Source organism: Erithacus rubecula, assembly GCF_903797595.1.
Source record: "Erithacus rubecula genome assembly, chromosome: 18".
NCBI lineage: Eukaryota > Metazoa > Chordata > Aves > Passeriformes > Muscicapidae > Erithacus > Erithacus rubecula.
In genome coordinates, this window is record NC_136670.1 from 12,941,543 (window position 1) to 13,012,840 (window position 71,298).

The window sequence follows — 71,298 nt, forward strand, 5'->3', positions numbered from 1 at the left end:
GAGCTGGGGTGGCTGCAGATTCAGAAGGTAAAATACAGAAAACCTGGTGTAGTCCAAGCCTCATTTACATGGAAAATATGCAGCCCAATGCCTGTGGGGAAACATCTCCAGATTTCAGCAGTTTAGGGCAAATTTGCAATGCAAGTGAAATTTCTGCTGTGGGGCTGGCAGAGGAGTGGCCATGGCTGTTTAAACCTGGATTTCCAGCCATGATCCTTCATGGGCAGCTCCAAAAACACCCAAATCTCCCCTCAGAGGAGCCCAAGTGATGGATACACAGGATTAGAGGGGAAAATGAATTATTCCAGGTGTTCATGAGCCTGGAGATGGGTGCAGGGTTATTTTAATAACCCCAAATTGATGTCACTGTGACACTGCATTGTGGGGTTTTATGTTCCTGTTCCTCAAGAGTTCAACAACTTCTTCATCTCATCAGGGCCAGCTCACAATCCTCCAGAAAATGAGAACAAAGGAGGCTCTTGGCCATTGCCAAACCATTCCACACTCTTGCCAAACTGTGAGACTTCTATTTTTTTTAATGCTTGAAAATATATTCAAAAATAGTTTTCAGTTTAAACTGAGCAGTGGAAACAGGAGGCAAAAGGGAAGAATTATTTTATTTATTGTGGAGAACAACATAACATTGCTGGACACTGGTTATCAATTCCATGTTTCAGTAGATTCATTTGCAGGTTAAAATAATTATTTAATAGATTTGTTTTCCCTAAAAGATTTCCCAGCCAGCTTTTGTTCCATTCTTTCTCATCACTCTCCAAGTGCCTTTCCAGGAGTACATTACTCTGTTTGCAGACTGTGTTTCTGCTGATAAATCTGCTGAGACATTGGCTGAGCTCTGAGCACGATGCACGAGGAGCTGGATGATATTTCATGTACTAGTTTATATCTAAATTCAGACAATATGACCCTTCTGTTCCTAATACTGGAAATGCTTCACAAATGTTCACAGCATACCTGAAATGAAGTTCATGGCAAAAGCAGGAAAACCCTGAGGCTGAAAATAGAAAGAAAAAATTGTGTACATTTAACTTTAGTTGGATATTGAGGTTACATTTTTTTTTTAACAATACCTTAATGATACTATATTTTAATATAATTAAAAATATCTGTATTTTGAACTTCTTTGTTCATTTCTGCATGGCATGCACCTTTCTGGCAGAGCAGGGGGTGTTCACAGCTGGAATGCTGAGGTGTCCTGAGGCTCCAGCAATCTCCAGCAGGTACAGCAGTTAATTAGTCCCCCGGTGTGAAGTTTGCAATCAGGTGTTGAAGCAGTTTCAGTTACAGTGTTGTGGTGAATCATTTCCTTCTGATGCTTGTGGTGATCAATCATGTGGGGCCCTCCTCTAGATTTTCACACCAGCTTCAAGACAAAAGACGTTCACGAAGAAAAACAAAATATTATCCATCTGTGGGTGCCCAGCGTGGATCTCGCCTCGCTTTGCTTGTTTTCAAACCACGAGGTTATCCAAACATTCTTCTTTTTAAGAATTTGCATATTACTCTGAGACAGGCTTCATGAGGAAATGGCCTAGAAAAAATATCAGTCTAAAATACAAACATTAGATTTAGATTTGAATTGGTGGTTTGGGGTTTTTTTTTGTTTTTGTTTTTTGGGTTTTTTTTAATTGCTGACCTTTCTGATCATTACATACCCAGCCCATATAACAGTCAGGAAAATATCCTGCTTTTCCAGAGGCAGCTTTGAAACTGCAGAACACATTTAAAAAACCTTCAATAATTCCATTTTTGGCCTGAAATAAAGGGCAGCACAGGCCTGTGCTTGTATGACCAGGCATTTTCCCTGCGTGCACAGCAAGCACGGATGAAGAATTTTCACCTGCAGCTATTTTGGAGAGATTGATTTGGATTCAGGAATGCATCCCTGGTGCAGCCCACACTCTGGGAATGCTTCGAGTTGGTCACGCACTCCAATGTGGTCTTGGGCAGGGAAAGTGGTTTCTGACTCATGGCCTTTGTCATTGGCACCCAAACCTCCAGCCTGGGTGCTTGGATTTCTAAAATAATTGTGTATATACATCATAAAATCGTGTGCTGATGAAGATCTTCAGCTCTGCCACGGTTCAGTGGGAATTCAGGATGGTTGGAGGTGGTGAAACCAACAGCATTTGCATAAAAATGCACATGGGGAAATGAGAACATCAGTTAGATCATAATAATATTCCAAACTATTTTCAGTGTGTTCCCTGTTTTTTGAGCTGATTGATACGTTCAGGGTGGGTTTTGCTAGAAGTGTAAATGAACATTTCCAAATGTATTTCTAAAAATAAAAATTTTCTCCCCTTTACCTGATGGTAATAGATAATGGAAACAATCTTTAACTTTTCCCCATTGTTGCCTCCATTTCCCAGCCCAGTACCCTGGGGTCTGGGAAGATTATTAACTGTGAGGATTGCTTGCTTTCCATTGCTTCTTATAATTATCAAACGGTTAAATGAATAAAGAATAAAGAACGTGACCTTGTCACCCTGACTCATGAGTGATTGTCAAGTGAGGGATCCCAGTAGGTCAAATGCTGAAGTCTTCATTTATTTGTTTCATTTTGCCACGAACTACAAATGGAAATGTTGATCTGCCAAAGACTTTCGTGCGTTCAGAATTTTCAGATTTTTTAACTCCGCGTGTTACAGGAGGGGGGACCCGAGGGAATGTGAAGTCCAGCCCGATGCTCAGCGCAGGTTTTCCCATGCAGAATTGCAGGATCGGGTTCCTGGGCGACACAAAGGGAATTTTAGGCAGTGCTGGGGGTGGGGGAGCTCGCTGAGGAAATAATTAAAGTTGCAAGCAAAGTTCCGAACGGGCACTGCTGATGAAAGAAGCGAACTACACCAAGGAAATGCGAAGATTCCTGCTCTCCTCTCCTTTAATTCCCAACAATAAAGATCCTTCCCCAAAGCAGGGCTGGGGGATGGGGGATTTGCATTTTCAGGGGTGGGGGAGAGCCCAGAATAGTGATGATGTGGATGTTATTGCCCCTGCTACAGGATTTGGGATGGCTGGATCGATACAACATTGGCTGCCCTTGCAAAGCATAACAGGTCAATAAATAAGTTTGTCAGCATTTTTCTCGCTTGCCACGCCGGGAAATAATACAGGTTACTAAAGAATTGTCACCTTTGATTTATAAAGCTAATTAAACGTAGGTGCGTTGGATTCTCCAGAATCATTTAGCAAATTAAAAGATACAGGGGAAGAAAATTCTACAAGTGAGGCCAAGCGAGCCAGAGGAATACAAAGTACATCTGAATTCTTCTCAGCTCCTTAATTCCTGCTTTTAGCACCTGCTTTAGTGCTGTTTACCCCTTGTCTATTGAGTTTAAGATTCCAGGTATTCATCACAACTTCAGTCTGAAACAACAGATACTTTTCCTGAGTGATTTCTTTTCTGCACCTACTATTTCCTATTGCTTTGCATGATGTTATGTTAATAATATTTGGGTTTGCATTTTGATTTCATGTGCAGACTGGCTGAACTCTCGTATTAACAAATATTTCAGTTCAAGGCATATCCTTAGAGAGGGATTTGGGAATGCTACAGACAAGTTTTGTTGTGTTGTAAATGAGCAGCTCCTGCAAGCAGAAATAACAGCTCTAGGATTAATTAATTAATTTATTTAGTTAGTTAATAATGTTATTTTCTTGAGCAGCTTCGGCGTGCAAACAGTGAATCCCAGATAAGAATTTGATATTTCATGGCACTAGGATTCCTTTGTTTCATTTTGATAAAAAAAATCTGGATTTAGGTTGTTTGCATCCCACTGCCATGGCCCAAATTGTGCCCTCAGCCCTAGGAAAACAGCCTGGCTGGGGATTCCTGGATATTGCTGGATTAAGATCTCCACATCCATTCACAGAACAGGGAATTTGGGGTGTACAGAAATTCACCCAACTTCACAGAAATTCTAATTGTGCTGCTCCTTTAGCCAGAAATCCCAGCTGAGGGGCAAATCCAGCCCTTGGATCTTGATTGAGGAAAGAAAGGACAAAGAAATGACTTTATTTTGGGGAATAAAAAGGGAGGTGTGTGTGAATATCCAAGCTCAGAGCAGCCCTGCTAATCCCAAGGTTTTGCATCTTCCCGTTCTCCCTCTCCTCGGGCTGATTGCTGCCAGATCCATGGATTTGGTTCATTGGCTGCCACATGGCCATTGAATGGTATTTAAAAGTTTTATTCCCTGCCCCACACTTGTGTCTTGGGGGAAATCCTGTGCCTTTCCAAGCCCTTTCTCCATCTGTGGAATGGGTGTGGTGATGCTTTGCTGGTTTGTACAGTGGAGGTGTGAACACATCAATGTTTCTCTTGTGGCTGCGGCCATCTCTGACTTTTAATTAAATAATGAACAGCTTTCAGTGAGACTGGTGCTACCTCTGCAGCCTGGGCCTCTGTAAGACACTCACTCCTACAAAATGTGCTTTTTAAAAGCCCCACAAACTCACTTTGGATCTATTTCTGTGTCAGGCATGAAAGTGGAGGACATTAACACAGTGCTCCACCCTCTCTGAGCCAGCATCAAAAATGGGATGTATTCAGAAATATATCCCACCTATCTCCAAAAGTCTTTTTCCTCCCTTGAACAAATTATCAAGGGGAAACAAAGGCTGTTGAGGTGACAAATGTTTCTTACTGAGAGTAATTTAAATCAGTGAAAATATTTACAAAATTAAGTATAGGTGAGTTTAGTGAGCCTGCTGACTTGGTGTAACTGGTTATTATATTAAACACAAGGTGTACTGTTACTACAAACCCATTAACATTCACTGAGTGCCTCCTTGCTCAAAGCACTTAATGCAGTTATGAACCTGTAAAAAGGATTGGGGGTTTTATTGCCTTAGAAAAGGGTTCTTCCCCCTTTATTTTACAAATTTACGATTTTATTTCCGAAGCTGAAACAAAGGGAAGGCTGTGCTCCAGCAAGGAGATGCACTGCTGCAGGCTGACAGCTGGAGCACTGGATATAGGATGGCAGCTCTTGATTTGTCAGCATGTTGCTATGGGATGGGAATCTGAGAGTGGAGTAAAATGCAATTGAGATATTCTGGGATCTCCCCGTGCTCCTGCACGCTCGCTCCATCCCTCAGCTCCACACCGGCTGCCACTTCCAGGAAGGAAAACAAATCCTCTTGGTGAACACAGAAAAAACATCCTGCCCTTCCTTTCTTCTCTCTGCCTTTGTGCACGGGGCTAGAAACTGCCAGAGTGGGGACAGCCCTGAAAATGAGTTTGGGAAAGAGGGAATGGGAGGGAGAGAACATCAAAGCCTCGTTCCTGGGGGAAGGGAAGGGAAGGGAAGGGAAGGGAAGGGAAGGGAAGGGAAGGGAAGGGAAGGGAAGGGAAGGGAAGGGAAGGGAAGGGAAGGGAAGGGAAGGGAAGGGAAGGGAAGGGAAGGGAAGGGAAGGGAAGGGAAGGGAAGGGAAGGGAAGGGAAGGGAAGGGAAGGGAAGGGAAGGGAAGGGAAGGGAAGGGAAGGGAAGGGAAGGGAAGGGAAGGGAAGGGAAGGGAAGGATACTTGCATGGGTTTGGGCACTGAAACTGTGAGATCTCCTCCCTTCAGAGACAGGTCTGTGTGGGATCCAGGGGCAGGTCTATGTGGGATCCAGGGGCAGTTCTCTATGGGATCCAGGGGCAGTTCTCTATGGGATCCAGAGTCAGGTCTATGTGGGATCCAGGGGCAGGTCTGTATGGGATCCAGGGGCAGTTCTATGTGGGATCCAGGGGCAGTTCTCTATGGGATCCAGGGGCAGGTCTGTGTGGGATCCAGGGGCAGTTCTCTATGGGATCCAGGGGCAGTTCTCTATGGGATCCAGGGGCAGGTCTATGTGGGATCCAGGGGCAGGTCTGTGTGGGATCCAGGGGCAGTTCTATGTGGGATCCAGGGGCAGGTCTGTGTGGGATCCAGGGGCAGGTCTGTGTGGGATCCAGGGGCAGTTCTCTATGGGATCCAGGGGCAGTTCTATGTGGGATCCAGGGGCAGGTCTGTGTGGGATCCAGGGGCAGTTCTATGTGGGATCCAGGGGCAGTTCTCTATGGGATCCAGGGGCAGGTCTGTGTGGGATCCAGGGGCAGGTCTGTGTGGGATCCAGGGGCAGGTCTGTGTGGGATCACAGCAGGAGACAGAAGATTTGCCTGCAGCAGAAATGCACAGGGCACTCCTAGCAAGCTTCTCCCATCTCTCCTGAGTGTCTGCACAGGTAAAAGCAAATTAAAATTTGCTCAATTAGCTGCTTCCATGTACAATTATCTGGTTTACATACCCGAATTAGAATAATTACATGCCTAAAGCAGCCACCCAGCTCCACTCTCATTTGCAATACTCATCGAGTTCCTAATTTCTCTTGAAAATCCACCTTTTGGTCTCTACACCAGCATAATTATTGAGCTTTTCTGTATGAAACAATCACACTCACTATCACCTTCCAGTGTCAGCTGGAGGTATTTATCTAAACCTACACACACAGCACCAGAGGACACAGCACTAGCAGGTTGCACATTCTTCTGGACTCGTTAAGGGCTTTAATTCACCTCTCAGCCTGACAAAGAGACAAGCCCTGAGCAAAGTGCCCCAGCAGCAGGAAGTGAGCAGCAGGAAGGGCTTTTTCACTGCAGGGTTTGTAGTGGCACCAGAAGTCCTTGATAAAGCCAGGGTTGCATCTGTTGGGTGAGGATTTTGTCAGCACCAAAAGCTGTTGTGGGAGACCTGGGAGAGAGGTCGTCAGTCCCACAGATCCTCACTGCTCCTGTCCATAGTCTGTCCCAAATATTCTGCTTTAACCACAGGAACCACCTGTGTTCACCCAAATTGTTGCAGAAACTTCATTATTATAAAACTAGAATATCCTTTTATTGTGGGAGAACATTCTCCTATTAAAAAGCCCCATATAAAATTTTTCTCCTATTTAACCTGTAGTGACACCATCTCAGATGAATAAACTGAAAGTATTTTACATTTGTCATTTTGTGTTTGATCATGTAATTTCTGCTTTTGCTTCCACAGAACAAATCACCTTCCTCTTTGTCTCTTTGTCAGTAGTTTAAGCTTAAAAGTGTCCTTAAAAGTTGGGTGTGTTGTTCGAAAACATTCTTAACTGCACAAAAAATTAAGTATGTTAATTTAAGAAGAAATGCGCTCAGAAACTTCATTATGAAGTAAGAGCTAATTCCTTTTGAGGAGGAAAAAAAATAGCCATACAGGAAATAATGTAACAATGGCAAAAATGAAGCAAAATCTGATTCTTTACTTTGAACAATATCCTGACCTAAGCAGCCTGCAGGAAGATATTCCTGTGTTCCACACACAATGCTTGCATTGTGCCAAGCACCAATGTCCCATTTCCAATTTCCACGTGTGAGTGGAACTCTGGTTTGTTGATGGACAGGTTTCAGGGGGCTGCAGCACTGTGCCCATCACCCCAGAGAACAGGAGGTTTAGAGCCAAAACTCCCCTTAAGCCACTGGGCTGAAATCCCAGCTGCTGGAAATTTATGTGGCTGCATTAAAGGCAGGAGGGTGATATTGATATGGACCAGCTGAAGCTCTGCTCTAACCTCATCCTCATCCTCATCCTCATCCTCATCCTCATCCTCATCCTCATCCCCATCCCCATCCCCATCTCCATCCTCATCCTCCTGCATCCCAGCAATTCCAGGACTAGGAGGGGAAGCCCCCAGGAGAAGCAGGAGCTCAGTTTTTCCTCCATGAATTATAATCTGCCAGGTTTGCTGGTATTTTCTGGCCCTCAGGAGTTGCTGTGTGTGATACTGGCAGTGTATTGACCAAAATTCCCTGCTGGGATTGTTTGGGAAGTGTTGGCACAATGCTCAAAGTTACCTGAAAGGTTTTTAGATCTGGGAACTCTGGGGGTTTGTGTTGCTCTGCCCATTCCTCCCAGCCCAGAGATGGGAAATATTCCTCACCTGCCTGCCCCAACAGCTGTAAAACCTTATTTTTGCAAGAAGAGAGAAGCAGAAAAATAGAAATCAAACACAAGAAATGCAAGGACAGGGATGGAGTTACTTGACAGTGGTGAAAGGGGAAAAGGAGAATGTGTTTGGGACTAAATGAAATCTTCTGATGCTGAAGAATAATTCTGAATCCCGTGTGTGGGAGCATGAGGCAGCTCTGTCCCGCAGGTCAGGGAACATCCCAGTCCCCATTAAGGGGCACTGGAGACCAGGCAGCTCTGGCACACCCCGGGCCTTTGTCACTGTCATGCTAATTCCTGGCTGGAAACAATTCCTGCTCTCTTTCAGCACCTTTCAAATGCACATTTTGTGCCGTACCAGCTCTGCTGCATTCAGAACCCAGAAGCCTCAGGTTTTTCTTCCTGCATTTCTGATACAAAGAGGAAGTGCTGCTGCGAGTACAATAGGAAGAAACAAATGATGATAACAAAGGCCCGAGCTCAGGGAATTCTTTCTGGCAGCAGATTAGGATGAAGGGGAAAAAAAACCAACGAAACTATTGCAGCCCTCCAAGAATGGTAATTCCATGCCAGGATTGATCAATATTAGTTTTCTATTTATAGAACACCTTTCATTCTGAGGCTCTGTGGTGTTTATAAATTAATGAACACATGTGCAAGAATCTCACCATCCATTATTAATGTTATCAGCACTTTCAGTTTATGAGAGGTAATTATCATTTTTAACAGCATGAAAGTCGTGAAAAGAATCACAAACCCACTTTTTGTATCCTCTTCTCACTTCTTTATAATTCGGGGAATTAAATGCTGTAGTAGAACTATAGCCCAGGGAGGACATACTCTTAGGTAAACACTCCTGCAAAAGTATGGTTTAAAAATTAACTGAAGTGCCACGTTTTTCTGAGGAGTTACACCTGCCAGAGTCTGGGTGATCTCACATTAAAACCTTTACAAAATGAGCACTTCCTTAACTCTGAATTAATGTGCAGGGATGTCTCAGTCTCTCTGTTATCTCAAGGCAGATAATTTTGCTTCCTTGCCCATGAGAAATTCTTAAGGATCTGCCTTCACATCACAATTACAAGGAGCAGTAACTGCCTCCCTTAACTGAATACACTTGGAATATGCCATAGGAAGTAAAGGAATTAATCTAGAAATGCCTTCTTCAGTTAGGAAACATTTTGTGAGACTCCATTTCCATTATTAGAATTTACTTCCATTCTTTTGATTACAGACCTTGTAACAAATACTACTGGTGCACTTGAAATTTCGAATTAAGATCAAGACAAAGAGGAGAAAAACTTCTATAATTAAAGGCAGAATAGAAAATGGCCTCAAAAAGGAGAAGTGGAAAAAAAAGTGACGTTTGAATTACACATACAGCACAAGTGTCAGAACTGGAAAATGGCTGTAAAATTCTGCTTTACCTACACCAAGAATCCAACATATTACAGAGCTCACAAGTCTGTTAGACAGAGTTTTTCAACTTACTTTGTAACAAGCTTGCACTGAGCTCTCTAATGGAGTGAGGAAAATTATATTAACAAATAGAGAATTCAAGCATGTCATCCTATCCAAACAACATATTTAGGTTTCAATTTTAGAACCAGTTCAGTGCACACCTACCTCTGTATGTGAGTAGTCAGCACAGGGTTGGGCTTTTAATATTAGACTTGTTTTTAATTGAAGAATGGTGTCAGGTGCTAATTAGCATGAGTGAATGTGCTTTTATTTTGCCATATCCAAGCCATAGGAAGAAGCAGTTTATAAATTGAGAGTGAGAAGGTTGAAAGCTCAAACTAATCAAGGAAAGGAGAGGATTAACAGCCAGTCTGTAGATCTAACTCTTGATATTCAGAGTAAAAGCCATGTGATACATGGAAGGACAATTTGGAAAGTTACAACAAAAGTTTAAGGCCTCTGGTACTGATAACTGAGCCATTGTGGGCAGAGGGTATGACTTCATCATCCAGGGCTGTTTATCTTCCTGAGCAGCCTTTTTCATAGAATTTGTGTTTTACCAATGCATTTCTCTGCCTACACAGATGTGTGTGAAGCTCATTTCTGTTTCCAGCCCTTTCAGAATGGCTGCATGCCGAGAAGAGCTCTTCTCTCTCCTCCAGCCACATCTCAGAAAAGATTTTACTTCTCCATGTAAATCTTTATTCTCTCTTTATCACTGATTAAAAACGGTGCTGCTGTTAATGCTGTTGTGATAGAGTCTATCAGACAACAATTCTGGGTTTGAATAAATACCAAAAGGAACTTTCACCCCATGAGTTACAAGAAAAGAGAGCATTCACATGGTGCTGTGCTGTCATTTTGAAAAGGATCCATTTGCAGAACAAAGTACAAGAACAGAACTGCAGGTTGAGTAAAAAGAGGAAAAAAGTGAGATGTTTTCTTTGAGAAATCTGTGCTGTTGAAGAAGCTTCTGTTTACTTGTATTTTCCTACGCTAGTGTGCTGTGATAAGGAAAAAGAAAGGACGTCACGCTCGAAGTCTGTTAAAGTTCATATGCGGCGAAAACAAAACAAAATCAAGGTCAAACAGAAAATCTTTCATAGCTGGACTGTCAATGCGCCTCGCAGGGTTTGAAATCTATGAGTTTACACAGACAGGATGTATAAACCAGGGACAGAACCCCCCTGCGACTCTTTTATCACTACAAAAACAAACTGCTCTAGGTTCAGCGTGCTGCTCAGACAACACATTTTAGCGGGGCATCCAAACACCTCCAGCAGCAGCCGAATACGGGGAAGGGGCTGGGGGGAGAGGGCAGAGCTGGCGCTGCACAGAGGGGCTGGCACTGAGGGTGGGCTGGGGACGGAGATCGGGGTAGCAGAGGCAGAGGCAGGAGCGATGCCGTGTCCCAGCAGCCCCCCAGTCGCCGTGCTGGCCCATCCAGGAGCCGCAGACAGGAGGCGAGTGTTGCAGGAAACGCCCGCGCCGCGCAGCGCGGATCGCGACTCGTGAACGACAAACGCTCCCAACGCCGACAGAGCTGCCCGCAAGCCCTTCCATTCTCTGGCCTCCCTCTCCTCCCAGCGTTGCACAAACAATTTGTTTTGTAAGCGAAGGCGCAACGCGATCCTGATTTTGCAAAGAGGTGTTGCGGCGCAGAAATGGAGGGTGTAGAATTTTATATTCCAGTTCTAAAAGGGACTTCTCGAGCCATTAGGTCACACTCTGAGCGTGGTTTCAAGCTTATCTCCTTAAAAGCCTAAACACTATGTATTGACTTTATTTATCTGTTCGTGCCAGCAAACAGAATTTCATGTAATGTCTTGACTGCTAGAGCAGGGGCTTAAAAAATCCCCCCGAAACAGCCAAATTTCGGGGGTCCTGGGAGAAGACTTGCCCAAGATCACGCAGGACTCTGTGGCAGAGCTCCCCTAAATCCCATTTGTGCCTTAACCACACGACCGGACAGATTTAATAGCTGCCTAAATATGAATCCAAAATGAGAGAGTATCCGTGCAGAAGAATAAAACTTGGCTGATCTCCTGCTGCCAGGACAGCCCAGGCGTTTTGCTGCTCAGGTCAGTTGTTTGAGAGAAACACCCCCAGCAACCCTCGAAATATTTGAAATTTAGGTGAAGGCTTCCTGCTGCCTGCTCAGCTCTGTTTTCATTCTCCCTGACAGCGAGGGTTTCCCTCTGTGTGCCCTGAGAAGAGCAGAACTTGAGCCAGATCACGAAAGTTCCAGCCTGGATTTTTGCATAATGTAATTGTACATAATGTAATTTAAAAGAACTCGGGCATTTGGGGACCGCAGTGAAACTTTTCAGCTTTCAGCAGTATTATTTTATTTCTTTCTGTTGTTCTGGAGGAGATTATCAACAATTTTGGGCATGCTGCCTGGTTCCAAAGTCTAGTTTGGGGCTAGGTTTAATATTGCAAGACTGTGGAGTAACATATAATGCAGAGCAGTAAACACAGGTATGTCAGAGCATTTGGTGCAGAAGTTTTTACCTCATACATAAAATATCGACTGAGGAAGCCCCTCCAGAAAGGCAGCAAATGTCCTCAACACGGGGCAAAACGGAGAAGAAAATCTAGGATTTATTTTTTCAAGTTGGCCCTTGCCTCATATCAAACATTTCCAGTGCCATGAGCATAAATCACAGAGGTCACCGTGGCTAATCTGTAAAAATAAATTGGATGTTTTCATTTCACTCCTGTAATGTGATATTATATGATGCATTTTGAACAAAAGAAGAAAAGTTTTAAGCTATTCTGAGCCTTTCATTTTTTTCCTGAAGCAGTCATTTTGGGGTTTTTTTGTTTTGCACAGAGGTCCCATGTCTCAGTGGATAAAAACCATGCTGCTCCTGTGTTCTCTGCTAAGTCATGTTTACAGTTATCCAGAGCCCTGGCTCCAGGGAACAGCCCTTGTGATCCACGAGGCCGGTAGATTTCACATGGAAAAGTAAAATTTTTTAAACATGAAAGGGGGAGGGGGCAAGTAATGACTTTTGGTGTGACAAGAGAACAAGAAACACCCCAGCACCTGACTCAGGGAGTCTTTAAGGACACGGAGTTAAGAACAAAAACACAAATTGAATCTTTTTATAAGTTTGTGTGCCTTGAATGTGTTTTTAACTCTTCAATACAAGGTCTTTCGAAATGCTGCCATCAGAGCATAACAGAAAGAATACATTTTTAACAGGCTGTTAAGAGTCACTTGGTATAGCAAAACCTGGTCACTCCCACACCCATTTCCAGCAAAATTCTGCTTTGTTCTCCTGGCCTGGCTGCCATTTGGAGATAATCAATACTTAACCTGTGCTTCAGCCTTGGGAGGGTTTGTGGGATCAGGTTTGGCCACATCGTGTGCAGGAGTTCCAGAGAAATGCAGAGCTCTTGCAAGACAAAGGAATATTTTGCATGCACGGATAAACACCCGGCTCGATACATCCTCCTGCAAAGAAATCACATTAAACTGGCGGCGATTGTGCAATAAACTCTCCTGTGTCAACTCAAAACTCCATCCAGGGCGCCGGGAAGGGCAGGATTTAACACCTGGCAATCTGTGAAGGACCTCAAGGTAAATCCATTTTCCTCATGTTCACACAGCTGATGGACACATTTCAGAAAATTAATGAGGCTACACCATCAACCCATAAAACCATTTGAAAGTCCAGTGCTTAAACATCTGTATTTTAAAATTCTGGCCTTATCAGGTTTGACCACTTCATGGAAATAAATCTGCTTCAAGTCAGCGTGAGGCAACATTCAAATCAAGATAAACTTTGGCAATAAAGATGTTTCACCTTCCAGAATTACCTGGTAAGTATATTACCTTGTATACATTACACATTCTGTAATGGTTTTGATTAATCTTTATTTGCCACATAACCGACCTAAATTTCAGCCTGGGTAAGGTTACTCGTTTTAGACTGGGAGAACATTTTGAGAAGAACTTTAAAAAAAAAAACAAACCCACATTCAAAAACCCCCAAACACATGATTTTTAGCTGCAATTATTTTAGAAATGTCCTCTATTCAGGCAGGATGATTTTTCTACCGAAGGAAACAAGCCCCTGGGTGTGATGTAAGTGCGGTGATGTGAACTAAAGTGACTTTAGCAGGTCTCGGTGTGTCTTTGGGGGAAAAAGCAGAAACCACATGGACACTCACCTCCTCCTTATTTACTGGAGGGAGGTGCTACCCCAGGGTCTAGCGGAGATTAATCACTTTGCTAACAGCATTACAGATTGCATTTAACTCCGAAAAACCTCCTCAGTGCCAAGTGGGACACTCTGAACGGGATTTTAAGTCTTTTTGTGACGCACTGAATTCCTCTGTAGTGTCCATGCCTCCGCAGCAGAGAGAGGAGGTGGGTGTTCGAAAAAAATGAGAAATAGCTGAACCCTTGGTCTTTCTGGGGCAATTTCCACATTAATCTGTGTGTTCCGTCCCCCTCCTCCCTCATGTGTGCCAGGCCCATCCCGGGGCACAGGGGATCATGGCAGAAAAGGTTGGGGGCATCATGTCCGCAGCGAGCCACGCAAGGATGCCAAAGATCAGCGCTCGTTATTTATTGATTATTTATATTGGTATTATTGGTGTGATTACATTGTGCGGCCCTGCGGCCTCACGTCGTGTTTGGGCTCGCGTCCATCACTCCCGGTCCCGTCTGAGGGGAGGGGGCGTGGCCAAAGCGGGGCGTGGCTCGGCGGGCGGGGCCAGCGTTGATTGAAAGGCGCCGGGCGCGTGGCCAATGAGGCCCCGCCCCCGTGTGGGCGTGCCCCCCGCGAGGGGCGGGGCCCGGGGCTGCCCGAGCAACAGCTGCCGCGGAGCCGTTTACAAACAGTGCCCCGAGCGCGGCGCGGCCGCTCCCCGCGGCGCCTCGGCTCAGGTGAGGCAGGGCTGGGGGGCACCTGCCGGGGGCTGCGGGCCCCCTCCTCCTCCTCCTCACCTCCCCCCGCCCCCCCGGGGGCACCTGCGGCCGCGCAGCCCCGCCGCTCGGGCGGCCTCTGCCGTGAGGGGCCGGTTGTGCGATGAGCGCGGGGGGGCGGCCGCGCCGCCGCCGCCGCGATGTCTGAAGGGTTGGGGGCGCAGCGCCGCCCCCCCGCCCGGTTTGAAGCGGGGCTGGATCCCCCCCCCTTCCCCCCCGTATCCCCGCGGTGTCCCGGTGGGGTTCGGCAGGAGGAGGAGGAGGAGGAAGGGCGGCGCGGGCCGGGGGGGCGGAGGAAGGTCCAGGTGCGCGCAGGTAGCGGCCGCTCCGCCGCCCCCTCCCCCGGTTCCGCGGGGCGGGCGGGCGGCCGGAGCCCCTGCCCAGCCCCTGCCCGCCTCCCTCCCTCCCTCCCTCCCACCCACCCAAAGTTGCAGATCGGCCCCGCTCCGCCGCCCCCTGCCCTGAGCCCCGCTCGGCCCCGCGCTGCCATCCCACACCTGGGGGTCGCTGCGCCCCCGAGGCGCCGGCCCGGGGGGGTGCAGCGACGGGAATCTATTTCTTTGTGAGTCAAAGATGTTCCTGGAAGAAGGATTTGTAGTAAGTGGCTCATGGGGCGGAGGGGAAGGGGGGTTGTTAATGAAAAGTTTATTGATCCGTTTTGCCAGTTTTTTGTTTCATTTACCTTTGTCTTTCAAAGCCTTCCCGATTATTTCTTTAGCATCGTGTTTTTTTTTTTTTTTTTTTTTTCCACTTTTTTTTTTTTTTTTTTTTTTTTTTTAAAGGGGAATAGGAAGTTTAGAAAATAAATAAATAAGCCTCAACTGACTTCTTAAGCAACAAAAGAGGTTGCCAGGCGAGGACAATAAAATTCTAGAATATCCAGAGATTGGATTTCATTCCTGTTCCGTGATGCCCCCTGGACTTTCTGTTTTGGGGTGTGGAGCTTTTTTTGTTTGTTTGTCTCCCACACAGAAAACCTGCACCCAAAGTAAGGTCTGTCTGTTCTCTAATGAACTATCCCATAAAATGTGCTCTGTGACTCCCAGTAAGTATCTGAATTGAAGTGTAATAGTTTTGAAGTGGTGGGGAACAAAAATCTTTCTGTTGGGTTATTGATCTGCTGATGAAAGGCGTTTGAATGTGAAAAGGGTTTAGTTTAGGGGGGTTGTGTGATTAAAGGTTGGTTTTTTTTTTTAAGGCAGCATTTTTATTTTTTTTCATATTTGAAATGACCTTGAAAGCTTTAAAACTACATCAGTTTCTACCAGTGGGTTTGAGGGGGAGGCAGGAGCAGAAGAATCTAGTGAAAATCGAAAATAGAAATAGGAACTGAAGTATAGCTGCAGTGAAATATTTTCTTATAGAAGTATGTGAAAAGGGAAGTTTTTGTAAGAATGTGTGAAAAAGAAGAGAGGGAAATAACGCAGTTTCAGATACAAGGAGAAGGGGTGGGGGGGGGAGGTGGAGAGAAGGCAGCATATCATTCTTCACATTTTATTAGGCCGTGAAATGCAGGGGTGATATGATCTGGAAGACACAGAAATAAAACGCCTAACTACAAGTTGAATAGCAGGCATTGACTTGCTGACCAACGCTTCCATGCTTGCTGGGGGCTGCTTGTGTGCCTGCAAAGGTAGCAGAGCACAGGGCTGTGACAATGGCTTGCAAATGCTTTAACGCCATGTTTTATTGCTCTTAGCAGCTCTTCTTAACTGGAGGTTTGGGAATACGACTAAGACTTTAATTTGGGATGTCCACACTGAGGTTTCAGCCTTGCCTTGGATAATAGAAAAGGACAGTTGCAAATAAGTAGGATAAACTGCATTCTTTGGCAGAGGGGGAGGGAAGAGGGAGAGGGTGGAGGAGGGTTGGTTTTTTTTTTTTTTTTTTTTTTTCTTCCCCTTTACTAGTTCTGTAACTGAGTCAATATTTTAAGGGCTGTAGCAGGAATGTGGCTTTGTGATCACTGATCTTTCTGCAGCGTGGGTTTTTTTTTTTTTTTTTTTAATGAGCAATCTCGTCATGGTGAGCAGAATACTGGGATTTTCGATCTCACAGCTCTTTCCTGAAATCAGCATCTGAGTTTTCAAGTTTTGCCTTTTAAGTTTTTCAGGGTGGTGAATATGAAAAACAAATAACTTTAGAACCACGGTTATTAACAGTGATTATTGATTGGCTTGGCCTTCAGCCAAGCAACTCTTCTGCATGCACCAGAGTTGCTGATTTAAATTCTGTGGATTCTTTTTTTTTTCGTAAGTTAGCCTTTTTTTTTTTTTTTTTTTTTTTTTTAATCTTTAAACAGCAGATATGGCAGTTGAGGAACAGTAGATCAGTTTTTAGTTAAGGTTGTTCAATTATGTCTTCATCGCTTTGGAGTTGGTTGAATGACTTGACATGAGATTAAGCACAACAAAAGAAAAGGCAGGGGAACAACAGCTGCCTTCCAGTACCAGAGCTGCAGATTCTGAACACTTCAGCGTTTTACCTTTTACTGCTCCGTGGTGTCAGGTTTAAATGTGAGTATTTCTGGTCGCCTTTGCAAGGAGCTCAGGCTTTGCTGATAACACATCAGCCACTCAAAGGCTGGATGTTCGCGTTTTGGGGGTTGTTTGTCTGCTGCATTTTGCAGAAAATGATCTGAGGATCTGATACTGAGGAGTGAATTGATCTCATTAACTTTTAAGACAAAAGTAGCAAACAGTCCCCACTAGTTTGTACTTGTTTAGTTACTGTGTGGTAAGAACTTTAAGGTGTGTCCTTAATGGCAACTGACGATTCTTGCTGCGAAGCCTTGTTTATTTTAGGTAGATGTTTTATACAGAATTTCCAGTGGGACAAATTACTCCACTGACTGCACTTATTCTTTCTGAAGGCTGACTGTGAGCATAAGAGAATAATTTTGCCATGCTGCAATCAGGCTATATTTAAAAATTGAAGCCATTAAGTTTTGCTGTGTATTTTAAGGCTTTTCCTACTTCCTTTGTTTAAACATTCTCAAACAGTGCATATCATAGATGAGTTTCAAACATTCTTATGGCACTGTTGGGGCCGAATTTAAAATTAAAATGAATACCGACGTCCTTGTTGATCAAAATAGAAAAAGCATTTCTTTAAATAAGTGGATGTTTTCTGGTTTTGAGTGTGGTAAGGAGGCTATATTGGTATCTTGTAAACAAAGTTTCATATTAAGTAGTCTTTAGAGAATGGCTGCCAGGCTTTGCATTAAGAGGATTTCTTTCTTTTCCTCTATAAGTGAATAATGTTTTTTTTGGTTTTGCTTTGTCTTGGTGGAGGGGTGGGGAGTGCAAGATTTAGGGTAGGGCTAGAGAGAGAGGAAGATAATAAACTTTAGTACCTTTTAATCAGACTGTCTTACACAAAAGGCTACTTGATTCTGGTTTCCCCTTTCATTAGATCACACTCCAAAAATTCCTTTTTGAGCACTTATTCCTAAGTAATAACCTTCAGAAATATCTCCTCTTACCACTGTATTTTCATTTAGAACTATGCTGATAGATTAATACCATATTTTATACAAAGTGCTAAGTACTACTGTGAGAAATTATTTTAAAAGGGAACTGTGGCTTTCACTTAGACTTTCAAAACAGTGATTACAGTAAACTTTTAGTTACAAAAAAAAAATCTGAGAGTTTGCAATTAAGAAGCTCTGGGGAAACGTTAAGTCAATTTTAACTTCCCTTTGTTCTTTGGGACTTTTTGTTGTCCCGGCTCTTTCTAACCTGAATCTTGATTTGGAATGCATTGTCCTAGGAAAAGATTCCATGCAGTGTATATGTAAATACAGTCCCTCTTTCCTGTGTTTTCCTGTGTTATGAAATGCTGGCATATGGAAAGAGCAGCCCCCCTTTCCCCAAGGTAAAATGGGCTGAGCTTTCTTTTCTTTGCAAGAAGCTGAAAGAAGAGTTTGACCTTTGAACTCAGCCTCACACTTCCACGCTGCTTTCAGGATGATTAAATAACCAAGGATATTTGCCTGTGTCTTATGCTTATTTATCTCCCTTCAAATGTTGTAATACTTAACTGTTGAGGTATTGTCTTTAAATATAGCAGGAGGAGCCTTTGGGGCTGCCATGTGCCAGCTCAGCTCTCACTGGGGACATTCTGCATTTCCAGCCCCCCTCAGAGCCTTCCCACATCTCATATCTGCATTATTTGCAAATTGCTTTTAACTTTGAACCGACTTGGGGCCATTTCTGGTGATCCCCTCGCCTTTCTTAAGGTGACTTTAGGAACAAAAAAGTTTTTCTTCCTGGTGCATGAATGTGCTGAGGGGATTCTGCTGACTACTGTATGCGTGCTTTGAGAGAGATGTGACTCATTCCACAAGAGATTTGCAACTGAATACAAAAGTAAGGAAAAGGATATGACCAAGCTATGTAAGATTCTCAACACACTGTTGTATTTTAGGATTTAAAAAAAGCTTTTTTCGGCCTAAAGTTACCTAAGTTTTTATGTGCTTCCAAGCAGAAAGTTTAATTTGCTTTTAGAAATCAACTTTTTTTTTTTTTCTTCTTCAGCGAAATTGCCAAATAATTTCCTTTTGTTGCTGATGAAGCTTGTTTATGCCAAACGTGGGTGTACGTCAATGGGAAAAATACATTAAAACTTCTGCTGTTATAATCATATGACTTTGGTCAGAGCATAGTTTATAGCTTATCATAAATCTAGCACTCTTGATTCTTCCTCTTTTTTTTAATTTTTTTTATTTTTTTAAGCAGTGTGATAAGAGCAGACTTTGCAGTTTCAAAGTAGAACAGCGTACATGCTGGGAAAAATGAGTTTGAAATTAAAAATATAGGTGACATACGTGTTTGGAGACACGATGAGATGGAATTGCTTATCAGGCTGCCTTGAGGATTTCCAAAGAAAGTACAAGAGGAAATGTGGGTAGAATGAAATCTGTGTAGATCAGAGTGACTTAAGAGTGGAGCAGAAAACCATCCAGGCAGAAGTGAATAATTGACTGGATGGTGCTTTTCAATGTGCTGCAGATTTTATGTAACTAAAAGTATCAAAGTCTGAGTTTGTTTATGTGCAATAGGTACACTTGCATTTCTCACTGTAATAAAGGGAGAGCAGTTCTCCTCTGATTGAGCTGCATCAGGGAAACTGAGGCCTTTGTTTTATTGTCAGAGAACTGGCTGGGTGAAATCCTGGGGGTTTTGGTAGTCAGGAAGCAGCAAATTAGATTTGCATAGATTTACACCAAGGACTGATGTTTGGTACAGCTGAGGAAAATGGATGGAAAGGTGACCCAGAGAAGCCTCAGTTTCTGTTGGCCTTGCCTGTTTGTTTCTAACTTTTTTTTTTGTATTCTTTTGCTGATAGATTGGGGTCTGAAGTTGCCTGTTAGCTGAGTTTCTTGCAGATGCTGCCTCTGCTTTGCAGGCCAGCCTGGCCCTGTGCAGCCCAGGTGACACATTATCTCACACATCCCTGCAGCCACTGGGCAGGGACAGTGCAAGGCTGGGGAATGAAAAAAATCTCCATCATTCTCTGGGAGATCTCCCAGCTGCATGGCAGAAAGGAAGCAGCTTTTGGAAGGGTTGGTTTCTATCACTTCTCTATTTTAGTACCTTCAGATGCTACTCCAGGGGATGGCTGAACTACAAGCAAAAGTCTTTTCCCTGGACTCTGTGTTTTCTTCCATCTTTCAAGACTGACTTTTGCAACCACCTGATTGTGGTTGTGTTTGAGAGTGACAACTTCCAAGTGCCCTGCAGAGCACAGGGGTCAGATACTGATCAGATACTCTGTCCTTGCAGGGAACAGCAGTTGGAGCTGTGCTGGGTGAGAGTTGGATCAGACTTAAACCAGGTGAGAGCACTAGGGCACATCAATGGCCTTAACAAAAGGAACTCCTTGGAAGTGACCACTTCTCTCAAATTGAGGAGTAGTAAAATAATCTCTTTTCCTGTTATTTCACCTATGGTGCCCAAAGGGATGCAACTTGCCTGTAATTGCTCCAGAGGAACTCCTGGCTCTTGAGTAATAAGGAATTAAGTCTAATTTGGTAAACTGAATTTACCACTTCTTTGTAGTTGTGGCTGTTAGAGAGGCCTTGCATCGCTCTGCCAAGAAGTGAAAAAGTCAAATTTGCTTTTAAGGTCTCTGAAAATACCTTCTTTTAAATGAAAAGCAAGACTAAACATACAAGGCAGTCTGTGTAAGGTGAGACTGACTCAACAATAAAAATGTATCACTCATTCCAGCGAGAGCCTTTACCTGCTGTGGAGAGAACAATAAACTGTTTTGTGAGGTAAGGGGTCATTGCCAGTTTAAGTGCATGTAACTTCTTGATTTAATGAAGTTGCATCATCCTACAGCAGTGGTGAAATGTGTCCTAGACTTATTTAAAATAGGATTATTCTTGTGTCTTTCAGCTTTTCTACAACAGGTATTGGTCACTTCTGTTGGCTAAAGTCCACCTTGGTTTTGTGGTTCCTGAGAAATTCTCTCATAATCAGAGGGGAAAAAAGAAAAAAAAAAAAATCTGGCAGTTTGAGCAGTCCTTCTGAACTTTAAAAGTCAATACTTACTTGTAGTGCTTCCTCCTTTAATGCCAAGAATTAGTCTCTTTTATATTTGCTCTTGCTCAGTGAAGGAAAAACATGTGCAAAGTGCTGCAAGCTTCTACATTCCCTGCTGTAAAAGGCCTAATTACATCTTTTGATAGAAGAGGCATTCAGTTCTCTGAGGAGACACACTCAGCTCATCCATCCTCTGCCAAAACCCTGGTAGACATATAGCCTTCAAGAAAAAGGGACTCCACAGGAAAAGGTTTTTTAGAGAAAGAGGATATCCTTTGTTTTTATTAGTATAGATGTCTGAGATGGGGGGAGGGAGTTTTCCTAATATTGTTCATTATTAACTATGAGTTATTTTCCACTGGTGATTAAAATCCTGTTTGCGAGACTTCAGGGGGAAAATGACTCGCATGTGTGTCTGTTTTATCTGACTACAAAAGGGCTTTCAACACAAAATCTTTCTGAAGTGTGTGTGCAGAAATGCTTGGGTAAGAACAGTCTCGAATTCTGTGTATGTCTCACTCTGGCTGTGTTTTTGTGAATTGTTTTAGGATCATTGTGTTGGAAATCTCTGCTGTAACTGAGCGTCTCTCTTAGAGAGGATGAAAAGGATAAGCCATGAAAACCCTCCTAAGAGTTGGAAGTTTAGGATAACTTTGAAATCTTCAAGCCTGAAGGATGAAGACTAATGAGGGGGACTTAAATTTGCAGATGGAGGGAGTGGAAATTCCAGTTTAGGGTCATCTTTTATGTTCTCTTTTCAACCTGAACATCTTCGTTTTGATCTTTCCTGCAACTGAAACAAACAACTCTCTTCCTCCCCTTCCTCCCCCTGAATCTCCATTTCCTTTACAAGTGCTCGTGTTAGTTCTTTATCAGGCTGAACTGTTAACAAAGTATTAAAAACAGTTCTGTGCTTGCACAGTTGGTATAAAGGGCTGAGGAGAGCACAGGGATCCCTCACGTGCTCCTGCACTAGCACAGAACCTCTGGGAAGTTGTGTGAAATGATTTACTGTTAAAAATGGGAGTATCTCTCACTCCCTAGAAAGCAGCAGAGTGCCCAGCAATGAGGAATCATTCTTGGCTTCTGTGCTGGGCTGCAAAATCAGCTTTTATCTGACTTTTATAACTTTCCAGTGTTGTCACTTGAGCCGTGGGCAACTTGTATTCTTTGAGAAATAAGGTCATGGTCTGTGGGGCCAGTGCTGCATGATGTTCCCAAACACTTGGGGCTGTCCTTGCCCGGGCTGGGATGGCAGGTTGTCCCTGATGGGGAAGTGCCACGGTAGCTGCAGAGACACCCGGGATTCACAGCCTGCATTTTGGGAATCTGACTCACCTGGTGGGACAGCTGGTGAGTGAGAACCCCACGGTGACACTTGGCTTCACTTTGTGACTAAGTGTGGGTGCTTAGGAATGGCAGGGTACCCCAGAACTGCTCCAGCACACAGCTGGGGTCACCAGGGGCTTGAGCAGACACCACACTCAGCCAGGACACTGGAGGAGCATCCCAAAATCTGGAGCTCCTAAATAAATATTCTTAGGAACTGATTTAGGGTGCTGTTTGTGCTTCACTTTGTAGGTGTGGTGCAGCTGCATTAGCTTTATGCACTGATGTGTATGTATTTAAAAAAAACATTCTAAATAAGTGTAAGTTCAGCCTCAGCTCAGGTTTTGAGGATTTGAAGTTACATTTATTTATGCATGAGCTGCTCTGCCTGTGATCTGTGTTACACCTGAACACAGCTGTGCCCAGATAAAATAGATAACATAGTTTTTATTTGTGGTCCTAGCGAGGTGTTGTTAAAAGTGACGTTAACTGCTTTGTTTTATCTGTGGTTCTGAGGTAGGACTGGAACAGCTACAGTAAATCTTTGAAATTGGAATTAAAAGAAGGTGTTGAACTTGTGATTTCCCATAAGCAATCAGCAGTGTAAAATCTGTTTACCAGCAATCTGTTTTGGGGCATAAACACACCAAGAGGAAAGAACAGTTCATGTAAAATGACTCTTAATATCCTGAAATGTCTTGAAACATGAGGAAAACTGTAGTGGAAATGAGAGCTGCATGGAAGTTTCTCAAATCCTATAGACCCAGTAAAAATGAAGGTGGTTGATTTGCAGCAGCTGGAAGAAGCTGCTTGCTAAGCACTGATAATTTTGTTGCTGGCCTTGAATTTGAGACTCAAGAGTTGAGGTAGTTGTGTCTGAGTTTTTATCTGAAGAAGAAAAGTAACTTTAGTGTCCTGCATTTGGCTGTAACTCTGAGTTTTCTCACTTCTCTTTTTCAGAAAGTGTTGCAGCAACTATTTTAACTTCTGTAATTGTTTCAGGTTGCTTTTAACAGGTTAACAATAGTTTTGCAGCACAGAATTAGCAAAGAATGGTTGCTTATCCTGAGACTTGCCATGCAACTTTTATTCCCAGTGCCTCTGTAATGTGTTTAAAATGGGAAATTCAATGGTTAGACTTTGCTATTCTCTGAAAGGTGTGTCTAGAGTTTTTATTACATATTCATGGAAATTTTGAAATGCAGGAAGTAGAAATGCAATAAAATTACTCCTGATAGGTCATTTCCCAAAGAAATCTTCAAGACTGTAATACGTTGTCTTGGGTTGTGTAATTTAATAAAAATAAATTAAATTCTCTACAGGCACTTAATTAAACTTTTCTCTGCTTTAATAATCCATTTATATACAGCAGGGGTTTGGTTGTGGTTCTTAGGTTGTGTGGCAAATGCAATGAAAACAAGATGTTCTCATCTGTCCCGTGCAATCTTTATGGGTGTTTTGTGGTGTTTATAAATATAAAATATGTATTGCTGTGAACCTGCTGAAATACCCAGCCAGGGATGACTCACTTGTGAGCTGAAGTTTGCTGAATGCTCAGGCTCCGACTTCTCCAGTAGTTTGATTCTTTTTTTCTCAGCTGAAATGTATTTCTAGTTGCATCCAGTGCAGTAGGTGGCACCCTGGAACTGAGAAGAGCTGGTGACTGCAGGAGAAATCCAGGGCAGATGGGCAGGGGAGTCACCAGTGACATTTCTTGGCTTTGTGAGTGGAATAAGGAATTCTTTATTTTCAACCCTGAGCTCATCTGTAGCGAGTTTATCACTTTTCAGCTGTTGGAAGGAAGGATTTCCTGTTTTGTTCTGTTCCTTTACTCAGTGTCTCTGATACTGATGTGTCCTTTTGTCTTCTGAAAGTGAAAGAAGGCAGAAGAGATGCAGGTACTGTGTTTTATTTGTTGAGCTCCTGCACAGAGCCACAGTCACAGTGTTGCAGGTTGTCCACTTTCCCAAGGAAGAACTGAGGCAACTCTGGACAGTTTTCCTGCTGCCTACTGGGATTTGAATAACAGGAATGTGATTAATCAGCAGTTTTAGTCCTCAAATCCAAGGCATATTATCATCAGTGGGAAGAAAGGTTTGTTACTAATGGATAAAATCCTGGTGGGGATATTTGGGTTGTAGTTCTGGCATGTGTTGGCTTGTCTGAACAGTGAGAGCATAAAATCTGCCTGCTTGTAAAAGCCATGGATCTAATCAGAGTGAAGTGTGTAATCACCAGACACTGAACAAGACTGGAGCTTCCTAACTCACCTCCTGACTCCAATTCTTGTATTCTTTTTTCTTCTCACTTGAAATACATTCCTGTCTAGTTGCATCTGCACTTTTCCTTCAGAAAGCTACCTGCAGCTTTATTTTTTTTTTTTCCAGTCTGTAGGTGCTCCCCTGTGTGTGCAAGGGCTGCAAAGAGGCATTTCAGATTCCTGGAACAGGAATATCTTGCTCTGTTTGCAGTGCTGCCTGGAGGAGGAGCTGTGGCTGGTTCTTAGAGCTGTTCAGAGCCTCTGTGGAAAGCAGTGAGAGCACTGAGCAGCCAGCACCACTTGGTGGAGGGTGCAGAGTTCTCCAAAGGATTCAAACCTATTGATAGCCACCAAAATTGGCCCCAAGCTGCTGCTGAGCTCCTCTCATGGCCCAGGGGTTGGTTGTACTCTGTGTGGTTGGGAGGACAGGTTTTGTTTGTCAGCTGATTCTATTGATTGATTGAGGTGGATTTTTCACCATCACTGACCAACTTGGGACCTTCCCTGGATGTGATCTTTGTCTAAAAAGATCCCTGAGCTGTGGCAGCCACAGTGTTGGTTTCATCCTTGGGTTAGGGTAGGGCCATGTGTGGTGCCCATGAGCTCTCTTGTCCCCCACCTCAGCCCACAGTGCCACCAAGAGCAGGACACTGAGGGTGGCTTTGCTGCTTCTCATCTGTTTCCTTTCTCCAGTTAATTCTTGTTGCTCTGTTGTGTGTTTGTTGCAGTGCCACAAAGTGGGAGTGTAACAAACCTTAATTGGCTTTTTCTGTTTGTAGACATGAGCAAGGAAGTAGAGGCTGATGAATGCCATTAGTTTACTTTGTGGCACTTCAGGCACTGCCCTTTGGATCTGCCTTCATGCCCCAGAAATGCCTCTGGCCTCTCCAGCATGATTTTTGCACTTCTTCCTGCAGAGCACTTCCCTATGGCTCTGAAAGCAAATGCACTCTACTCTTAAGTTTGTTCCACTTTTTTTAATCTTGCCTGGATATTTTTTTTTAAATTTTTAAATTTCAAACTTAAATTATTTTTAGGCAGATACTCACTGAGCTTTGCTGTAGCATGTTGGGTAAAAAATACCTCTTAAAACTCCAGTAGAAATAGAACAAAAAGGCAAGTTGAGACATGAAGTGTAAAACATGCTAACCAACAGCCTTTGATATGTGTTTTCCTGATGTTTTACAAAAGGGAAAAAAGTTGAGCTTCAAACTGTGGTTCTGGCTCCTTCACTTGTCTGTGGGGAGTGAGGGAAGGTCTGAGTGGGGAGGGGAGAAAGGCAGAAGCTGTGCTGGAAGCAGAAGTGTCACCCACAGCCTGAATGTGCCTGTTACAGGAGATTTTGGATTCACTCTGCAGAGAGGAAGTGTTAATCATGACAGAGCTGAAAATGGGGATAAAGGGCATGGTTCAAAAAGAGACTCTGCAGAAAATCCAGGTTCTGTCACCATCAGCAGTGATTTATTTTCTCTTACACCCCATCTCACCCTGCATTTAATGTGGGATAAGGCTTTGGCCCAGGCCTGAAACAACTTGGGATAAAAAACCCTCAAATAATCTTGATATTTATTGTGCTGATTGTGTAAATCTGGGTTAGAGGACTGGGCAGTGAAGAGACTGGAAGTTTTGGAGCAACAGGAAAAAAAAAATGAAAGACAAGCAGCTGGCAACAATAATTTGCTCCTGTTCCTGGCATTCTGGTGTGGTGGTGTTTTATTTTCTGTTTCATTTTCTATTTTTGCCCATGTTTATTAGGCCCCAGGATCTTGTGGTCTGCATGATGGGAAAGGAGGTGCTGACTTCTCAAATTAAAAGCAAGGAGTGTTCTCAGGGCAAGGCTGCAGGAAGTGGATGAAGTGTTTGAGATGTTGGATCCATGACTCCTGCCAGTCTGTGCTGAGGGTTCCCTCCCCAGCTGTGTCTCTTGCCTGGGCTGATTTCTACTGAAATTATTTCACATTTCATGGCTCAAGAACACTTTTTCTGTCCAACCAACTCTGATATCAGCAATAACTGAGGGTCAGCTGATAATCATCTTTATCATGGACACCTGACAGCCTGAACTGCTGCAGGGCTGTAATTGAATTGTCCTTTTTTTGGGTCAAATTATACAAAATGCTTCATTTTTTTTTTTTCCATATAAAAGCAAAGCAGAGGTGGAAATTGAGGTGATTTTTAAACCCCAACTGTGTCTATGATGTTTCCTGCTCTAAGAGTTATAGAGCATAATGTGTTTTGGGGCATATTAATTGAAGTCATGTGGTCACTGGCCAGCTGGCTCTTAGGAAATCATTTGCCAAAGTTTGAGTCAGATTTTGAATGAATTCTTTTCATTAGTTATTACTTTATTTGGAAATGTCTCAGAATGATTCTTCTGCAGTTTCTGTTAGTCTTGTATTAGTTTGCTTGACTTTTCCTTTTCCCTAAAATTTCATCAGTTGGAGTCCTGAACTCCACAAAACTAGAATTTATCAGCCAAAGTGGTGGCCCATGAGTTGCTGCTAGCAGACATTATAAACTAAAACTCACTAGACTTAGATTTAAATTAGAGTTGTGATTAACTATATTATAACCTCTCTTGATCTTGTGGAATCTTAAACCTTCCTTTGTGAGTATAATCAAGAAATCATTTTTTTGTTTTGTGCCACTTTGAAAGTAGAAGAATTTTGCTTTTATTATGTAAAAGTTGACCTCTTGGATTATTCAAATACTAAACCACTGTTCAAGAAACAGTATTAATTCATCCAAAATTTTGAGATGTTCTTACTGTACCAGCCCAGAATTGTCACAGACATTGTAAATGTGTGGCTGATAGGGAAAGTTTTGAGTAGTGGGGCTGGTGAATGATTTTTAATACAAAGATTTGTGCTGACACTCCCTGTGTACCAGAGCTATAACAGCTGATTTCCAAGCTGTCTGGTCTTAAAAAAAGACAAAAAAAAAGATACCTTTTATTTAACAGCATTTAGAGGACATACAGGTGAAGTTCTGCTGGTTCAAGGAAAGGTTACTTGGACTACTGCTTTTGTTGTGAATTCAGGAGTGCACTGAAATATGGTTCAGCAGCTTTATATAACTGGGGAAGAGCAGGTTTAGAAGGGACAGACAAAATCTTGCAAAGAAATAACAGTTTTAAACAGAGGGATGTTCAAATCCAAACCATTTCAACTGTGGCAGGTAGAAAAGTGACCCAGGTGCTTTGTGCCTATCCCTTGTTGGCTCTTAAAAATATGCTTTGTTCTAAAGCACTTGATGGTTCTCAGCCCTAATATTTTCATTATTTGGGAGACAATACTTCTCTTCTGAAAAATCTGACTTAACTCTTTGCTCTCTTTCCCAGGTGCTGGAGTTTTTTTGTGGCACTGAACTTGGCCTTGAGTGTATTTTACCCAATGCAACTATCTGAAATGTTTGTGCAACAAAACTAAGTGCAACTGACTGTATCTGTAGACTTGAAAAATCTGAAGAAACAATTAAAAAAAAAAACAAACCTCATCCCATCACTGAGCAAGCCTTTGGATACATTTGCTGGGATGTGTGAAAGCACATAAAGCTTGAATAATAAATAATTGAAATCATTTTCTTGGCGAAAGTTTTCCAGCTGAGCAGACTTGCAAGCACATGTTGGAGAACTCCACAAGTGTCCTTACTGTGATCAGGGAGCCCCCCAGAGAAGTGCAGGCTGGCAGTGAGATGTAAAGGGGAGCAGAGGGAGGGAAGATGCCCACGCAGCCTCTGCTGGCTTACATGGACGGACCCGAGGGAATGGAGAGCAGCGACACCCCCCTGGCCATCAAAGGAACCAGCACCATCTCCTACAAGAGCCTGCAGGAGAAATTCCTGCTGCAGGCTGAGGGCTGCATGCCCCTGGACTGCATGTTCTGTGATGAGACTTTCAAGCACCCCGAGGAGCTGGGCAAGCACGTGCTGGCTGAGCACCGGCCCACGCTGTGCGAGCCCGCCGTGCTCAGGGTGGAGGCTGAGTATCTCAGCCCTCTGGATAAATGTCAGGTAAGAAGCAGCTCCCCTTCACCCAGCAGCCAGCAGGACAGCGAGGAGCTGAGCTGTAAGGTTTGTGGGCAAACGTTTGATAAAGCTTTTGACATCGAGGCTCACATGAAAAAGCATAAGGATTCTTTCACCTATTGGTGTAATGTTTGTGGGCGAAGATTTAAAGAGCCGTGGTTCCTCAAAAATCATATGAGAACACACACTGGAAAACCTGGTTCTAGAAACAAGCACCAACAAGGTTCTGAAGGTCCCATAACTATAAATGAGGTGGTGCAGGAGCACGTAACTGAAAATGTAACGTCACCTTACAAAATTTGTATGGTTTGTGGTTTCCTATTTCACAATAAAGAGACTCTAATTGAGCACAGTAAAGTGCACACCAAAGAATCAGTTCCCAACGGTGAAAGCCCCCAAGTGACTGCTGAAGTCAATGCTGAAGAAACATCTCAAAACCAGGAGTTTTTCCAATTCTTGAACTTGAGACCAAATTCAGTTCCAGAAAAGGACAAACTGCAGAAACTGGCCAAGTGGATCTCCGAGCTGGATCCTTTCACCACGTATCAAGCTTGGCAGCTGGCTACCAAAGGTAAAATTGCAGTTGGCCACGGGCAGATTAAAGAACCAGGGCAAGAAGGAAGTACAGACAACGATGAGTCATCTTCAGATAAAGAAGAACTCTGTGAAATTTGGAATGCAAATAAAGGTAGCCAGGCTGAAACTACAGGGAAGTCGAAGGTAAATAAAAACAGCAGTTTGACAGGGAATGGTAACTTAAGCCAGGACAAACTGAAACATCCCGCTGGTGAAGTGCCTTCTATGGAGATGGATTCTAAATCATCCCAGAACAAAGAGAAGCCAACCCACTGCTCTGAGTGTGGGAAAGCCTTCAGGACATACCACCAGCTGGTCCTTCACTCCAGGGTGCACAAGAGGGACCGGCGGGGGGATGGAGAGACCTCCACTGCTGCCAGGACCTACTGTGCTGATATCATTGCCAACCTGGAGGAGAATGGGGCAGCAGAGAGGATGGAAGGAGGCTCTGAGGATGGCTCTGAAGATGGGCTTCCAGAAACAATCACTTTAGGTGAGTAGCAAGGGAGCACTTCAGTTTGGAGTGGCTGTTACTGAGAGTTGTTTAGAAACTCCTCAGAGCCAGAGGAGGCGTTGTGCTTTTCTGTTATCTGTTCAGAATGTGATAGGGAATGTTAAAGAACTACATAGGGAATGTTCTGGTGGGGGAAAGGGAACAGAGAAAACCAGAGGGTAAGGAGGGTTTGGATGCTGCCATTTTGAGGTCTTTGAAGTTGTCTTGGGGCTTCTTGCAGTTATTGGAGTCACTGAAGTAGATTTCATAATGTGTTTAACAATCAGAAAAAAATCAGTGTTTATTCACCTCTTATCTCTGACTTTACTGGATGCTTTGGAGTGTTCCATATCCCTTCTCATCCAGCAGATGTTTTTTACAAAGAGTATTTTATAAGAAATAATTGCAGTTTCACTTTTTTTTTTCCCCTTTATCTTCTGTGCTTGACACCAGCAGTTTTTAAGGCTCTGAGAAGTAAAGAATAGTTTAAAACTTTTTTCTGTCTAACTGAAAGTTCAATGTTTGTTTTGAACAGTAATTTGAAAGCCTAAATGTCAGAAACTACATGTTGGAATCATTTGTGTAAGGACACAGGCTGTTAATATGTGGACCTGTGTGTAAGAGAGGCTGGAAGGATTGCTGACAGCATGGATGGGCTCCATCTGTACCTCACCCAGGATTAATTCTGCATGTCCCAGTGTCTTAGAAAAGCAAGTGATACTGAATGATTCCTTAATTGAAAAAGATTGCATGTCAGGGGACAAAAGGCTGGCAGAAAGTCTCACAGCTGATCTCCTGTTCTCTGTGTCTGTAAAGAACAGACACTTGCATAATCTCAGGGCAAGACACGACGTACACAATGTCCTGGCACCCACACAGGGCTGACTTTGCCATTTCTGGTAATGTGCAGCCCTTTATTTTGCCTGCAGGAACAAAGGAATGAAAGGATTACCTAATGTGAAGTTGCTTATTTTGTTTCTCAGCGCCTTATCCTAAAGCAGAGCAGATTTTGGTGTGAGCTGCTGAGTCACACCTCTGGAGACACGAGCTGTTTGTTTCACTCACCAGGGCTGAGCCATGCACAGCATTTCCAGGACAGAAACTTTCCAGCAGGCAGGAACCTCAAAGAGCTCTTTGGAGTCTGTTCTATATCCGACTTGTTAGTCACACCAAGGTCTCCTTCCTCCTCCTGTCCCAGTCAGCCTTGCCTTGGCTGCTGAGTGCAGCTGGCTGCATTTCCAGGGGGAGCTCAGGCTGTTGGGTGAATTCTCTGCCATTCCTCTGTCCCTGCTGCCCTCCTGTGGCACCTGCTGCCTGTGCAGCCAGCTGGGCATCCCTGGGTTTGTTCCTGGAGCACCCTGGCACTCCTCACTCTGTTCAGACAGTGTAACTCCTCGTGGATCTAAGGAACTCAAATCTAAGGAGGGTCTCTCTACAGACATTCTATTGGTTAGCACATAAATCATATCATTAATATCATTAATTTAAAAGAAAAGGTGTATTTGCCTTCCTTCCCCACCTCTCAGTGTTTGGCTGGTGTGCACAGAGCACATTTTTAGTCTGAATCATCCCACTCACACAAATTCCAGCATCCCCTTTATTAAAATAATACAGTTTATAACCTGTATTTGAGATGGGCCATTCTCCATCAAGGTCCTGTAGGTCAGTAAAAACTTTCTCCTTTGAATCTTCTTTTGCATCTTGTTTGCCTCTCTGGGCTCTTTGGTCACTGTCACAAACCACAGTATTCTGGACAGAAACCTTTTTAACTCTTTGTACTCAGACTGCAGTAAAACAGCAAAAGTTACTTGCAGAGTGTAGAATTTTCCAGCAGTTCATAATTTTATGTTCCTCATTAAAAAAGACAGTTACAGTTTTTAAACACAACTGCAAATTTGCATTTGCTCTTCATAATATGCCTGTATTTTCCCCCAAAGAGAAAAATGAAGACAGTTTGGAAAGAACAAAAGTTAAAACCCTTGGAACCTCCAGAGAATGCAGCTACTGTGGAAAGTATTTTCGCTCCAATTATTACCTCAATATTCATCTCAGAACTCATACAGGTAAATGGGGCTGCACCTTTCTGGGAGGGGAGGGAGATCTGCTGAATCCACTTGGATAGAATGCTTGATTTTGCTTGTGAGAAACAGAAACTGCCTTCAAAATTACTGGTATTAAGAACAAAGTTTTCTCTAATTCTAAATAAAATTAAATAATTGCAATTAGAATTTATTTGAATTACATAAGTATAAATGTTGTTGAACAATGCTAATTACATTAAGTATTCTTAAAACCATATATTTTAAAGTTTTAAGTTTTTCTACTTTCAGCAGTGTAGCAAAAGTTGAAAGGTTTGGTTTTAATTTAAAAACCAGCCAATTTCTCAAGTGTTAGGTTGGTTGTCTGCCAGCTGCTGCTACCTGTGGAAAAGCTGAGTCTCTTGTTCAACTCATTCCTTGTTTTGCATAGCCAGACAAACCCTCCCTGTGTGTTTTTGGGGAGCAGCTGTGTTTGCAGCTGAACTGTCCCAATTATTGGGAACAGGACATTTGTGGGGTGTTGAGGGGCTGCAGCTTGCTGGGGTTACCCAGAGTTTCTCTCCTTATTTCTGCCAAACACATTCAGCTCCCATCTCCAGCCATAGGCAGCATGTGGGAACACCCCAGCACAGCCAGAAGAGGTCACTGTAGTCAGCAAAAGAACTCAGATGATGTTCTTTAAATGTTTTAGATGAGTTTGGGAATTAGGAGTGTGTGGAAAGGGAGAGGAGAATCAGTTTTAGTGGTTTGGAGACCACAGTATTCCCTTGTGTTTGTGATTGAAACTTCAAATCTCAGATTAACTTACTGAGAAATCTGTGTTGCAGGTGAAAAGCCGTACAAATGTGAATTCTGTGAGTATGCAGCAGCCCAGAAGACTTCCCTGAGGTACCATTTAGAGAGACACCACAAGGACAGGCACGGGGATGGTGCAGCTGATGGGAAGGGTGACAGCAAAGGTTCCCTGCGGGGTCAGGAGACGGCGCTGTCGCTGGCTGCTGATGCTGCTCCAGAAACCAAAAATCTGAAGAGGCTTTTTGATGGTGCCAAAGATGCTGAGAGCTGCCCACCTGCCAAGCAGCAAAAGGAGGTTCTTTCCTTGAGCAATGCAATAGGCAGCACTGTCTTTTTAAAAGTAAAGAACAATTCCAGGGAATCGAACAAAGCTTCTGTTTGTAGCAGCTTGAATCAAATACCCGAGAACGTGCCCGCTCCTTACCTGGAAAAACTAAAGGCTGAGAAGGAAACCAAGGAAGCTCAGCCTAAAAGAGAGAGAAAGGCTTCTGTGGCATCAGAGGAAGATGATGTCCAGTATATCTGTGCTTTTATTGGTGGGAAAAATGTGAACAATATGCAAGAATGCACTGAGAACTACAAACGCAGACCTGTGGTGGACTGTCACGAGCAGCCCTTGGATTTATCCAGTAAGAGTTCCCAGGAATGCTCAGTGGTTGCAAGCAGAGGCCTGCTGGCCCCCAGCACCTGCCCCTTCTGTACCTACAGGACATTTTACCCCGAGGTGCTCATGATGCACCAGAGGCTGATGCACAAGTACAACCCTGACACCGTGAACAAGAACGGCTACAGGAGCAAAGCCGTGGCCAAGGCCCGGCGCACGGGCTGCCCCCCAGCCCTGCTGGGCAAGGATGTGCCTCCTCTGCCTCTGCATCCCAACAAAAACAAGGCTTCCACAACCCCCCAGCAAAAACCACTGCAGGCAGGGAAAGCCAAGCAATGTGCCCCTCCACAGAACAAAGCCCCTCTCTTCTCCGGGAGCGAGTCGAGCAGTACAGCCCCGAGTAACCTCAAGTTTCATAAACAGCAAAGTAACCTTGGAGCTCAGGCAAACAACTACAGACAACCTCAGCAAGAAGAAGTGCACTCCAGTTTCAGTATCTCTCCAGTACTGGACAGAGTAAAGAGATCTGACTATAAAGTCAAAGCTCTGGGTGCCCCAGTGGCTCAGTCTGGTGTGATCAGCAGCAGCATGAATGGGGCTCTGGAGTCTCACCTCAGTGAGCCTGGCTGGGCTTGCCAGCGGGGCAGAGACTATCTCTGCAGTAAATCTGGGAGCAATGCAGCTCTGGACTATGGAGAAACCTCTTCCAAAAGGATGAAACCCTCTGTGGTGGCTGTGGAGCACCTGGACTCTCCTCTGGCTAATTACAGGAGATACGAAATGAGCAGATTTCGTGTTGGGAACAGATATGCAAATCTGCTACCTCAGGAATTCCCTCGCACCAAACCTGCATCCTCTGCTCTGCCAGGCAAACAGGGGCTCCTCAGTGCAGAGGATGCTGATGCTCCCAGTGTATTGACTGCCCTCAAACCCTATGAGCCATACAGCTCAGGATCTCCTTATGCTTCCTGTGCATCCAGCAATGGCCAAGTCACCAGCTCGGCAGGAGAAGGTACAGTCCCTGCTCCTGCTCCACTCCCAGTGAGGGGAAAGGGCTGTAAATCAGTGTGTGCCCACCTTGGAGGGTTGGAAATACAGCTGCATTTAGCATTTCACCCACTCCAGTCAGTGCTTGGATTTTAAACTTAAAATCCAGGTTCAGCAAACTCTTGGCTTGGGAATTAGTTGTGGAAGGGCTGAATTTTTAAAGAGGGATCTGAAGTTCCTCGAGTTCCCCTCTGCCATGGGTTTCTGATGGCAAACTTGTATTGTTTGCTCATCAGACCACTCCAGACATGTTGACTAATCCAGGATATGGAATGAGCCTTTCTGCTTAATGTGCCAGAAGTCTTGGACCATCTGGAATATTAATAAAACTTTTTAAAAAACCCCCAAAGCTGCCATAGACAATTGTTCCCTTCAGGAGCAGAAAAGGATGTATTGCAGATCATAAAACTGATTTAAATCTTAGACTTCTGCTCTTCATTGGAGCTTTTTTAAATGTTTAACTTGTAATAGGAACAGAATACCTTGTTAAATCAAGACAACAGATCTCTGCTATTCTAATTATGGTGCAGTAATGCTGTGTGGAAACTTCTGGGCCTAGCAGAAATAAATGATTTGTGATGTACTGGGAGAACTTTGATACTTCTACAAAATGCATACTTTCTGTGTTTTGTCCTTGGTCAACATTTTCAAACAGTCAGCAGGAGGCAGAGATGAAAAGTACTGGGTGGTACTTAAGCAGTTGTCTGACTATTTGTAGAAGTTGGTATTTATGACTTGGAGCTGAGGTCAGCATGGACTTAGCTACAAATGCAGGACTTTGAATTTTGAGACGAAGATCCCCTTATAAAAATGAATAGCCTGTGTGGGCTGTGTAGTCTCCCAGTCTGTGAAGTTGCTGAACTCTGAATGCTCCCATTCTCTGGAAGCAGTAAAGTTGCTTCTCTGAAGTCTGGGATGGTAACAAGCAGGGTGTGTTCCCTCAGGTCAGAGCAAATTGCAAAACACTGAATCCACATTTAGGTTTGAGGCAAAAAAAAAAAAAAAAAAAAAAAAAAAAAAAGTATTTGCTCACTCTGTTCTGGTTTTTGTTTGCTTGTTTTGAGGTTGTGGGCTTCAAAAATATATCATATGTAGGTAATTTATATTTCTGTATAAATATTCAGGCTTGCCTAGTGGGTTGTAGGGAAAGGTGAGGGAAAGTGTCACAGCTGTGTGCCCAGGCTGGGCAGGAGTGGAGAAGGAGAAAAAGCACCAGAGCTGAGTCACTGGAGGGGAGGGGAAATGGGGTTAATTCCTGGTTTCATGCAGAACTTAGTCTGTGTGCCCTGAATTGCTTTGAGACAGGCAGAGTGGGCACTGGGCTCATGGATTTGTTTGTTGCTGTGCTTTGGATCCTGGTGCTGTCAGAGGATGAGCTGCAGGCAGGATCAGGGCTGCAGCATGGGCAGTGCCAGCACTGAGCAGAGAAGGAGCTGCTCTGGTTTTAAACATTGCTCTGGAATCCACCTGGTTCTTCCTTTGGAAGCTCCACCTGTGGCAGAGAAACCTCCTGCTGGGCTGTGCTTCCTCTTCCTGGGTGCCAGCCTGGAGACTCTGCCCTGCAGCCAAGAACTTGCCACTGGATTTTGTTGTTTGGAGCTCTCAGAGCTGTGACTGCAGCTAATTTGACAGCATTGTTGTCATGGAAATGAGCATTTCATTGTGCTGGCTCAGGGTGAGAAAAGCAACTTTTTATGGCTGTTACCTCCATTGGAAACAAGCCTTCTCCCTCTACTGGGTTTTGGTAGCAAATTCTGTAAAAGCCCTGGGCAGGAAGATGTAGGTTTGTAAAGTTAATTTCTTGGCTTTTCAACCAATTTGCTTAGAATTACCCAAGTCTTGATAGTTATTGAGCAAGGTACAGTTAACAGCCAAGCAACCTCTCAGTGTTAGAATTTTATTGTGGGTGGAGAGCAGAGATAAAAGTTTCTTGAAATTCTGAGTTTTCATTAAAAAATCAACAACAAACAATTTCTCTACACTTCCCTTAAGCCCTGTTGTGTGACTCCATCTGCAAAATTATGCAGGTGCAAACCTGCAGCTTTCTACCCCTCTTTTTCCCTCTTGAACCCTGATTTTCCAAACCACAATGTCCAAACCTCTTTGGAGAGGCCCTGGTGCCTTGTGGCAGCTCCTCGAGGTGCCCTGAACATGTTGTGTCTCATGTTAAACGCTGGCTCAAGTTGTCAGGAGAATATGTTCCACTTGGCAAACTTGATTAAAGCATGATGCCTTCCCTTATTGCTTGTAAGCTTTGCCATCCCGTGTTGCCCTGAAGAGACAGAAACATTCTGAAACCACTCACTTTGTGTTATTCTCAAATTAGTTGCCTTTGCAATGGCAACATGTTATCAAGGATAACCTGTTTGGCTGATTGATTTGGCAGAGGCTGCAAATTAAAGACAATTGCTCGTGACACACTCCAATGGCTCCGTGGATCCTGTTGAAATATTAATTTAGCTGTGCTATTTTAATTTAATTAAAGCTCACCAGGGTTTTTTTTTGTTTTTTTGGGTTTTTTTTCCAATGCTGCACTGGAAGTTTTCATGGAATATGGATGGCAGTTGGGTGTTTTGGATCCTGTGGGATTAATGATTTTGGACTTTTGGCTTTAATTTTATGAAGTGTTTTTGACTGCTTGTCTAAGCTAGTAGGACTTAATATGGAACAGGCATTGATTTCAGATATATAAATCTGAATTAATAGTCTCAGATAAACACAAAACTACCTGAATATTAGACTGCTTCACAAAGGTCTGCAAGTAAATGTGTATTAACACTCTTTAAAGTTCCATGTAATCCATGGTGGCAGCAGTGAAGTATCCCCAGTTTCCCTCTCAAATACTCATTGAAAAATTCAGTTTTCAGACAAATACAGCAACTGAATTTGGCATTAATGTGCAGCACTTACATCTCCTTAGATGAGGCCTGTGCTGTGGGATGAGTTAAGCAAAGACATTTCTTTCTTGCAAATAAAGTGAATAAAATTTGGAGCTGGACATCACTTGGATAAAACTTTGCAAAAAGTTGTTAATATATCTTTTCATTCTCCTTGTATTTATTCTGGATCCTGAATTTCATATAATAGGAATATCTATATTCTTGAGGCCTGATTGTGAGATGATTTGTCAAGGTGTTTTGGATTCTGGATGCTGATGTGAAGAAGAGCAGGAAATAATGATAACTCCTTAAAATGACTTTTTTTTTCCTTTTCCCAGGCAAGAGATCAGTGTCATACCAACACTTACCCAGCAATCTGCTGCAGAAGAGAAGTTATGAGCCCTTTGTGGGGAACACACCCTTCAGACCCAGTGACAAGAAAAACTGAATCACTCAAGAATGGTAAACAAACCTCTCAACTAATTGTTCTTTCAATGCTGCATGAAATACTGGTGGCATCAAAGGTTCCTGCACAGCATGAGGAGAGCTTGGAAAATCAAAATTTCCTCCTCCTTATAAAATCACCAAATGCTGGGGTGGCAGCACTGCTTGTTTGTAATGGTTTGTTTGATAGATGCTCCTTTCTGAAGAGAAATGGGAGGGAAATGCTAGATAAATAAATATTTTAATTAGTTATAATTCCAGAGGGAAGTGTTCAGTGAAAGTCAAAGTGAAGTCAGGAAAGTGAATCCAGACTTCCATGGCACTATCAATCCTTGAGCAAGCAAGTTTAAGGAAATCCTCACAACAAAAACTGCTGTGCTATTTTAGAGCTGCATAATTTAATAAAACAAACTTAATATTTATTCCTCTATTTTTTTTTTCCCCAGGTCTAAGGACACAAGTGCATATTCCATGGAGTTATACCTGCAGTTCATCCCCTGAGGAAGAGAAAATGGTGAAAGCTACTGAACTAAGCTGTGATTGTACTGTATATAGAAACACTACAGTTTTATAATACTGGTTCTTTTAACATTTTGTACCAAATAGCCATACAAAGTAGTCTGAACAGTTGGGTTATGAAGGTGTGTGGAGAATGTATATCTTGACCTTGACTTTTGAGTATTTTTCATTAGAATTAATTGACCAAATATTAGGTAGGAGTTCTATTTTTACATACTTGAGAGCTGCTGAAGAGTTTCTCTTGGAAAGAATATATATCGTTGCACCTCAGGTAAACTGTAAATATTGGAGTTGAAAATCCTGTTGGCATAATGCTCCTTTTTCATAAAAGTGAAAGTTTCTTATCTGTTGTTTTTATTTTTTTTTCCCTTGTTGAACTATGTTAGTTTTTTTTTTTTTTTAAAGTTGCAAATAAACTGTCTGAAAGTGTCCAGTTTATAAATGTTGTGAACATGAAAGCAAGAGGTGCTGACATTGCTCTGCCTTGGCTGGGTGAGGACCAGGATGTGCTGTGGGGCTCTGGGCTTCTTTCCAGCATGCTTTGAAATGCAAGCATCAGGCAATACTTGACATTTGGGATTTCCTGAAATGTGCTTGCATTCTTCTCTTGGCATTGGTTGCAGTTCTGCAGAGCAACTGCTCCAAAACACCTCTGCCACCATCCAGGCAGAAAATCCCTGGGACTTGCTTGAGAAACAATAATAATCTGTGTTTCAGATGTTTATCTGTACTAAGCTCCACACAGCCACATTTAGAGGAAAAACAACTCCTTTGCACCTTTGTCCAAAGCTGTAAAATCTCAGACAACAGCCTTGAAATATGAATTTGGGTTCTCCAGACTTCAGAAGGGATGTGGCTGTGCTGGAGCCTACTTGAGTGTGCTTGGAAGCTTCTTGATGTCAAGTTTTAGCATTTACTGGGTGTTGAAAATGAGTGAGAAATAACCTGTAAATGGGGGAATATCTCCTTTTATTTTTTTGTGAAGACAACAAGAGTTTTTTCTAATGCACATGCAGTTTAATTTTTGTAAAGGGAAGATGGCCAGTTACCAGCCAGTAAAGCAGAACTGTTGCATATTTTGACTTGCCTTCCTCATTTCTTCTCATGAAGTTGTAGTTAAGAGTTAATTCCTTCTGTACCTGGCTTTGACTTCCATATATTTTAGTAAAACAAAACAATTAAATATTTTGCACTGTTTGTTCTTCTCTCTTCCCTCCTACAGCAAATGTAAAATAGTAAAACCTAGAAACTCTTGTTTTTTCATTATGCAACTTGAGATGTTCCAGTTGTCTTAGTTCCTGTAAATGGGACTGGTTTTTAATGTCTCTGTAAACTGGCAATGGAATGAAGTGCTGTGTATCAGGAAATTGTACACTATTGACCTGTTTTCCTGTTCATAAGCTGAGCCATATGTACATAATCTAGATTTTTTTTTTTGGTTTTCCTAGTTTTGCACTTTTATAGCCTATTTTTTGAAGATGATTTCACTTGGAAAAGGGTTAATCTATTTTTGTGTGTGATCTCTCCCTGCCCTGGAGGGGCTGCATGGCTGGAGCTGCTCTGCCTGTGCCCCAGGGGCCAGGGCTGCTTTTTTAACATGTTGCAGCAAACAGACCTAAGGCTTGTTTGTTTTTAATCTCCCTTCATGCTGGTACAGTTTCCCTCAAGGTTTTTATTTTTTTTATTTTTTTTTTTTTGGGTTGGAATGGAAAAATGGACCTGAAGACTCCATTCCATGGCAGCACCACCACACTTTGCCCATCAGTATTAACTAGTGGGATACTACTGGTTTTGTATGTTCCTTTGGAAATAACAGTGCATATGTAGAGGTACAAATTGTTGATTTTTTTTTCCCTTTTTTTTTCTTTTTTTTTTTTTTAATGTATTTATTTCATTCCATTTTGTTCTATTTTAATTGTTGGAACCGGAAGTTGCAAGCAGCAGGCACACATTACTCATTTAATTTATGATGTATTTCACTTTAGTTGAGTATATTATTACATGTGGATGTAAATATAGACTTGGTGTTTTGCAAAACTGGTTTCTGTGTCTTGCTTTTAAGGCTTAAAAGGAGTTGCTTGGAATTTCATGTTCACTTGACCTTTCACCATCCTCACATTGCTGGGAGAAACTGCCAATAACCAAATCCAAATTCATGTTCACTCTCATGAAAATACTGAGTCACTCCCCAGAAAATCTGTCTTGAAATAAGGAAGAAACTTTTGCTTTCTTCTCTTGCAGTTATTTTCCTTCAAGCAAGGAAACTTGAGTTATTAAATACATTTTTTTAGTGATAATAACATTGAGAGCATTCATTGTAATTTTTTTGGTAAGACTTCATCATTTATATTAAATTATTAATAAGTTTTTAAACTAAGTATGTGCTACAAAATTGTCTAGGTCTGTTGTGTTCTTGGAACTCTCCTGAGATGTCAGAGCTCACCAGCACCTCTGACCAATCTCAAAACTGAAATAACCATCTGGGGAGACTGGTCCAAGGCAGCTCATCCTTGGGAGAAAGGGAATTCACCTGGTGAAAGCCCCAGTGTGAACCTGCCCCAATTAAGGGCACTAATGAGGGGCATTAATGAGGGGCACAACCTCTTGGGTGTCCAGGCTAGGCTGGTTTGTAGGAACAGGCTGGGCCATGATATTGATTTAATAATTCAATAATAATTTTTATTAATAATTTTATAAAAGCAGCTCTGCTGAGGAGCTGATGGCCAAGATGATGTGGGAATGAAATGGTGAGTCCTGCCTGTGCCTGTGGGGCAGAAATGGGGCTGGGAATGTCCCTGGGGGCAGAAATGGGGCTGGGAATGTCCCTGGGGGCAGAAATGGGGCTGGGAATGCCCCTGGGGTCACAAATGGGGCTGGGAGTGTCACTGGGGGCAGAAATGGGGCTGGGAATGCCCCTGGAGGCAGAAATGGGGCTGGAGTGTCCCTGGGGGCAGAAATGGGGCTGGGAATGCCCCTGGGGGCAGAAACGGGACTGGGAATGTCCCTGGGGGCAGAAATGGGGCTGGGAATGCCCCTGGGGGCAGAAACGGGACTGGGAATGTCCCTGGGGGCAGAAATGGGGCTGGGAATGCCCCTGGGGGCAGAAAAGGGGCTGGGAGTGTCCCTGGGGGCAGAAATGGGGCTGGGAGTGTCCCTGGGGGCAGAAATGGGGCTGGGAGTGTCACTGGAGGCTGGCACTGTCCCTGGGGTCACAAATGGGGCTGGGAGTGTCACTGGGGTCACAAATGGGATTGGCAGTGTCCCTGGGGGCAGAAATGGGGCTGGCACTATCCCTGGGATTATAAATGGGATTGGCAGTGTCCCTGGGGGCAGAAATGGGGCTGGCAGTGTCCCTGGGGCACAGGGCTGAGCTGGGAGGTGCTGAAGGTCAGAACCAGGACAGAATATTCTGTGTGCCAGGTACCTGTGAGTGCCAGGCTCTGTTTGCTGCCTCCAAAGAGAATATTGGGATTTCGAGCACTGTCCCAAACGATGGAAGGCACAGCTGAACTCTGGTGGGGATGTTCAGAGCAGCATCACCAACCCTTGTTTGAGTTCTTGCTCTTCTGCTTTTAGCAAATTACCCCTTCAGATCCATCTCTGACTGCCTAGTCCTGAAATTGCAAGGAAGCAGCTCGTTCTCACTCAGGAGGAAGAGCTAATATTAAACCACCAAACAGTTTCTTCTCCCCCCCTTGTGAAAGAGGAAAATATGCAAGTGCTTTCTCGAGCAGATTTCTCTGTTCATTTGCACACACTTGAGAAAAGTGCATTTAATTAGGATTAGCAAGTCTCTAAATTGCAGATGGTTCTCAGGGGAAAAAAATAGTTATGAGTGCATTCATGACATTAAAATCAGTACATTTAATTCAATTTCATCTTAATATTAATTCATAACATCTAAAGTAGTAGTTCCTACTGAAGATGCTCATATGATCCAGGATTATTGGGGAAATGAGATCTGGCAGTTCCAAACATGCTGCAGCATGATTACCACGTGTAATTATGCAGATTGACTAATCACGTGCTAATTGCAAGAATGCCCATTTCGATTGGTGTTTATCTGGAGCGAGGGTCAGCTGGGTGATAAGTTTGATGTAGTTTGGAGTTCTTTGTCGGCGGGCACCGAGAGGGTTGGTCGGGTGTGGATTGTGGCAAAGCTCAGGATTTGGGGGAGCAGCTGGAGCAGAATTCCGCAGGGGAGGGGCTGGGGTGGGCGAGGTCCTGCAAAACACGAAATGCTCCGGGCTAGGCTCTCCTTCCTCCACCATCCCAGGGAAAGGTGAGGTGTCCTCCCCTCACTGCAGCTTTTCATCCTCCTGTGTGTATGGAACCAAAGCGCCCCGATCCACTCCAGCCCTTTCTGCAGGGAGATCTGGATTTAGGGAATGATATTCCCTCTCCAGAAGTTTACCCCTTTTGCTTCCCCTATGTTTATACTTTTCCCAGCAGGCAGAACCCCATCCTGCAGCCAGAGCTCTGGGAACAACAATCCCCGTCCCGGGGCAGGAATTTGGGAACACCATTCCTGGTGCAAGGGCTCTGGAGCAGCATTCCCGACATTCAGCATTCCTGACGTTCAGCATTCCCGATGTTCAGCATTCCCGACGTTCAGCATTCCCGATGTTCAGCATTCCCGAGGATGCTCAGCATTCTCCATATTCATCATTCCCGATGATGTTCATCATTCCCGACGATATTCCTCATTCCCGACATTCAGCAATTCCTGGTGTTCATCATTCCCGATGATGTTCATAGTTGCCGATGTTATTCAGAATTCTTGATTCTATTCGTTATTCCCGACATTCATCATTCCCGATGTTCAGCATTCCTGATATTCCTCATTCCCGATGATGTTCATCATTCCCGATATTCAGCAATTCCCGATATTCCTCATTCCCGATGATGTTCATCATTCCCGATATTCCTCATTCCCGATGATGTTCATCATTCCCGATATTCCTCATTCCCGAGGATATTCCTCATTCCCGAGGATGTTCCTCATTCCCAGAACATTCCCAGCATTAGGTGGCGGTGTCGCCCAAGCAGCGGAGCCGCGGCGCGTCCCAAGGACCAGGTCACTGAAAATTCCCAAATTAATCCGAAATACCAGACGCAGCCAGAACAGCCCTGCAGGAGGGAGAGACTGACCCGCACAAAAATCGGGAATCGCGGCAGCACCGGGAAGCTCCAGGGACAGGGAGATGAATAGGAGCAAACCCAAAGGTTATCCCGCATTTTCCCTCCTCTCCCCATCCATATTCCCTGAAATGTTTTGCCACCGGGCAGGTTTTGCTGCTGGCAAACATTATTTGTGACTGCTGGAGATCCTACAATTAATGAAGGGATGAAACGTGGGACTCACCACCAGGACAGAACCTTCAGCATGAGCAAATTCAGCCTGGTAAATAATGCTGGAGCACACTGGCATTTAAAACTCATTTTGCACATGTAAAATGTTTTCATGAATCCTCTCTGAAAGTCGTGACCTAATTACTGATTATTTTTTTTTGTCTTGTTGAATAATTGCAAAGAACTTTGCTGTGATTTCATCCCCTCAGTGGAACAAGTGGGACAGAGTGAATGGGCAGAGCCTGAGTTATCCATGTAAGCCAAGGAAACCACAGGTTTCTGCTTTTCTGATAATTCTGGAAAATCAGGAATAGAGCTTACACTTAAAAAAAAATTTAAAAAATTACATTTTGTCATGAAATATTATTTCAGTTTAGGGTAGTTCTGAATTTTTAATATATATATGTATGCTCTCAAAAGTCTAATTAAACATTGCTAAATAAAGTAGATCTGAGCAAACCCAATGAAATTTTAATGTCAAAGTTGAGCATAAATAGTTTGGGAAAAGAGGAGATCAGAACTGAGTGAAATGATAATTAATGCTGAAATACATTTTCAGCAAACTTGATGTTTTTTTCCTTCTGTTCCCTTCCAGCTCCTTCCCATCAAAACCTCCTGAAACCTCCCAGTTTTCCAGGATATTTCCTACCTCTGGGATGGTTCCTGCTCTCAGCTGACAGCTCTGGATTGTCCAGGGACCATTTCCAGGCTCAGATTTTGGGGATTTTTCGCCTTTAGTGGAACCCTGTGTTGGTGTTGGGCTCACTCTGTGCTCACAGGGGGCTGGGGATGAGATTTGCCATTATTTAATTTCAGTTTCCTTTAGGTTCTCCCTCAGTGCTGAGTTTGGGGTTGGATTTCTGCTCTCCCTCCAGCTGTTACATGAGGTTCAAAGGTAATTGAACTCAGCATTTCTCTTCTAACTGGGTCTTGTTAAAGTCTCTTTTGGCAGAACCTAAATCTGGGCCTTTGACATTTTGACAGAATCTGTTTTCAGGTTGAAAAATCTCTTTCCTGATAAGATTTTGGGTTGTTTTCCTGTTTGACTCCAAAAGCCTGAGCTGATCATCTTTAAAGCATTAGCACAATTGCTTACAGATGGACTTTTCATATAAAAATGTGATTTCCCCCTTCTCCAACCAGTCATTATTGCTGTTTGCCTGAGCTCAGGGGCTTCTCCTTTTGTTAATTTAACCTCAATATGTTCTGGATGAGTTTAGCCAGAGCTATTGGTGGTTTATTAGTTTGGAAAAACAAGCAAACAAAATTCTTTAATGCTTGTGACACTGTTCAGCTTTTGTCAGTTAAAGGGGAATATTGAATATACTGCACGAAATGCTTGGGTTTGTTTTTTTTTTTTTTAGTTTTTAATTTTTTTTTTTAGGATTTGTTAATGATTTTTGGCACTGGATTTATAGAGCCCAGTCTCCCCCTCCTCTCTGGAGGAGATGCCCTGGAATGTGCAGGGACAGCCAGCAGGGAACAGGGGCTGTGTGTGCAGGTTCCAGCACACCTGGGCCAGGTGACACAGGGACCCATCCAGGTGGGGAAGAGCTCACAGGGATGAGCTGCTCCTGAGCTCTGCCTCCCTCCTCACCAGCTTTGTGCTGGTGTTGAGGTGGGACCTGTTGTGTTGGGTTCATGTTCCTTGTCCCCATCCCACCCCTGGCAGAGCCTGGCACTGTCCTGGTGCTCCTTGGGGACGTTCCCATGGATGGTGGGATCCCTCCCTGCTGTCCCTGTCCCCAGCTCTGCTCTCTGCCTGCCCCATTCCCAGGGCTGTCCCCCCCTGTCACCCCAGAGCCCTCCCAGGACCCCTCCCCTGTCACACCATTCCATTGGAAAACACTCAGCAAAGGTAGGCAGAATTAAATTTATTCCTGAATTGTTGAATAATGTAATATTCGTGTTGTACATAAAAGAGTCACAAACTACCCAGACTGATTTTCCTATGAAAACATTTAACTTTTATTAAATCAAGACAGTTTTTAAGGAGCAGCAGGAAAAAAATAACGAAAGCAAAAAAACAACTGAACCAGCTTTCAAAGTTGCCCTGTAGCCAAAACATCCATCTGAGAAGCTGAAGGGTGGATTTTATTTGTTTATTTGTTTGTTCTTCTCCTGGAGTGTATCGCCAATAATTAAAAAAAGAAAAAAAAAGAGAGAGAGATGAGTGAGTTCAAACCCTTGGAATAAATCAGAGCTGCCCTTTTGGGCTGCTGGAGCTGCCTCCTGCTGGTTTGGGGTCTCCAGGATCTGGGAATCTGTGCTGGGGGCAGCAGGGCTCTGGATCCCTGCAGATCCCTGCAGATCCCTGCTGGTCTTGGTGGCTCCCTGGGGATCTTTGGGGATCTCTGGGGATCCCTGTGGGCATTTGGAGATCCCTGCTGATCTTTGGGGATCCCTGTGGGCATTTGGAGATCCCTGCTGATCTCTGGGGATCCCTGGGGATACCCTGTGGGTATCTGTGGATCTCTTCTGATCTCTGTGGATTCTTGTGGTTATCTGGGGATCCCCGTGGATCCCTGCTGATTCCTGCTGATCTTTGTGGATCTCTGGGGAGCCCTGTGGATTTTTTGAGATCCCTGTAGGTCCCTGCGTGTTCCTGCTGGTCCCTGTGGATCCCTGGTGATCCCTTGTGATGTCTGTGAATCCCTGGGAATCTCTTTGTGTATCTGTGGATCTCAGTGGATCCCTGTGGATCTCAGTGAATCTCTGTGGATCTCAGTGGATCCCTGTGGATCTGTGGATTTCCCTGTGGATCTCTGTGTACCTCTGTGGATCTCAGTGGATCCCTGTGGATCCCTGTGGATCTCTGGGATCCCCTGTGTATCTCAGTGGATCCCTGTGGATCTCTGGGCTCTCCTGTGGATCCCTGGGTTCCCCTGTGGATCTCTGGGCTATCCTGTGGATCTCAGTGGATCTCTGTGGATCTCTGGGCTATCCTGTGGATCTCAGTGCATCCCTGTGGATCTCTGGGTTCCCCTGTGGATCTCAGTGGATCCCTGTGGATCCCAGTGCATCTCTGGGCTCTCCTGTGGATCTCTGTGGATCTCAGTGCATCTCTGGGCTCTCCTGTGGATCTCTGTGGATCTCAGTGGATCTCTGGGCTCTCCTGTGCATCTCTGGTCTCTCCCATGTGTCCCAACCCATCCCCACACCCCAGGGTGCCCCAGGCAGGTGATCCTTCCCCAGCCCAGCAGATCCCAGCTCTGGGGCAGGGAGCTGCCTGTGCTGCAGGTGAGGCTCCCTCGGGGCAGGGCTCGGCCCCGTCCCCATAAAACCCCCGGGGAGGGGCAGGGGAAGGGCAGGGGAGCCTGGGCTGGTTCAGCCAGAGAGGCGAGACAGAGCCCAGGGGACTCTGCTGCCTGCGGGCAGCCAACCTGGACGGGCAGACAGCAAGATAAATGGGATGATCTAATAGTCCTTTCCCATCTCCAAGTTTTATGATTCATTTGTTATTTTAGCCGTCTATATATATTTTTTTATTTTACCCTAGAGGGGTTTCTTGAAATGTGTGCAATATATTCCTTCTTAAAAAAAAAAAAAAAATCACGTAAAAAAAAGAAAGGAAAGAGGTCAGTGTTGGGGGGACAGAGGCACCGTGGGGTGTGTTCAGCACAGGGAGGGGATGGGTGGGACCCCCACCCCATAAATAACCAGAGCAGGGAGAGGGAAAAACTGGGAGAAACCAACACAGGGCGGTGATGTTGCTTTCCCCCCTCTTTTTCTCATTTTAGTGATAATTATAGAAGGGAAAGGAGCCTGTGAGAAATCCTCGTGAGTTTTACTGAAACAGGCACATTCCTGTGGTTTTCTTACTCCCACAGCCTCTCCAGGTCAGTCTTTTTCTTTCTCTGCAGAGCAAGAAAAGACAAAAAAAAAAAAAAAAAAAAAAAAAAAAAGAACGAAAGAAAAGAAAAACCCACACAAAAATCAATCCATCAAATGTCATTACAGATTTATTAAGCCTGATGTAGAAAGACTTTTAACAGTAACATCTTCAGAAAGCATAAAAAGAGCACTTCTGTTCAGTCTTGTGCTTTGAAAATCTAAATATATTTTTATCATATAAATAATTCTTTTCATGTTTTAAGTGCATCTGTTTTTTTTCTTTTTTTTTTTTTTTCTCCCTTTTCAAATTTCCATTTTACAATTGGCCAAAAAAAAAAATAAAAACCCCCAAAAAAACCTGAAGTCTGCATTGACTGAAATGAAGCCATTTGCAAAGCTAATGATGTTGTGAAGCATGTCTGTGGTGAAGCCATATCAGCTAGATTTCAGAAAGGTAGTTCAATGAGTGCAGCATTAAAATGAGGGACAGCCTCCAGCAAAATCATAATTGAACACACCCAAGTCCTTAATGTCTGCAGTTGGGTTTCCTGATGCAAATTATGATAACATTTCAGATGTGAGCAGTCGCTTTCCAGTAGCTGCAGTGGAAAAGAGACATTTTATGCCACAAAGGGAAGAATTACCATGTTTAAAAATGTAAATAATATATGTATAGAAACCTTTTTTATGGAAATGAGGCATTCAGGATTATGTGAACAGTTTGGGCTATTTTTTTTTTTTCTCCTTTTAAACACAACAGATAAAGATGTGTGATCTATTATTCAGGGCTTTAATTACAGTTCTAAAACTGGAGTGATTTTATTTAAGAAAAAAAAAATCTCTGGGTATAAAAAGTAATGTTTTCTGTGGGAAAGTTGAGGGATTTTTTTTTTTTTTTATACAATGTATTTACCGTGGTGAAAATACAGAATGAAAAAATCACCGTTAATAGATTCCAATGCTACAAAATGATACACAGAAATACATCTTAAATGCTCTGGAATGCAGTCATCTTCCTGTAAATCAGAAAAGGCCTTAGATAAATAGGTTTGACCTGATTTAAATTTAATGAGATACATAGTCCTGATTGTTAATAATTGGTTTGGGGGAACCCAAAACAATAAAAGCAATAATCTCCTCGAGTATAAATTATACGAATTTATTTAGCAATCAACCAAAGGGAGAGAGAGAGGGGGGGGGGATTAAAAAAAAAAAAAAAAAAGCTATTAACATTATCAATTTGTTTAGCTGAAGTTAGTTATAATAAGCAAATAATTGGGAGCCAAATTGCCAGGCAGAATTGGAGAAAGTGTGATGAAGCTGTGGGGCCACTAGATGGTATGGTCCTCCCAGCAGAAAGGGCTTGTGCCATGCAAGGACCATTCATAATCATCCAAAGCCAGTGAAACATGGTTTTGATTAAAGCAGCCTGTTGGCTCAATAATCTCAGTAATTTTAAAAACATCCTTAATGTGGAAGAAGAACACTGCAATGTCAGAGATGGCCTTGGGGCCCATTATAAACAGCAACAAAATAAATAAGGAGGAGAAATGAGAGGTCATGAAAACAAAATTAAGCTAATGTTTCAAATTTTGACAATTATGAATTGTTCCTGCAAGAAGACATTAAAAAAAAATAATTCAGGCACTATTAGATAAAATACAAAGAGAATAATTGTACATGTATGAGTTTCCCATGGGACTAAGCATGCTTGAAAAGCAAAACTTGACTTAGATTCCCCCTCTTCCCCCCGCCCCCCTTTCTAGCCAGCATTTGGGCAGGTCTCATGCAAACACAGACTTGCTTCTCCCAGTTCCTCCACAAACTCCTCTCTAATTCCTTTATGAGCCATTAAAAGATGATGACCAAGAAAACAAACAAACAAAAATTACAAGAGTATTTTCTACGGGAAAAAAAAAAAAAAAATATCCCCCATTATGGACCTTTTTTTTCCCTTTTTTTTTTGTAGGAAACCGAAACAAGCAAATATAACAAAATCTGTGTTGATAACATGGCAATATAGTTAATATATACAAATATGTACAGTATAAAAATGCATCAAAGGCGCAACTTTTCATCCAAACAAGCTGCAGTGCCCGAGGAGGAGCAGCTGGGCCCCCCCTCTGGAAGTTACAGGCAATAAGTTCTGTACAGCATGCACTGGTTCCAGAATGAGTGCAGCAGCACCCAGGCATTGGCCAGGGAAGTCACCACGAGCAGTCCTGTCTGTGTTGTTTGTATAAAAAATGGGTTTAATCTTGCCTTTTTTTGCCTTTTGGAGTATATACATTTGTGGGGTTATTTTTAAAGAGAAATGAGCTTTTGATTCTTTATTTTTCTTATTTGGACCAGAGTGCTCACCACGGGTCACAGAGGGAACCTGAGGATGCTGCCAACAACAAAGGGGTGATGAGCTGGGGCAGAGCAAACCCATCCAAATCCACCAGAGTGGCCAAGTGTGCTCCAGGACTGAAGTGGGGGTGGGTCCCTCCTGATTGCTGCTGACATGTTCCAGGTAATAAAACCCCAAACAAACACACAGAGTAAAAGAGCAACAAAGGATTAGGAAGAGGTGCCTGAGCACAAGACAAAAGGGTGCATTGTACCAGAGACATAGGACAGAGAAGTACCCTGAGCCAAACAAGAACTGTTGAGCTTGTCAGCTTTTGCAACCTGTATTGCACATTCCAGCATCAGCTGTGGGGTAGAGGCAGGAGCCTGCCCTGCACATCCTGCAGGTTCTGCTGCCAGCTGTGCCCAGCTGCTGCCTGCTCCTGGAAGGATGCACACACACACACACACACACCCCTGTGTGCCCGTGCCTGGTGGGTGCTGAATGTCTGTGTGCACCTGCACATCCTCCTGAACACAGCTGGGCTGTTCCTAAGTGTTACTGCACCAGTTTTTTTGTTCCACAGGAATTTCCCAGGTTTCAGGCAGCTGGGAGGGTGTGTGATGTGTGGGGATGGGGAAAGCATTCCCTGCCTTTAGCTGCACTTTTGCAAGGTGTTATTTTCATTTTCTTCATGAAATACTGATCGTTTTTCCCCCCTGCTATCTCATCTAAGGAGTCTAATGAAAGAATTTGTTGCCTTTACTTAGATCAAAAAAGGAAAGGGGAAAAAAAAAAAAAGTTTGCTCAGCTCGCTGGTGTGAACTGAAGTGGAGCTGTGCGATCCGCCAGGATTAGTGTTTAATCTGTTGTCTCAAACACGGCTTTTTACAAAGGCCTAAAGACATTTCATGAGCTGAGAGGGATGATGAACTGGAAGTTTATTACTCTGCAGTTAAGCCCAGTGGTACAGCAAGTTCACTTTTAAAAATACTCTCCAAGAAAATATTGTGCAGATATTTTGGTATGAGAAATAAGTGACGTTTGAAATTTCATTTACTGTTCACATCTCTTCTGGCATAATAAGAGCAAAAAATCCAGCACTGAACTGAAGGATGAAAGTGCTTGCACTGGTATAAAAGTGGTCCAGCAGAGCCAAAGGAGCTGTACCAGTATAAAGTGCTTTATGGTGATACAACTGGTGCTATTTTTACAAGCATATCACATCGATATTAAAGTTTTGCAATCACTTCCCTGACATAACTAAAAACCTTCAGAAGTGCCTGGAGCTAGAGACTGAAGTTTGCTGGACTTGTTTTCAAAAATGCCTGAATATGTTCAGAATCTGAGGGTGGGACCATGAGGATTTGGAGCTGGGTAGAGAGAGGGTAAATCTGCTGGATTTGAAGGGGTGGCTCTGGATTTACACAGGAATAAATGCATCCAAATCTGGTTTCTGTTTTACAGACATTGGGTTGAAATGGTTGCAGGGAGGATTGGGGGGATGTGGTTTAGCCTGTGTGGGGTGCAAAGGTGAGTCAGCTCTCAGTACCACTGCAAAGCCATTATTTTTATTTTGTTCTTTCAGCTTCCTTCAGAAGACAACTGGAGAATAAGAATTCTAAATTCTGTGTGCTTTCCACTGCAGGAAATAGTGAAGGAAAAAAGAAATCCCAGGAAGCATTTCTGGAATAACAACCCATTGTCTCACTCAGGGCCATCAACCAACAGGCTGATCCTGAGTTCAGGTGACAAACCAAGACCTCATTGATGGAATGTAATTGAAATCTGCCTTTAGATTCATGTCCTTTATTCTTTTCTTATGTTTAAAAACATTACACTTACTGTGATCCAAACTGACACAAATGGTCAAGATGATCTTGGAGATCTTTCTCAACCTAAATGATTCTGTGACATAAGAAAGGTTCTGTTTGCACCCACAGTGTCCAACTCCAAACTCTCCAGCACCATTATGCAAATCTAAGTTCTACTGAAATCTAAGAATCTCTTGCTGACCATTTCCAACTGAGGACAAGAAAACTTGTGACCTGTGGGACAAATTGTGGTGGGGAGCAGGAAACCCAGGTGAGGAAAAGCCCAGTGTCACTGACCCTGCTGTGAAAGCCAAGGGCTGGGGGCTCTGGGGTGGCCAATATCCAGGAATTACAGCTCCATAATTCCTGACCCAACTTCCCAGGAGCAGAAATGGCATGTCAGGCTGTGCTGGGAGAGGGTGGGCACAAAGCAGGAGCACTTGCTCACAGTCAGTGGAGGTGGCTCTGCTGGGGCTCCTGCCTGGGGACAGATGGCCTCTAAAGCCTGCTGTAATTGCAAGGTATTGATCTGGAATCTGTGATCAATACTGTCTTTATAGAAGGAATTTTAAATATAAATTGCATCGTATATCTGTTGGTGAGGACAAAAGCCCTGTGTGATGGAGATCCCCCTCCACCAGCCCTGGAGTGACAGTGGAACAGGAGAGGGGACAGGGGACAGCCCAGCCTGAGCCACCTCTTCAATCTCTGCCAAAATCCAGGCTGCCTTCCTCATTCCCCTGTGCTCCTGATGGGTTTAATCCCAAAATAACACCCACAGCATTATCCTGAGTGTCTGGGATGTGGCAGGGTCAGGCACAGAGCCAGCATCCCCTCAGCAGCTCCCACCCAAAATTCCAAAATTCCCTTTTCCTGGTCACCAAGGGCAGCTGGTTTCCCATGCAAATCCTGAAGGGATGCTCCCCAGTGGGAATATCCCCTTCTGGTTTAGGAGCTGAACTGTGGGCATGAAATAATCAATAAATATGGCACTTTATCAAAACATGATTAAGGAAAGAAAAAGAGGCCAAAAATTGGGGAAACAATTCCTGCCTTCTGAATGCATGAGCATTGACTCAATAGCCTGTAAAGCTGGCTTGGAAGGCTTCACCCCCTATCGTGCTAATATATAATTATTGATTTCTAAAATGACTTTTTATATCCTCCCTGATCTCTAAAAAAAGCTAGGGAGGTCAGTCTTGTAAATAATTTTACAAGTAGGTAATAAAACCCATGATAACTTGCATTGACAAGTAATTACTGGGCAGGTTTGTTAGCAGATTCTCAAAGATTTTTTTTTTTAACCCAACAATTATTATTGTACTAATGACAGTCATTTTTAAAGTTAAGTGTCCTTCTCCCTCTCAGCTTAAGTAACAAAAACCTGGAAAAAACACCTGAGTCGGATCCACTGAAATTCTCATCTATTAAGCCCCAAAGGGATGCTAATTACATCTCCCTGTTTTAAAATAGAATTTTTTTTTTTTTTTTCAGGTGATATGGCTTATTTTGACATGGATGGTTGTGGAAAGGGAGCTCTGGTTTCTGAATAAATCTTTCAAAGCAATGTGTAAGGGTAACAATTCTTCCTGCTTTATTTCAGTGCAAGAGCATAAACAGCTTGGATATGTGGTGTATCAATATGCCACTTGTTAATAAGCAAGGATGTGAATCATAAATATTCGGCTGTTTGATCACCAGGCTTTTAATTAATGTTTTGATGATCTCCAATAAGAATAAAAGTCAGAACGATATTGAGTAGCGGCAACAGAGAAAAGATGCAATGATTTTTTTGTGCTACCTGATTTATATGACAGAAAAACTATCAACTCATCCAGTTTCGTACAGAGAGAAGAGAGATGTACATTTTCCTTTTTTATATGGTATTGTATAAAAAAAAAAAAAAAAAATCACTTAATTCAAATGTGTACCTAAAACGTTCCCCAAGGACAGTGATGCAGGGAAAGTGATCCAGCCCCAGCACTGTGTGGTAAAGGTTTGTGGCCAGATTTTTAAACATAGGAGCTGCTCCCACATGTGAAGGCTCCTGAGACTCCCTCAGGAGGTTTGGCCTTTCCAAAATCTCCCCCCCAAAAAAATCTCTGGGTTCCCAGTTAGGGCCATGTGTCACCCTGAGCAATTCCTGCTCCTGAGATCTCCTGTGTGGGAATTCCTACAGCCTGGCCTTGCCACAGGTGCAAACCCTACATGGACAATCCTATTAAAAACCAAACTCCTGGCTGTGACACCATCAGGGCTGGGAGCTTCACCTGCCAGATGCTGTGAGCAGCCCAATATTTTTTTTTTTCCTGCACCCAAAAGCTCAGGGAGAGGAGCCACACCTGCAGTTCCTCCTAGAGGAGATTTTCTGCTCGTGGCACCACAGGCTCCACCTTGTACAGCTTCACCTCCTAACTCTGGCCTGGGCTGTGCAATTTAACAGCTTCAGGAGCTCAATGCTAATGCATTGATTTGGCTTTAATAGAATTTTGTTGTCAATGGCTGGTGCTCAGCACGGTGCAGGCTTCAATCTTAACCCATCTGAAGGCTCTGCTCGTTTCCAGTTGAGCTCCGTTCATTTCCAGTTGAATAGGTTAAGCAAAGACAGACCTCACTGTTCTCAATTCACTTTATGATCCTCCCATCATAAAAAATAATATCAGCACCTTGCTTTTCATGTCAGAACTACATTTGAGCTGCTATTCCCTATGCCCATGAGTAAATCCCATAAAAGCCGCCCCGTTGTACTGTCGCTATTTTTCCTTGTGGATGATTGATTGATGGATGAGTGCTGACACTTCAATGAAGCTATTTCGACTGCCATCTCAATCCCATGATGTGAGGGGTATATTTTCTGTCCATGCCTCATTACTTCAGAATGACATTCCTGGAACTTCATTTACTTTTTCCCTCCTTCCCTCAAGCGCCATATTTTTTCCCATCTAGGTTATGCATGCCATAAAAAAAGCAATTTGCTATTATATGTGGCATAAGGGCAACACTTTCCCTAGGAGGTAAATAAGAAGGGCCTTTTTTTCTCCTCCATGTTGAGTTTAGGGATCATGTCAAAATTTCCTGAGCAGTGCCAAAACAGGCCCTTCTGCACAGGCCACAGGGAATGCAGGCAACAGATTTAGTCTGATTTTGTGACTGCTGCACTTCAATTATACCCTTGAACATCACAAACAAAACAACAGGAAAAGACACCCCAAAGCCCTTTCTGGTTTGAGAAAGAGCCTCTTCTCCACTTGTGCCTCGCATACTTTGAATATTTCATTTGCCACGGAATAGCGATTTACAGCTTGATCCAGACTTATTTTTCCTTGGAGAATAGGGGAAGTTCATCGTTAAATGCAGAGATGGATTTGTCTACTGGAGGTTGTTTTTTTCCAAGCAGTGCACTAGGAACAGTGGGACTCGTGACATTGGCATATCCTGGAAGGTTCTGGGAGTTGACTCGGGACCCGATTTTAATCTGTGTAATACAGTATTCCCGTTAATAATAATGTATAATTAAGACATCCGTTAAAAATCCATAACGTTAATTTAATGGAGAAAATCTAATACAGTTCTATTGGAATTTTTACGTTAAATTAACTTTAACGGGCTTTTAATGGATGTCTTAATTAGATCTCATTATTAACGTGAATATTCCACAAATTAAAATTGGGCCCTCGAAGTGTTAATGAAAAAAGTTACAAGCACAAATTTGAAATTGCCATTTTTGTAGCCCCCTTCTCCCAGGTCTCTGGGCTGGACACCAGATTCTGATCCCAGTTTTGGTGGCACAAATCCAAAATCTGTTGTTGACCACAACAGAGTTTCAGATTTGCAATCACCTAACAGAGAAAGGAGTTCTACTTTTATTCTTTTATATCTATATATAGATATTTATATAGTGATATTTATATATAGATATATCTATATTTATATAATGTTCAATAATCTAACAATAGTACCTTTGTTTAAAAACCCCTCCATCCCATATGTCTCGTCATAAACCGTAATGGAGATTTAAATATATATATATATCTGAGGAATAAAGCAAACTGAAAATAATCCATTTCAAACAAATCTTTGGCAGCAACATGGTTAAGCATAACTATTTGAACAACTTGCACAGAAGATTAACATTGTTCAGAGGTTTTTTGGCTCAGAATCTGTTTTAACTTAATAATTCTTGTACTTACTGTGATGTATTGATCCCTAGTGCAATGACTGGATTGGGCAACCCAGGTGCAACAGTAATAGCTGCACAGAATAGAAACATTTCCTTTAGACAAACTATCCCAAAGGGGTTATAAATAGGAAATGGACATTACCATGAAAAGTAAAGCTTCCAATATGACTGCATCTTGTGTAGCACACTTGGACATTAAACCATGAAGAATTTTTTTTTTTTTTCCTGTCAAGTGTTACAAATTGACGAAATAAGTACATCAATGTTCTCAGTCATTATCTTACTTCAGTGGCACTTTGTTTTAGTGACAGCAAAAAGGGACAGTGGAGACCAGACAGCCCCAGTGCAGTTTATCAATGAAAATCTAATATCGTCCATAAGCAGGGGAGTGGAAATCAATACTTCATTACCAAATTGTTAGTGAGGATGAAGAAGAATTGCAGGAGTTTTTTGGCAGGCTCCTCGGTCCGGGTGCTGTGAGTTCAGCGTCGGGGCCGGGCGGAGCTGGGCTGGACAGCTGGGCTAAGGCATTGGTCCTGCAAACACAACAACAACAACAACACAGCCACAGTTACACCGTGCTCACTGCACTCCCTCCCTCACTCCCAGCCCTGCAAATGTCTGAGCTCTGTCTGCTCTGAGCACCCACAGCAGCCAGGGCACACGAGTGTGGGTGGAATCCTGGCTCCACAGCGTGCAGGGATCAGTGGGGAACTCTGCCTGCTCTGCTTCTCCCCATCTTCCTTAAACTGGGGTTCCTTCCTGCAGCCAGCCAAGAACATGCTGCAAAATCCTCATGGGGATTTGGACACCTCAGTGCCCACAGAGCATCTAATGACCCCACTATTCTTCTGCTGTTCTGCTCCTTGTGGCACCTCCCCAGCATTAAGAGCCACCTTCCAATGGGCCTTTTCCATCCTGCAGCTGCTAAAAGTGCTAAGTGACTCAAGTTGTGAAGCTGCTGCTACACAGAGACAGAAGGGGATTGTTTTATTTAATTTCAAGATGTGGGTTTAAAAGTTCAGCCCAATGTTGGGTTCTGCTTTGCTTGTAACCTGGGATAAAGATACTGAGGAAAGCAGTAGAAAAAAAAAACAAACAACTGGAAAAATAGGGTGAGAAATGAGGCAGGCAATAGGTAGAGTGAAAGTCAATCTGGAGAGAGCACAGTGGAAAAAAAAGAGCTGCAGTGGGCAAAGAGAAATATGTTACTGAAAAATATATTATCTGTTCAAGGCCATGGGTATTTCAGCAAACACAACTCAAATCCTGCAGTGTGTTCTCTGTGTTCTGGCTAAATCAACTGGAAATTCAGTAGCAGCTTTATTTAAAGTAAAATAAACTCAGCTTTTCAAAAAATTCCATATGAAAACAAAAAAGTCCATTGACTTCATGCTAGTTAGTTTATAGTTTGGTTTGGTTTACAATATCTTCACCTTTTCAGTTTTCACAGTGATGCTGAGTTTTGCATTGGCAACCCAGACCTACTGTGGAGAAACTGTTGGAAGGGAAGAGGAGGTTTTGGCAGCTGAACGTGGAGACTTTTGGCAACTGAGGATGCATGGAAGTCAGTTTGAAATTGTGGTGAATACCTTGGATCATTATTCCCACTTAAAAGATATTAAAAGCAATCCATGTTGACACTTTGAGATGCTGCCTTCAGGTTTCAGAGGTAACTCTCCAGAGCAATTCTCACTTTGCAAAGCTGTTCTTTTTCACTGCAAAAGGGCAGAGCTGTGCCAGTTTATACCCTGCTCAAATCTTAAAGAAATCCAGAAGTATTTCTGTTGTAGGGCCTGGAGCTGACACAGAAATTCTCACTGTGGAATCGACTCTGCAGATGATCCAAGTGAGGCTGTGGCCATGGAAGGACATTGGGCTTTACCCTCCAAGAGGTTTCCAGGATGGAAAACTCCCTGTGACATCCCACCTGAGTGGGACAAACCCTGCAGCATCTGCCTCCCTGATGGAGGGGGGACACAGGGCAGGGACAGGGGTGGCCCAGCTCAGAGCAGCAGTGGTGACTCTTCACAAGGTCAGATCTGCCTCCAGAACATCATCAGGATAATTAAGCCAAATTAGCATCACTGAAAGTGCTAAATCTGGGAAGGAAGATACTACAGAGCACTGGTTCCCTGCCAGTGGGAAATATTCATAAAAGCTTGGATTGGAAAAATAAAAAGCCAAACTCTTGCCTTCTTCTCTTTGTGTGCCATTGTGAGATTTTTTAATCAACATAGCATGTTCCTGATCACTTCCCTGTCACAGAACAACACTGAGGACTCTGTTAGCCCTGTGTTAGGGAAGTTAGGGAAGGTCCACAAGAAACTCTTCTGGCAACAAATAAACTTTTGAGGCTCAGTGTCCACCTACTTGACTAATGGTAACATCTCTGCACAAGTCAAATCAATTGGGACTTGGCATTGATTTCCATGGGATAAGTACTTCACCCCTAAGGTCTTTTGGCCAACTGAAGTCTCCATCCTTGTGGGTTTTGTTGGGTTTTTTTATTTTATTGATACCGCTGCAGGCTGGGACAGGACTTTGGGAAATTAATTAGTGTGAGCCCTGATCAATAAGGGTCATAGTTTATGTATTTCATTATCAAGTCTGTAAGAGATTCAGGGAGTTTGTGGAGAGCTTGTCACCTGCAGTCAGGGCAGAGCAGCCTGCACATTCCAACAGCACTTGATGGGCACAGTCTGGTGCTTCCTGGGCATTTGCTGAAATGTAGCTCACCCTGTGCCATAAGGAAAACTCCATCATTTAAATCCTCTTCTGAAAACATGGCTGAGAGTGTTCATTATACTGATATCTTGTACAGCATATGTGAAATATCAGTTGCAGATACTGAAGCTTTCCTTTTATTTAACACTAATTATCGAGCCATCAACAGATGTAAAAAGCCTATCTATTTTAACTGGGCTGTGTCAGGGCTCAGCATTCCTCCTCACAGCCTCCTTCCCTCTCCTGGTGCATGGCACAGCTCCCCTCTCCTCCCCTGAGCACTGCCAGGAGCCCAGAGCTGTGAAAGCTGAGAGGGGCTCTCAGCCTCTGCAGCCCCAGATAATGGCAATGTGTGCCAGCAGCTGGTGGCTGTGCTGGTGGCAGCTGGGTGGGCCACCAGCTCACTGCAGTGGCCAGCTCATCTCCCACACCCCAGGGCTCCTCTGCTTCCCCCAGTGTCCCCTTTTCTCTTTTCCCCAAAGCCTCCTGGGGGTTGCCTGCTCGTGGGATGGTTCTCAAGTGGTGGAATCCCAGGATGGTTTGGGTTGAAGGGATCTCAAAGCTCATCTTGTTCCATCCTCCCACTGTCCCAGGCTGCTCCAAACCCTGTCCAGCCTGGCCTTGGGCACTGCCAGGGATCCAGGGGCAGCCACAGCTGCTCTGGGCACCTGTATCAGGGAGGGATTTCTTCCTGATATCCAACCTAAATGTCCACCCTTTCAGTTTGAAGCCATTCTCCTTGTCCTGTCACTCCAGCTCCTGCTGAAGAACCCTTTCCAGCTTCCTCATCCTGAGGAACTCATCCTCGTCCTTTTCTTGGGGATTGCTGTCACCAATTTGATTTTTGGGTTCTGCCACCTCTTCAGTGTCCCAGTGAAGGTGGGATGGAGCTCCAGAGCCAGGCAGATGACAGCAGCTTTGTGTATTTATAATGCCTTCTCTGTATTTCCATATCTTTGCTAATACCATTTTACCAGCTCCTATTTATGCAATGGATAACGAAAATGACAATATTCCTCTGTGATCCACCCACTGCAGTCCATGGGAGCCTGTGGATCAAAACTTTTCCAGGCTGCAGCTGTACCTATCACAATAAATTGCAGGACTCTTTAAAGGCCACATGGAAAGACACAGACAGGCCCTTTGTGGTTACCAAACATGTTATCTCTAGATGTCATTTTTGACCTACTTTTGCTAGATTTTTGCAGCAGCACAAAATCTGTTCCTTAAAGAACCATGCCACGTGCACGGCACCTAGAAAGGGGGAAACAGCAAATCTGGATGTGTTTTATTTCATTTAGGACTCCTCTCACCATGAATTACAATGTTACAGGCTCTAAACGCCTTCTCGTTAGCCATAATTATAACTAAAATTATATCAATCTAAACAGTAACTACTGGAATGATTCATCCTGATTGGGAGGAGCACGCTCCCTGCAGCTCTGCCTGCCCATCCATTTTAAAGCCTGGTGGCACAAACAGCTTTCCAGAAGGTCATTTAACAGCACATTAAATAAATAAACAGAACATATTTGTTTCAGCAAACACGCTCTAATAGGATGGGAAAACATTTTGGGAGAGGGAGGAATAACCCTCAAGCCAAGGAAATGTTTCAGCTCTCACCTTGCTGAGGGTGCAGCACCCAGCCAAAGGCAGCAGAGGCTCAATGTGGGATAATTCCACATGTAATTAATTGCTGTAGCACCAGGAGGAAGAATTTAGAGCTCTTGCCTGGGATGATGTTGTTTTTCCTTTCTTTGGGCAATCCAGAGTTCTGCAGGGAGCAAAGGTGCAGGAGGGACAAGGAGCTCAGTCCTGAAGGGAGCCAAAAAAGAAAGATGGGAAGAGGCAATTTCCAAAGGAGTGACAGGACAAGGGGGATGGCTTCAAACTGACAGAGAGGAGCTGTAAATTGGATATTGGGAAAATCTTCCCTGTCAGGGTGGGGAGGTGCTGCCACAGGTGACCCTGAGGAGCTGTGGGTGAGCCAGACAAAAATCTGGGGCTGCAGCTGCCTGTGGTTCCAGAGAGACCTGATGGAATCCTGGGATTCCAAGAGAGGGGTTTGTGCCACTCGTGTTGAGAGAGGCAGGAGCCTCCAGGTGACACTGGCACAAAGCTGTGACATCCACCTGCTCCCCTCACTTGTTCTGCACACAAAGCCCAGTGCAGGGGTACCTGGTAAAATCACAGACTTGAAAAGAGAAATAAAAATATAGATACAGGGAGCATTTAATGTCTATTTCTTCCTATAAATAAAGTATATCAAATCAAATCACAATGTATTTGGGAGCACATGTTATTGACAGCCTATTCTTGGAGGTGGGGGGGGAAAGTGGATTTTTTGGCAAAGTTTCCTAAAGATTAAATTGTTCATTGTACAGGGCACCATCTGCCCTTGGAGAGAGATTTAGTTGATGGCAGCTGCAACCAAAGTGTGGAAGATAAAGCTGAATTTCTGGTTTCTTTTCAACTAGCAACTGTCATTACAGGTCACATGCAAACTGTGCCATTTTCTGTGACAAGCAGGTTCTGCAGGATTGGGTGCTCGCTGCATTTTAAAGTGCCACCTGTAAGGATCCCAGGAGAAACAGCTCTTGGAATACACCTTGCAAAACGTGAATTTACAGCAGAGAAGACAAAGCACTTAAGGAGCAGCCGTCTGGACAAGGGCTGTTCCAGACCCAGGTGGGGTCAGGAGGAGCTGGTGGGGCACCCAAAGGTGATCCCCCAATTCACTCGGATCCTTTAAAAGGCTGAATTATCTGCAAATGTTCACTCAACTGTTGCATACTCCACAATTGCCTCCCTGTTTTCCTCGGGGTGTAATTCCCCCTGAGGTTACACCCCACGTTTTTGAAGCCCTGAAGGGAGTTTCTGAATCACCAAACCAGAGGCTGCTGTGGGTGGGTTTTTTCTCAACCCCACCTCTGAGCTGTGACACCAAAATATCTCCATTCACTGTGAGGCAGCAAAGGGCATCTGACAGTGGGGAGATGCTGATCTGTCTCTGCACCCTGAGCTACTCAAATATCACACAAATCTTATCCTGGCACAGCAAACCCCTCCAGGAGGGAATCTGTATCCCCTCCCTCTCCCCTGAACACTTTCACAGAATGATGTTCCCTTTCTCCTTGGAACAAAACGGGAGGGGAAAAGTTAAGAGCACACTGGTAGATTTTATTAGGACTAAGAAACAAAGCAAAACAAAAAAGCAAACCCAAAGCTCTTCCCTTTCATCCCTGCCTTGCTATGAAAATGCCTTCATATTTGCAGGCTTGCTGACAATATTTCAGGATGGTACATCACACACCGTCTCGTCTGGAACAGCAGACATTGTCAGTGCTGGGAGACAACCACTCTCTGGTTTGTACTTCACAAAGATTCTCTATAAAGCATTTCTATACAGGAAAAAAAAAAAAAAAAAAGATTTTTGAAATCTGTGAGTCTCTCAGCCTTTCAGACAAGGATGAGTTCTGGTTAATTTTTTTTTTTTTCTGATGATTTCCACGTTTTCTGCAAGGAGAAACAACAGCTACCACTGCCTTAAGACAGACTGAACTAGTTGTAACATGCTTAGATATGAGATTCCTTTTTTCCATGTGAAAGAATTTGCAGGACATAAATTTCTTGTTCTGAAGTTTATTCTGTTCAGTTTAACTTGTTGGTCTTCTCTCCCATTTTATCACAGTAGAAGGGGATCATGTTTTGAAATAGAAAATGCAACCCTTGGTAGCTTTTAAACCAATCTGCTGTGACTAAATCCATGCTTTTGGATGATAAGATTATTTAAAAATATTTTAAGCATTTAAAAAATATCATTTAAATATTTAAAAATATTATTTTAAAATATTTTTTTTAAATAAAGGCTTTGCCTTTCCAACAAAATATTGCTCATCATTTCAGGTGTCAGTGCCTCTGATGGCTCTGTGGTGTGCCCAGACCATCCAAACCAAACCTCCTTGGGAAGGTTCCCCTTCCACCCCTGCCTTTCCCTAGGGAAATTCACCTTTTCCCATCCACCATTCCCATCCCATCTGACTGAGCCCAAACTCTTTTCAGATTGGGGCCTTTAAAGAGACATCCAGAAAAATGTTTAATTTTTAAGACTCTGCCTGTTTGGGTTGCTTTGTGCAGAGAGCACTGGTGGGAAGGAGTGGAGGCTGCTCCTGTGAATTCGTGTGGGATCTGCTGCTCTCTCCTTTCTTTGTCAGGAAGCTCTGAAAACACAAATCCCCACCTTAAAACCAGCTGTGAGTAAATCACAGCTCTGCTCTGCCACAGCTCCTCTGCTGCTGGTTTGTCTACAAAATATATCACATGCCACTTACTTGAATTAGGATCACGGGGAGCAGGGAATCATTAGAGAGTAGAAGAAACTCTAACACATAAAGAAAACTTATCTGTTTGTCTCCTCTGTTGATTTCCTCTCCAGAGGACGCTGCAATCCTGAGCCATTGCTTTTGGGGCAGCATCCTCAGCCTGGGAAATGTTTGGTGCAGAGAGAATTCTGCATTTCCAGGCCCTTCTCCCTGGTCACTCCATGGTGTTTACAGTGCTGGAGGGTGAAGGCACAGCCTGGATCAGGCATTTCCCTCCTGGAGCCTTTTCCTTTGCTCTCCCAGCAAAGGTAAATTAGACTTGGAGAAAGGGACACTGCATCTTTGAGTAATGAGGCTGGGAAACAGGGAACACATTTTCCACTAGCTCATGTCTCACTGTATGGCATTCTGATTTCCTGACACTTCATAATAAATCATTGCTTATCACTCACATGGGAACATAACATGGTTCAAGTTAAGATTCGTTAGTGATTGTAAAGAAGAAACATGAATTGCTCTCTATCAGGGCTTTTTGATCATCTTTCTGTCCACTGCAGGTGTTTTTTTTAATCAGAATATTTACAGGAGCCATTGTCTGAGGCATAAATAAAAAGGAGAAGAAAGAGCAGAAAATATGAATAATGAAAATGAATTTATTTGTCTTATTTATGTGTTTATGTAAACATTTGGCAATTGCTTTGCACAGCAGCTTGCATTCGGTGTCACGGGCTGCTGCACCAACATAAGTTTGTAAAGCTGGGATTTTAAATATATATATATATGAGTGTGTGTCTATAAAAATCCCTAAATGCCAATACATCCATTTTCTGGAGAAGAAGGTTCTGGCAAGCACATCCAAAGCCTGTTTGGGAGGGAGAAGAGAGGCTGATCCTGATGCTGCTGGACCTTGGGCCAGTGGGAGTGGAAGCCTGGCAACCTCAGAGGCCAACTGGCTCTAACTGGGATGAGACTGGGATGTTCCCTGCAGCCAGGGGTTCAGCAAATCTGTGGGAAACAGGGATTGACTTCAAAAAAAGGGAATATCTGAGAGCTGGGACAACCTTGCTGCAGCCCTTGTCCCCCCAGAGAGCTCAGGGATGGCAAATCCTGAGTTTGGCAGGGTCAGGAACTGGGGAAGGAACAAGGGGAAATGGCCTCAAGCTGCACCAGGGCAAGTTTGGGTTGCATATTGGGAAAAATTTCCTTCCCCAAAGGTTGCTCAGCCCTGGCAGGGGTGGAATCCCCATCCCTGCAGGGATTTAAGAGAATGTGGCATGTGGCACTTGGGGACATGGTGGCACTCAGAGCTCTGGTGGCTTTTCCAGCCCAGCTGATTCCACAATTCTGAACATCCAGCCCCATGTTCAGGCAGTTCTCTGCCTTCTCTGACCTTCTGTGGATGGAATTTTTCTCTTGTCACAACTTTTTCCTCAACAATTTAGGGAGAGGGTGAAAAGATGATGAGTTTGCAGATGGTGCTTTAGGGGAACATGGAATTTCATATAAAAAAAGACCTAAAAACTGAAAAAATGGGAGTTCACTCAAAGAACTATAACAAATATGCAGAAATTTCCCACAAAAATTAAAAAAAAAAAAAATCCTATTCCTTCCCTTATTTTACAAATAATTCTCCTTTAATATTTTTCTTTATCTTTTGGGTCTGATTGTGGGAAGTACCTTAAACTTTGGGTTAACCCGAGAGAAATCAAATAAGGGAACTATTTGCTACAACTATGGCTTTGATTATTCCCCCTTCAGTAATTTGCTTTTTACTACATTAATCAACGATATAATGTGTCATTTCTACTGCTCCCTGGCTGAATAATTTCCAAAACTACAAACAGCTTTCAAGATAGTTGCCAGACAGGCGCAAATTAATACTTTCAAAAATTGTTCCTAGAAATATTCCCATGAACAGAAGCTTTCACACCCTCTATTTGTGTAAAGAGTTGGCTCAAAAAAAAAAAACAAAAAAAAAAAACCAAAATGATTATTTTAGGCAATTTTTTTTGCATTTTTTTCCCTGGTTTTATATATATTTCTATCTAATATTTATAAAATATATGCAGTTTAGAATAAGCACAAAAATGTGAAATCCCTCTAGTATCAAATGTCTAAAAGAAAAAAAAAAATCCTTATGGTAAAGCACAGCATTGGATGTATTTATTATATCTTACTTTTCACCTATACCAAGATATGATTAGAGACAAGAATTAAACCCCTCAACTCTTCACCAAGAAAAAAAACCAACATGTTTTTTCTAAAATATCTGAGCCAGACCCTGAATCTGCACTCACTGGAAGTGGTGTAGTGAATGGGAATATTCTCCATTTATTTTGGCTTATACTAAACAGGAATTTTTGCTCCATAAGCTTCCTGTAATTTTTATAAGTGGAACTGCCTTTGTCAGCATTCCTAAATTTCCCCGTGGAAATGATATTAAAAATCAGCACATTTGCCCTACAATCTCACTTTTTGTCCTTAAGAAATGAGGACTTTTGGTAGATTTTTGTGGTTTTTTTGTGGTTGTTCTCTTTTTCTGCAAGAAAACGACTCAATAAAAATCTCAACCAGAGGCTGGAAGGCGACGCTCTATCTTCAAAATGTTAATTCTCTCTCCAACCATGCCTGGGTTAAAAACAGATATTGAAACAGGGGAGGGAATAAATATTTGACAATGCTGTTAAGGCAACTTTGCTAACGATTTTTGAACAACCTCCAACCGAGGTCTAAATGTCTGCAATATCCATAAACAACTCTATACTGTCCAATTAGGGAGACAAAGACATAGAGTGGTGTCAGGGAGATTTGCATGGCTAAGTGTGTGAGATGGGGAGCGATGAGGGATGCACACAACGGATGACTATCATTAGGGTATTACAGAGCCTTACACCTTCCCAATTACTGGCAGGATTCATTAGTTACTGCTGCATTTCCCTAATAGAATCCTCTCTCTTGGCTTATCACTGCCTTCCCTCTGTCTATATAAACCCACAACTCAGCAGTCGATCACCTGTGAAAAATTAGGCGCCGGAGCTTCCAGTGGCCTATTTAAAATGGAAAAGGGAACTGAAGAAGAAATAAAGAACAAAAAAAATAATAATAATAAAAAAGAAGAAGGAGGGCTGGAATGCAGATATGTGGCATCAGATGGGTTTGGAATTTTCTTGCTATTGAACTGTTTGAGGGCGGAAAAAAATAATCAGTGGCAGCTGCAGAGAGCTGCATCGTGGTGGGTTTAAAAGCACAATGAAAGTGTTTTACACAGCCCTACGTACACACACGGGCTGGAGGCAGATTGCAAAGTGACAATTACTTAAGGCCTGCTAGGCTGAAGTTTCCCAAGTAAGATTGGTGAGGATTCCAGGGGCTCAGTGCTGCTGCAGTCAGCTCAGCCCCATTAAAGATAATGGTGTGAGCATTTCCAGGCTGTCATCGTGTTGCTATCAACAGCATTATCAGTATCAACTGCTTCTACAATTATGCACAATGCACAATTATGCTCTTCCTGCACAAAGACTTAGCAACTACCAAACTCGTTTTCTTTTTAAATACACTGAAAAGAGTGTAGATTTCAATCCTTCATCTGCTCACAGACGAAATAACATTTCCAAATCATCACTGATAGCATTTTTTTCCTCCCATTCTAAGGATGGCCAACTGTTCTCAGCGATTTCTATTACATTTCCTACCTATTATTTCATGTAATGGCATTCCTTAAATTTTAAATTAGCTTTGAAGAATAAAAATAATTGAATTCCTGCTGTTTTGTGTACATAGAGGGTGACAGGAGCTAATGTGATAATTTAAACTGTAAATGAGTCTTCACTTTGTGTTCATTAATTACAGCTAATTACTGAATTACAAACCTTCTTGGTTAGGCACTGTTATGTATTCATGTAGCATGTTGGATTTCCAGCTGGTAGAAAACTGTTTTATAGACTTACAAGCTGACACACCAAGCTAGAGCCGAAACAATTCCGTGGGAGAAATGAAGGGAGGGCGGGGGGCACAGGGCTGCTCCTGCTCTTTGAGTGCAGGCAGGGAGGAGAAACAGGCTGCAAACCTGAGCTCAGGTGAGCCAGGATCCCGTGGGGATAATCAGGAAATATTTGCTGTATTTCAGAGGCAGAAATGTGAGTTTGGGCTCACATTTGGGGGAAGAGCCTGCTGTGCTCGCTGCTGTTTTACACCAGAGTTAACTCCCTGGTTTAAGCAGAGTTCCTCCTGCTCAAGGCACAGCAGTGGGGCAGGAATACCCCTGGCAATGGGGGCAGTGGTCCCAGCACTGCCCCGTGGGGTGCAGCAGGATGGGAATGGCAAATGAGCATCCAGGGATGAGCACTGTGCTCCGTGCTCATTGTCCCTGGCTGAAACAGCTCTAGGGCTGTCTGGAGCATTCACTCAGCAGCCTCTGCCCTGAATGGCTCTGTCCAAACCTCTCCTCTGCATCCTTTTGTCTGCTGATGGTTTTTATGGGAGCTGAATGCAGGAGCTGAAGTCTGTGTGTCTGCAGAGTGAGCGGGAGGAGCAGCAGGTGACAGAAGCAGCCCTGGTGAGGTTGTGTGAGCTGTGGAAGTGGCAAACAAAGGAACCCAAACCTCACCTGCATTTCTGTAAATACACAGACAGAAGATACAGACCTTTCCCTCTCACTGGCATTTATTTTCTAGTATTTCTTGTGGTTTGCTCTCTTTTAACAGCAAGGACTGTTTTAACAGCAGCCTGTCCAGATCCCACACCAGCCCACCTGCCCTGCTGCAGGTAACCCAGCAGAGACTGCAAAAACTACTGAGTCAAATCATTGCCTTAAAACTGATTAATTAAATTAATCTGTCACCCACTTGGTGTTCCAGAGTGGGGACTGAGGAGACACAGACCAAGGGTTCAGTGTTGGGCCTGCAGGGCAGATCCCTCTGGGGATGTTTGGCTGTATTGGAACAGTTCAGCTGAATAATTATCAACAGCTAGAAATTAAGAAGCAGATCCTCAGCTGATGTAAAACTATGTAGCACCATTAATTTCAGAAGAGTTCTGCTGATTCCCAGCAGGTGAGGTACAGCTCAATAGGTCTGTAATAATAAAGACTCTGATGAAAAGCCCCTGAAAGCAGCAACACTAATGTGTGACTGCTCACATAAACACCAGTTCAATGACAAGGCTTTTCTGCCTAAGAACTAGTCTGTGTCTTCAGGTTTCATGATAAGTACTAGGCTTTTGTCCTTAAATAATAATTTTCATCTGGAGAATGGCACAGTGACTTGTTCTAACACCAACAGAGATTCAGCAGTAGGCTTCTCAATGGGATTTGTGTCATGTCCTATTCCCTCATCACCTTCTCATGCTGCCTCTTCTCTTTCAGGGTATGAAAAGAGATGGGGAAACCAGGGCAGAAAAGATGTGCAGGCAGAAATTCCTTTTATTCTGTGGGTAGTGACTCTCTGCTATCATATAAAGATAATGACTTTCATTAATCTTCTGTAGGTCTTTAATCAAAGGGTTTTTTTTTTTTTACTCCACGCAGAGACACTACTTAAATGCTGCTAAATATTAAGTAAAAATGAGAATTCTTGATATCAGATACACAGAAATGGTGTGAGAGATAGCACAGTGCAGCACAGAACCCATCCCATAGAGGCTCAACACTAGAGGTGAGTGTGCTGCTCAGGAAGTTACCAGCCACCATTTCCAGGCAGTCTTTGACCCAACTTGTTTTCATGTCTCACTCCTTTTCAGTCTCACAGTCTCTGGCATGCAAATCTGCACTGAAACTGAGCCTTCCAAACGTGCCAGAGGGAAGCAGGGGCCTCACACCTATTGGAGATCAGTGCACCCAACGCCCTTTGGCTTTTTTCCCCTCTTTTTTAGCAGAAAGGCTGATTACTCCATTAGCTGAACAACTTGGAAGAAATGACAAGGAACTAACAAGAGGGTAACACTGTATTTTCTATTTGTTTTCCTCCGTTGCAGTGGTGCTAATTAGAAGAGTTCTTGATACAGAGCTCTGGGAATGCTGATGAGAAGCACACAAAAGGCTGGAGTGGCTCTTCTGCAGAGCATTGGATGCTCAGACCCTGTCACTGCCCTGCTCCCCCACAGCGCTCGTGTTTGGGACATCATGGCACTTGATTCTAGAGGTGGGACAAACCTTTTCTGATGCCTGAATCCTCACCTAGGGGTGAGTAATTTCACCTTTACTCACAGCTTAGCATAACAGAATATGTTTTCAAGCAGAAATATCAAAGCTGCGTGACAGTGGTGGGAAGGGAGGCAGGGATGGGGTGGGGATGTGTCTCTAGAGGGGACCTGGGCTTTGAGCTGCTCGCTGGGAGTCATTACTCACCATCCAAAACCTCCCACCCTGGAGCCTGCTGCTTTTCCAGCTCTCTGGGCAGGCCAGCCTCAGAGGTTGGGAAAAAGGGAGATGCTGCCCTAACTTCCCAAATGCCACCACCAACAGCTTCTCCTTCAAAGCCTTCCAGCCCCTCCTGGAGTAGGAAGGGGTCGTGGGGATGGAGGCTGGGAGGGCAGGACAGCACCTCTTTCCCATTCACCAAGGTTTGATTCCCTTTATGAGCACGATCCAATCCGTAATCAAGGGTTAATTTCACAGCTCACTGCTTCATCTAGCATAATATCCATTCAGACTAATTAAATCTGTCTAATAATGTGAGTGTCTTTGTCTTTGTTCTTTCCATTCTTTGTTTTACACCCTTCACATCTCATCTCCAGAACTACACGCCATCACACTCTGCTTGACAAGCAGAATCCATCCCTAAAATTAAAACATTCCTGACCTATCTGCGATGACAAGGCAAGCAAGCTTCACAGCGCTGCGGCCCATGAAGGGAGCTGACACATTTGTTTTTAATTTCAAAAGAGTAGAAAGTGAAGATCTGACCCTGTCAATCAGGCCCCGTGACAAGTTTAATCATTGCTGCCCCACAAAAATCACGGCTAAATAGGAATGCAAATAATGTATCACAGGGCTCTTATAAATGCTAATCAAGGAGAAGTAATCAACTGACAATTTCACTGATCTCCTTTCTGAAGAAGTCAGTCAACGCACTGTCTCTGGACCACAAAGAGAAGAAAAGACAAAAGGCATAGATGCTGTTTCCAAAAAAACCTATCCTTTTTCAGGGCATTCTTTTTTATAGAGAAAAACAGAGAATTCACTCTTTTTGATCCTCCACTGAACTTTAAAGCAAAGCTGTTTCTCAGGAACTTGAACAGTTATATGTCAAGTGTACTTTATTAACAGTACCCTCCCAACCCAGAGACAGCACTTGGAAACTTCTGCTAAAATAAAAATCTTCATTTGTCTTTGTCATTCATCCATCTTCAAAATTCTTCTCCGTCTTAACAACTTCTGTCCTCTACGGGCAATATATTTAGTGATATATGAAGTTTTACAAGTGGAAAGCTAATAGTTGAGCTCACATTTTTTTCTAGCAGCTCTCCTCCTCCCAAACTGAAAAAAGAAATATCATGCTTGGGATTTATTTCAGTGCAAAGGCTTTCTTCAGGCAGCAGGATTTTCGAACTGACTCTCCTTTTATGACCTTTTTAATGTGCTAAAGAAGAGACAGCTCTGGTGTAATTCCAGTCTTTCACTCACAAATTGTGCATGGCAAGGAATTGTGACTTCACCTAGGTATGGAACAGAGAAGGGCCCAGCACAGGCAGATGCACAAGCCCTGTAATTCCATTTTCTGTTCCCCTCCTGGTTTGCTGTGCTGGGTCCTGACAGGGCCCATCAAACCTGAATCACTGCAGTGGCACAAACAAAAGGAGATGGTTTGGCCAAGGATGCTCAGGCAGGGAGATGTAAGCAGCACAAAGATCACTCTAAGAGGCAAAGTTCAAAGAATCTGCTTGTTTGAAGTTTGGTTGGGGTTTTTTTGTTGTTATTAAGCTGCTTTCCTACATGGAGCCAATAGGTGAAATAACCTGAGGAGGGCTCCAGCAGTGGAGTCTTGGTTTGGAAGGAGAGATCCTCCACTGCAGCAGCACCTCCCCAGCCCAGGGCAGGGCAAAGCAGCAAGAGCAGCTTTATCCAAGTCAAGCCTTGGTCCTGGGCTGTGGTTTGTGTTTGCAGGGCTGAGTGACACAGCCCAGGACGGGCAAGGTGCCACAAACCCACCCACACTGCACTCTGCATCAGCCAGATTTACACAGGCAAATCAAAATGGGAATCATCTTTGGCCAAACCCGGGTTTCCAACTTGTAGAAGCACCGAGGCAGCAGCAGAAGCTTCGGTAGCACTTGAGTGAGAAATGAGAGCTGGAGCTTTGTCACGCAGCGCTGGCTGCCAGACAGGGATGTTCCAGCAGCAAACTCCAGGCAGGATCAGCCTGGAGGGTGGGAGCAGCAAACAGAAGGAGGAATTGAAAAGCACTTTGCAGTTGTCATGTCACTTAGCAACAACCTTTGCTGCTGCACATCAGCAGGGGTGTACAGGGAGCCAGCACAAAGCACAGCACAGGAGGCACAGGAGCAGCAGGATGGAGCTGCAGGAGCAGCAGGATGGAGCTGCAGGAGCAGCAGGATGGAGCTGCAGGGCCCCAGCACACTCAGCTGGCACTGAGCACTCACACAGGGCTCACATCACTGTCCTCAGGCCTGGGCTCCTCCTGAAATGCTCCTGGGTCCAGCCAGCTCTGATCTGCTGGTGCTGGTGCAGGGTAAGGAGGAGCAAAGCAAAGTTCAGCTCTTTGTTTCCCAGGTGAACTCCACTGATGGGGTCACTCTTCTGTCTGCAGTTTCACTCTCAGATATTTTCTTAATCACTTCAATTTTCCAACTTCTTCCC

The 71,298-nt window shown here is 43.6% G+C and overlaps 2 protein-coding genes across 4 annotated transcripts in view; one reads left to right on the forward strand and one right to left on the reverse strand.

Moving 5' to 3' along the window:
- Positions 1 to 14,220: 14,220 nt before the first annotated feature.
- ZNF217 (zinc finger protein 217) lies at positions 14,221 to 39,959 on the forward strand. 3 transcript variants are annotated; one of them, XM_079322073.1, is made up of 6 exons: positions 14,221 to 14,321; positions 27,841 to 29,595; positions 31,533 to 31,658; positions 32,462 to 34,045; positions 37,298 to 37,421; positions 37,850 to 39,959. In XM_079322073.1, exons 2-5 carry the CDS (start codon positions 28,221 to 28,223, stop codon positions 37,405 to 37,407), a joined length of 3,195 nt encoding a protein of 1,064 aa, XP_079178199.1. In that variant the 5' UTR covers positions 14,221 to 14,321; positions 27,841 to 28,220; the 3' UTR covers positions 37,408 to 37,421; positions 37,850 to 39,959. The 3 variants fall into 3 exon arrangements, with proteins under 3 accessions (XP_079178199.1, XP_079178200.1, XP_079178201.1); XM_079322074.1 differs by lacking the exon at positions 14,221 to 14,321 and adding an exon at positions 14,723 to 14,957; XM_079322075.1 differs by lacking the exon at positions 14,221 to 14,321 and adding an exon at positions 16,292 to 16,876.
- A 13,457-nt stretch (positions 39,960 to 53,416) lies between these two features.
- Positions 53,417 to 71,298, reverse strand: part of TSHZ2 (teashirt zinc finger homeobox 2) — a 202,146-nt gene continuing 184,264 nt past the window's right edge. The window contains exon 3 of the mRNA XM_079321415.1: positions 53,417 to 55,970. The gene's annotated coding sequence lies outside the window, so the exon portion shown is untranslated. The remainder of the gene's footprint in view (positions 55,971 to 71,298) is intronic.

Bases quoted from the DNA above. Each gene is read 5' to 3' on its own strand.
- ZNF217 (XM_079322073.1), top strand. From the start codon at position 28,221: ATGCCCACGCAGCCTCTGCTGGCTTACATGGACGGACCCGAGGGAATG. The intron at 31,659-32,461 runs GTAAATGGGGCT...TCTGTGTTGCAG, and splicing joins TCATCTCAGAACTCATACAG to GTGAAAAGCCGTACAAATGT. The intron at 34,046-37,297 runs GTACAGTCCCTG...TCCTTTTCCCAG, and splicing joins CACCAGCTCGGCAGGAGAAG to GCAAGAGATCAGTGTCATAC.